The 72089-nt window shown below is 34.9% G+C and overlaps 3 protein-coding genes and 1 pseudogene across 3 annotated transcripts; 1 reads left to right on the top strand and 3 right to left on the bottom strand.

The window, feature by feature from the left end:
- Window positions 1-13252: 13252 nt before the first annotated feature.
- On the bottom strand, window positions 13253-40753 carry LOC150037895 (putative serine/threonine-protein kinase PBL28). The gene is made up of 8 exons (XM_090311065.1): window positions 40251-40753; window positions 20473-21060; window positions 19294-19323; window positions 18364-18804; window positions 17662-17777; window positions 16547-16807; window positions 15256-15456; window positions 13253-13321 (listed from the first exon to the last, which is right to left on the bottom strand). The coding sequence occupies exons 2-8, from the start codon at window positions 20807-20809 to the stop codon at window positions 13253-13255; spliced, it is 1455 nt and encodes a 484-aa protein (XP_090167191.1). The 5' UTR covers window positions 20810-21060; window positions 40251-40753.
- Window positions 40754-49332: 8579 nt separating this feature from the next.
- LOC120069835 (xyloglucan endotransglucosylase/hydrolase protein 2-like) lies at window positions 49333-53331 on the top strand. The gene is made up of 4 exons (XM_090311064.1): window positions 49333-49545; window positions 50462-50562; window positions 51779-51981; window positions 52965-53331. Exons 1-4 carry the CDS (start codon window positions 49356-49358, stop codon window positions 53329-53331), a joined length of 861 nt encoding a protein of 286 aa, XP_090167190.1. The 5' UTR covers window positions 49333-49355.
- An 11110-nt stretch (window positions 53332-64441) lies between these two features.
- On the bottom strand, window positions 64442-67171 carry LOC150037894 (uncharacterized; annotated as a pseudogene).
- A 97-nt stretch (window positions 67172-67268) lies between these two features.
- LOC120069837 (uncharacterized) lies at window positions 67269-67799 on the bottom strand. The gene has a single exon (XM_039021654.1). The coding sequence runs from the start codon at window positions 67797-67799 to the stop codon at window positions 67269-67271; it is 531 nt and encodes a 176-aa protein (XP_038877582.1).
- Window positions 67800-72089: the final 4290 nt, after the last annotated feature.

The raw sequence follows: 72089 nt of genomic DNA, 5'->3' as shown, positions 1-72089 counted from the left end.
GTTGATACTTGGTTGATGAGCTTTGGGCAAGCCTTTGCATAGTGACCCGTTTGGCCGCAGTTGAAACACACCCCTAAGTTCTGAAGACATTGCCCCTGATGGTGTTTTCCACAATTTCTGCACTTAGGATATGTGAATGTTTGACTCTTCTGTTGTGACTGTACGCCCTGAGTGCTTTGGGAAATTTTTGCTTGCCGTTATGAACGTTGGAAGCCTTGTTGGGTGAATTTCCTTTTTTTGATTTGGCATGAATCCTCGTTCAGAAGTTGAGGTTTTGATAGCAAAATCTACTTCCATGAGTAAGGCCGACTCGATGGCAAGAGCATACTCTTTGTGTCGAAAAGCAGTAACAATGCCTCGAATGCCTTCTCTTAATCCCCAAATAAACCTTTCCACCTTCATCTCTTTTGTGTCCACTAGTCGAGGGACAAAGTGGGACAAGCGATCAAATTTTCGTTCATACTCTGCCACCGACATGTTCTCTTGACGAAGATTAAGAAATTCCACTTCCTTTTGATATCTCACTGTCAAAGGGAAATACTTGTTGTAAAAAGCCTGATTGAATTGCTACCATGAGACTGAACCTTTGATTGTTCTTTGTGTGGATTCCCACTAGAACCTTGCATCGCCTCTTAACATGAAGGTGACACAATTTACTTTCTGTTCTTTTGGGATGTTCATATGGCGGAAAATAGTTTCTATTTTTGTTATCTAATTCTCTGCTATAATTGGATCCACAGATGATTCATCAAATGTTGAAGGATTGAACTTCCTGAATTCTTGAATGATCTTCGAGTCATTTGTATTATTGGTTATTGGTGTGGTGGACGAGGTTGTGTTTCCATTACTCATATTTTGTATTAGTATTTGTAACGCATCTGGTGTAAGTAACACATAAGGCGTCTGTCCATGTCCTTGATTTTGATCCCTTGTGGATTCACTTCGAGGTCTGCCTCGTTGTGTTGGAGCACTTTGTGGTGGCATCTGGTACACACATTTTATTTTCATAATAAGGAAGCAATCTAATTTTAATTTTTTTAAACTCATACCTTATGTTTACTAAATTATTTACTAAATTACTTGTTTGAAAATTTCACTTACCAGCGTATTTAGCATAACTGTGGGCATCACTTAACAAGCCGAACCATCAAACACCATGACTCTTCTAATTAGTAGAGCTTAATTGGCTCAAATGCTCTGATACCAAACTGTAACGATCGGATCCTTACATATTATGGTCCGACCGCTACGACATGCATACTTAGACTTTTCTATATGAGATGAGTTTTGGCAAAAATCTCAAAAGAACATATCTAAGATTTTATTAATTAGGTAGAAAACTATATAAAAAGTTTATTTTACAAAACACCAGGATCCATAAAACATTAGCGTAGTCATACAAAAATGCATATGCTTATAATAGTGAGTTTGATGGTTGGCCATTTGAGCGACGTCCAATTTTGTCACCTACGCTGTGTTCTTACCTACAAAGTCTGTAAAAATAGGATGAGTATATAATATACCCAGTAAGTAGTTCTCACATACAGTAGTGATCAAATGCACAATCACATGCAACATGTCCTGAAAACATATGATTGGGACCGAAAACATATAATGACATGTGGTGGTCGGTTATGCTTCTAACGTAAATTTCTCCTCCCTGATAGAAAGATGAGGACTTAGGCGGAAACTAACCCATCTGATGATTAGCGGGGCATGTAGTCAGTAGGGTCAGAGTCACATCCAACATCAACCATTAACATGGACTAGAGGGGTGCAACCATACATACCCTGTTAGTTCCTAGCATAATCTTGACATAAAATTGGGTCTAGAGGGGTGCAACAATGCATGCCCTGCTAGCCCTAGAAGCATAACCTTTATCTAATTAAAATTTAATCTTATTTCATCGTTGTGAACAAACATAATGCATGGGGTCCCTTATCGATAAACGTATTTTAAATATGTAATGCAACATAACAATAACATAATTATGCAACATATTAAAGGTACACTATCATGAAACACTTAAAGAGAGGGTGAGATAACTACTTACCTTGACTGCGATCCTAGTTATTCCTTATTATTCCTTATAGTTTAATCAGTAGAGCTTTCACTCTTAAACCAGAAGAAAATTTGGGCAGTACTTCCCTCGCGTTTCCTCCTTCTAACTAGCAGAATTACTTCGCCCTTTTCACATGATTTTTACTACTGAGTTTTGTTTGAGACTAAGTTTAATTTTCAACCCAAAGCCTCCTATTTATAGCCGTTTCCAGCTCTTCTCTATGTAACAACTCATCTTACAAATGACTTCTTTAAAATTACTTAGGTTTAAGAATTTCTCTTAATAAGACACCTAATTTTGGCTAACGTTTGTCTTTACATCTTCAACCTTTGTTTATATTTACTTTTAGGGTTCTCCACGTATAATCTATAAGATCGTGGCCAAATTCAACGCATAATCCATGCTTCTGTCCAAATTTCGCTCTTTCTGTTCTCAGAATCTTGCTCTCTCCAGCTTTCTCGCTGGTTTGGCTCTCGTGGCTCTCGCTCTCGCTCTCGCTAGTTTTACTCTCGTGGCTCTCGCTCTCTCCCACTTTCTCACTGAGAATCTCACTCTCTCCACTCTCGCTCTCGCTTTCGCTGGTTTTACTTTTGTGGCTCTCGCTCTCTCCCACTTTCTCGCTGAGAATCTCGCTCTCGCTCTCGCTTATTTTACTCTCGTGGTTCTCGCTCTCTCCCACTTTCTCGTTGAGAATCTTGCTCTCTCCAATCTCGCTAGTGTGGCTCTCTCCTTCTTTCTCTCCATCTTTTCTCTCCAACTTTGCTCTCTTCCAGTTTTCTCTCCAATATTTCTCTCCACTATTTCTCTCCAATCTTGCTTTCTCCAGGTTTCTCTCCACCAATCTCGCTAGTTTTCACGCATGGGTTTCCTTCACCGCTTGTGACACGTGGATTCCACTTCCCTTTTTTTTAACTCTTTCAAATTTTAACCGTATAATTAATTTATCTCCAATTCTTCAAATGAGCAGTGCTCAAACAAAAAGTTATCTACTGCCCTTTGTTTCCCGAATTAGCTAGCGTCCAACTTCTAATTAATCCTCCCTGATTCTGCCCCCTTATTCATTATTTTTGGATATTTAATAAATTTCTTATTTTTTTTCAATTCTAAATTTTCACCCGATTTTCCTATTAAATTTATATATTTTTCATTCTTAATTATATATTTTATTTGTTTTTCTGCCTTCTAAATTAGGGTTAGGGTATTACATTTACCACCCCTTTAAATAAAATTTCGTCCTGATTAACATTTGACATTTAATTTTCTGTAGTGTATGCGTACAAATTTGGGTTGTTACATATTTGTTCGTATTGCTAGATTAGAATCTATTCGCATGTTGCTTTCATTTGCATCTCATAAGAATTTTACTTTATTTCAAATGGATGTAAAAAGTGCTTTCTTAAATGGTTTCATAATGGAGGAAGTGTATGTTGAACAACCTCCTGGTTTTGAAAGCTTTGATAATCCAAATCATGTTTTAAAATTAAATAAAGTACTTTATGATCTTAACCAAGCTCCTAGAGCTTGGTATGACCGTTTGAGTAAATTTTTGCTAGAAAATGGTTTTAAAATGAGACTTATTGATACTACTCTTTTTATCAAAATTAAAGATAATGATATTTTATTAGTGCAAATCTATGTTGATGATATTATATTTGGTGCTACTAACTCTTCACTTTGTGAAGAATTTTCTAAGTGTATGCATAGTGAGTTTGAAATGATCATGATGGGAGAACTTAAATTCTTCCTTGGGCTTCAAATTAAACAATTTGAAGATGGAATCTTCAAAATCAAGAGAAGTACACAAGGAATCTACTCAAAAGGTTTAAGTTCGATAATGCAAATGTAGCAAAGACCCCGATGAGTACCACTACAAAGCTTGATAAGGATGAAAAAGGTAAAAACGTAGATATTAAAGCTTATAGAGGTATGATCGGATCCTTACTTTACTTAACTGCGAGTAGGCCTGGTATTATGTTTAGTGTATGCATGTGTGCTAGATTTCAATCATGTCCTAAAGAATCGCACTTACATGCTGTAGAAAGAATTTTTAAATGTTTGCTTGGTACCGTTGATTTAGGCTTATGGTATCCTAAAAATGCATCTTTAGATTTGGTTGCATATTCTGATGCTGATTTTGTTGGTAGTCTAACTGATAGAAAAAGTACTAGTGGAATATGTCATTTTCTAGGTAGTTCTTTAGTATCTTGGTATAGTAAAAAGCAAAATTCTATTGCATTATCTACCACTGAGGCTGAATATATTGCTGTTGCTAGTTGTTGTTCTCAAGTTTTATGGATGAAACAAACGTTGCGTGATTTTGGTTTAAATTTTGAACAAGTACCAATCTTTTGTGATAATACTAGTTCAATTAATTTAACTAAAAATCCCATTCAACATTCTAGAACAAAGCATATAGATATTAGACAACATTTTCTTCGAGAGCATGTGCAAAATAAGAATATTGTCATTAATTATGTTAATACTAAGAACCAGGTAGCAGATATTCTTACAAAGGCATTAAATGACGAAGCCTTTTGTAAAAATAGACTTGCACTTGGTATTATTAGAATTGCCTAATTATGTTTGATAGGGGGAGCATTATTCATATTTCTATGAATTTATGTTATAATTTATTGAGGGGGAGCATTATTTGTATGATTAAGGAGGAGAAAAATCACTTGTATATCTTTTTGACGATAACAAAAGTGGGAGAAGTATTTTTGGTATTATGGTGGTTTGTCATCATAAAAAAGGGGGAGATTGTTAGCTTTAAGGCTTCAATCAAACCAAGTATTTTGATGATAATAAACTCAAAGTTTTTGTACTAACATTTTCAGTGTTTCAGAGTTATTATCTTGTAGAGCTCGGAAAGACGATTCCAACGGAATTTGAATCGCTCAAATCGGAGTTCAAACGAGAAAGTTATAAGCAAAAAAAGATTGGAGAGGAAATCCAACGTGGCAATGACACGTGGCACCTTGCTAATGTGGCACACGTGGAAGATGATGTGGCACTCCAACCAGTCACTTTTTGTTGACGTGACGATGATGTGGCACATGATGTGGCAGTGATGTGGCAACCGTGGATGAATAAGATAATGATAAGTGGCAGCTGATATTTAAAAAAAAAAGGAAAAGGAGGAGAAATCGTTAATTGACGCGCAGATCAATAGTATGGCAACACGTGACGTGGTTTAAGATTTTTCAGCCTTTTCAAATTTGATTTCCTTCCTAAATTGTCATTCTTCAAATCCTTTTTATTCTCCAAATCTCAATAATTCCAATCTTTCAAAATTTCTTTTCAAATCCTTTCCTTTTCTATTTTTATTCAATCTCCACCCTTCATTTGCAATCATTTCCAATGACCAAAATTTATCTTCCTCGCTTATAAATTTAACTTGATTTTACTCTTCATTGACACACCAAAAGCTATCAAGTCTTAAGCTCTCAATTCTCTCTACTCTCAAATTCTTGTGCTCCTTGCTCTTAAATTGGCCTAGAGTTATTTTTGAGTGTTCAACTTGTGTATTTAACCTTCAAGAGATAATATTGTGAGGGTTTTTTTTTTTTTTTTTTTTTTTTTTTTTTTTTAATTGTTGGGAATTGTATTAAGGTGTGGGTACACCTTGGGTTGTGAGAAAAAGAAATTGATTTAGCCTAAGAAAAAGAGGGTCGTGTGTCGGTTTGGTCCTCACCTGCAAGAGGATCACTTAGTGAAATACCCAAGAATGAGTCTTGGAGAGTGGAGTAGGCAATTTGCTGAACCACTATAATTCCCGGTATTTTCTCTTCCTCTCTCTCTTTTATTTCTGGTTTTCAACTTTTTGCTTCTTGTCTTAGTTATTTTTTAATCTTTCCTAATTGCATGATTTAATTTTTAGTATGTTATTTAAATTTATCCTTGATTAAATTGCCTTTAAATTTGAAGTTATCATAGCTTGCATGATTTAAGTTTTATCTTGCATAAATTTTCTTTAATCAAATTAGTGGGTTAACTTTATTGAGCATTGTTTGAAGATAAAATTATTTTTTAAAAATTGGTAGTCAACCTTATTCACCCCCCCTCTGGTGTTGCCTTTAGATCCTACAATTGGAAAATGTGATTTTAAACTGATTAAATAATTGGAAGGATGTAATTGTTTTAGCCGTAGAATAAGGTACGTGAGTTGAAAATTCAATAAGGAATAGTATTAAGCATTGCATTAAGAGAACAAAATTGGTGATGCTGAAAGAAAACTTTATCACAAGGCACACGTTCTTAGGCACGAGAGTTGTTTTATAAGATAGAAAGATTCATCTAGGGTCTGAAGGATTAACTAGGTTATGTACTTGCCCATGAACCCACCAGTTATGCAATAATGTTGTGTATAGCAGCCAGAGAATAGATTCCACTACAGAAGAGGGAAACGTGAGATCATAGGGAGCAGGATCCACTTCAGGTCAGAAGAGGAAGGCAGACCAGAGGCCTCCAGAGCCTCCATAAACAAGTCAGAGCATAGACAAAACTCCATGACAATAGGGGAAACAGGACTCCAAATCTGTAGCTTTTAAGGAATATAAGTCGGTTTGTTAGACATGTGTAGATGTCATTGGGGACGATGTTTGGCTGGTATTGAAGTTTGTTTTCGATGTGGCCAGAGAGGGCACATGTCGGAGAAGTGCCTCAAGAGGAATGCATATGATAATAGAGGCTAGCCTGCGAGCTCGAATTAGGGTGGTTCAAGCCATCAGCAACAACAGGGTAGAGTGTATTCCACCACCCGAAGGAGGCCAAGAAGTCCAACGCCGTTGTGATAGGTACATTCCCAATCTTGGGATACTAGCATTGGTTTTGTTTGACTCCGGTTCGTCTCACTCATTTATATCACTAGCATTTATAAAATATGCCATGTTAGAATTAGAACCCTTATTGTATGTTCTATCAGTTTCTACTCCATCAGGAGAAATCATGTTAGCTACTGAAAAGATAAAGGCATGCCAAGTAGAAATAGAAAATCATACATTAGATGTGACCTTGTTAGTTCTAAACATGCATGATTTTGATGTTATTGGGATTGGTGTCCTAATTCTCCTGATAGTCTCGTAGTTTGTAAACATTCTGTAAACATATTGTTATTAATAAAATAACTGTTATTTGATAAGCTTTTACTCAATCCAAAAAACTAAGATCTGAGGTTATTTTATGTAACTTAAGCATGTATGTGGAGACATACAAGTGGATCATACCTTAAGTAATAACCTAAATGCTCTATAGTAGATGGATAAAGGAGGGATACCTTATCCTGATGACACTACGGATACGACCTGCTTTGTAGATATTACAAATATTGTAAGTGCTATATATGGTCTGATCCTGACCATTCATGTGGAGACATGCGAGTGGAGGTATCCTATATAAAGAGTTCGTATAAGACTGGACAACAAAATGATTAGTCTCTTTATATAACGCCGTTAATAATTGAGACTTACATTTCACTAAAATGACCATAGGTGACATGACCTTAATCCTGAGTGAGTTGGAAACTCCTATTCATGAGAACGGTCTTTTGATTTGTATAGGCGAGAGTGGCCAGAATGACAACTCAATAAGCCTACCATTTTGAGGATGCGTCTGACTGGGGAGCTGGGAACTCAGTTACACAAGACAGAACTCATTCCTTCTCTGAAGCAAGGGTAAGCAGATAAATTGCTCCCTTAAGGGCTGATTTCGGGTCTTGAACATAGTGGTCACACCTTCTCCTGGCCCGAGAGGACTTAGTCATAGTAGGACTATGACATATTGTTTATTAGAGAAATCAACGATATTTAAGGAGTTAGATGTAACTACAGGGGCTAATTGGTAAATTGGCCCAATTATAATTACAAGCGATTTGTGAAGGGTCATCGCATTGTTGATTGGTTATATCCAATGGACATAGAAATATATCTGTAGTGCGAAGAGTGTAACTGTCGGTCTTTAGTGGCATGTCCGATATTTAACGGATGGTGAATATCGTGATTAAAAAGTTTAGTTAGTTATTCAAGTACCGTTGGAGCTTTAAGCTACAGGTCTATAAGGTCCCTTTGGTAGCTCAATGGGTTCAAGTTGAGAATTAGATTTTTAGTTAATTTGAAGTATTCAAATTAACAAGAGGAAATTCAATTATAGGTGATATAATTGATATGATATATTTGATATATTATTAATCGGAGGAATTAATATAAATATGATTTATATTAAATATCATAAAATAGAAAAAGAACTATAGTTTATATGTTTCATATGATGAAATATTAAAACTATAGGTTATAAATATAATATGATAAGTTGGTTATTGTGCGTATTTATAATATATTAGTAATGTGATAATTAATTATTATTTTTCTCTTATAACCGAATTGAGTGGGAGGTTTTCAACGGTTATGGTAACTGTGAGATAAAAGAAAAATGGTTTTCTAAAAATAATGATGATTGTTTTTTTTATTCGAATTAATCTCATAGAAAAGCTATCGAGTAAAAGTATTTTACTAAACGATAGCATAGAGAGACTACACAATGAGTAAATGAGTAACTTATCTCCCACTTGTCCTAATGCCTCGGGAGACTAATGTACAATACAAAACAGTACAAAATACAATAAACTAGGGCATACTCTATACCCCAGTAACATCTCCCACTTGCCCTAGACAAGGTGCCACATATCCCATAGACCCAGACTCTCCAGATGACCCTCGAACACTTTAGCCGTGAGAGCCTTTGTAAACAGATCAACAACATTGTGCTCTGACACGATCTTTGTGACAATCACATCACCACGATGCACAATCTCCCTGATCAAATGATACTTTCGCTCTATATGCCTTCCTCGTCGGTGACTCTGATAGAATTTTCCACAGCCCCACTATTATCACAATAGAGTATGATCGGCAAAGTCATATTTAGAACAACTTCCAAATCGGTAAGGAACTTCCTAAGCCAAACAACCTCTTTAGTAACTTTACAGACGGCTATGTATTCAGCTTCCATAGTGGAGTTCGCAATGCATCCTTGTTTGATGCTTTGCCATACTATAGCCCCTCCATTCAGAGTGGACACTGACCCTGATGTTGATTTCCAAGAATCTTTGTCTGAAAGTCAGAGTCTGTGTATCCTGTAAGAATCAAATCCTTATTTCCATACACGAGCATATAGTCTCTCATTCTTTGAAGATACTTGAAAATCGTTTTGACAGTCGTCCAGTGATCTAATCCTGGATTGGACTGATATCGACTGACAATCCCTACTGCATAGTAAATATCAGGTCTAGTACATAACATTGCATACATAAGGTTACCAACAACCGATGCATAGGGAATCCGTCTCATTTCCTCAATCTCTTGAGGTGTCCTAGGACACTGCTCATTAGACAAAATAATTCCATGCCTGAAAGGTAATAAACCCCTCTTGGAATTCTACATCGAGTACCTGATCAACATCTTGTCAATGTACGATGCCTGAGACAAGGCCAACTTTTGTTCTTACGATCCCTTATGATTTGGATCCCCGGAACAAACTACGCCTCTCCTAAATCTTTCATTTGGAATTGGACGGCTAGCCATGTAACGACCCGACCCCCTAAGATTCAAGTTAGGCCTTTATCAAACACATACATGCATGGAACCTAAAACGACACCATTTTTCAGTGAAATAAATGCTAAATAAATAAGGTAAATTCAAAAGACCTTCATTAAATTCAAATATTATAAACAGACGATAGGGTACCCATAAATCATAAATGATAATAAATAGGCCTGAAAACAAATCTTAATAGTAAGTTTCAAACATCGAAACTGAAAGTTGAAAAACATGAAAAGAAATATAAATATCATGAGCAGAAGCATAAAACTGGTCCCAGTGGCTTGATCACGAATTTCACTTGTCAATCGTTGGTGCATCTCTTCCTTTACCTGAAACAATAACATGGGAAAGGATGAGTATAAATTACTCAGTAAGTAACCCCACTACTGGGGTCAGGCTAGACATCTATGTCCTCTAGAAGCCTACCTCTAGTGGAACATATAAACTTCTCTAGTCCTCATGGGACACGTACATATATGAAAAAAAACTGATTTCTGCCCTATTGTAGTTAAGTATGCCCACTACCTCTAGTAAGTCTCGTAGGACTCACAACCTTTGGTGAATCCTGAAGGAAACACAATTTTTGGTGAATCCCGAAGGAAACACAACCCCTGGGGAATCCTGAAGGAAACATAACCCCTGGTGAATCCCGAAGGAAACACAACCTCTGGTGGGTATCTAACTAATCAGTGAGGACACTATCACAATCTCAACATCACAAATATCACAACATGGCTCTATAACATACATATACATCTCTTCATCATAGCTCTATAACATACGTTTGCATCTCATCATCCTCAGATTCAGCATGATCTCCAATAACAATAAAATACTCAAATCATACTAGTATTCAAACATCTCTATGCGCAACTAGTCTTTTAAACCCTCATGTCAGCAACACACATGTATACAAAATATAATCGCTTGTGTGCACCAGTAAAGGATTTATCATCGCACTGCATCGGTTTCAATCATGCATATTTATGTCACACAAAGAAGTAATGTGCATGGCTTGCAAACAAAACAATGTAAAATCGCATGCATGCACCAGTAAAATATTTGTCATCGCACTTCATCAATTTCCAAACACCATACATGTATGAACAAAGCCGAAACAATGACATATACATGCATATCAAATATCACACACCAACACGCAGTAGGTAATCAATAAAAAATCATTCATAACCACTAGGTCTTAGAGTCGATGTCAAAAGAGTCACCTTGAAATATACTTTGGACACATGATAGATGCCCACCCTGAGTGATCCTTGGCCAACTATCACTCTTGAAGCCAACATAAACCACTCCAAATTAGTTCAAAAGTACAAATAACACGCTCCCTCATGTCACAAACCAATCTACATACTTTACTCAATTACTTTAAAATTCTCTAAACATACCATTAGAGGCTAACAAAGGGTTCAAAACATCATTCAAACACTTACATTCAATCCTGGAAAGGAAATTATGGCAACAATTAATCCTTATCGAATCTTACTAAAGAAGCTCAGACCTTGCTAGTTGACGTTCAAAAGCATTTGAACTTGCAAATCTAAACATTAGACATTATGGACAATCCAATCTTCAAGAAAACACTCAAGCACAAACTGAAGCTAAAACTTCAAACCATCAACTCATACAACACCTTTTAACCATCACGTACTACAGTCCAAAGTTGTGAATATTAATAAGAGTTCCTATACAAAAATTCAACGACTTGAAAACACAAAACTCACGTATTACGAAACCAAACCATATTTGTAGACTTGTAGTCTTGACATAATAATCTCACCTTGTCTTCCAACACAACTAAACTTTTATTTTAGTACTTTTCTTTCCCACACACTTACCTCAACTAAGGTTATTATTAAGGTGTAAATAATCCGATAACTCGAACAATTCAGACTATCCAACCCAAAATATAACGGTTGAGTTGGATTAGTTTTGTTTTTTGGGTTGGGTAGGGTTGAATCTTTTCTATTTTTGTTGGGTTGGATTTTATCGTGGATTGACTAAAAAAAAATTTGACTTGACCCAACCCAACCCGAATTATATATATATAAATAAAATATACTATATATATTTCTGTTGGTTTAAAGTTTGATTATTTTGTATTAATCAATTTATGATTTTTAAATATTTTTCTTTTAAAATTGTTATGATATTTGTATTTATTTGAAGTGTCCAATAAATATCTTAGATATTTGGTATTTAGCATTTGAATTTTATAAGATTTTAGTTATTAGTTATGTGTTATATATAAATTTACATTTTTTTAATTAAAAAGAAAAAAACAAGTTATAACCTAACAACCTAACCTAACCCAATCCAAATTTTAAGGGTTGGATTGGGTTGAATTAGAGACTTTATTTAGGTTCTTTGTGTTGTCAATCTAACCAACTCGAATTTTTAAGCTAATCCAAAAAACATCTTCAACCCAATCCAATTCATGTACACCCCACCATTACTCTTAAAGGTGACCTTTTTTCCTATCCAAGTGAGGCATATAATCAATACACAAAGTATGTTTCTAATCATAGCCTTCCTCGAATCTCACATTGAATTGAAACTCAAACTCTTTATAGAATCCTCTCCACTAATTGAGATTATAATCAATATCTCTCCGTCTTCATGCATATGCGATATTGGTTTAAAATTGACATCTAAAATCAAAATTGTTTGGTGAAAACTATATTATTGTTACTTTCACGAAGATATATGGTCTTCAAATATCAACTACTATCTAGTTTTGATTAGGAAAAACTAATTTATTATAATAATGAAGATTTTGATTTCAATTTATCCCAACACCAATGAAGTTTCTATTTTGTAGAAAGATTTTGTTGTGAAATTTTAATATTAACTACTAGTTATTATAGATGTTTAACTTTTAAATGAGATAGTAAATTTGAGATGTTTTTCTTCATCAAATTAAGTATAAAACGCATATGTATTTGTTCATTGAGGAGATGTTTAATGTTTTGTCATAAATTCACTTAGATATATAAAAAAAAGAGACAGTTGCAAATATAGACATTAGATCCAAAGTATTAGTAGATATAATATAATGTAAAAAAATTTACAAATATGACAAAATTTAAATAGTCTATCAGTGTCGACCATATAATTGATAGGAGTCTATTAGTGATAGACCATATCATTCGGAAGAGTCTATCAATGATAGAAGTCTATCCGGATAGACTTGAGGGTCTATCAACGATAGAAGTCCATCGCGGATAGATTTGTCTATATTTGCAAGTTTTTTAAATGATGTTATACACTCGGTTATTATTCTTAAAAATGCTACCAATTGCAATTACCCTAAAAAAAATTCTATAAGAACCTCTCTTGCAAAAACAACTGCCCAACCTACATCTCCAATCTTTTGTTCAATATAGATATAAAGGTAAAGATTATATTGTATATGCATACATATGATTAATAGTATATGTACATTGTTTTCCTTAGCATAAAAGTGTTGTATCCCAAAATCTATTTCTATCAAAAGGAGCAATTTGTGGACAAACTTTATCCTACTTTTTTCCTTTAACTCTATGATTTCAACATTGATAATATTGATATATATGTCACACTGGAACAGCCTCCCATGGCTTGGACAATGAGGTTGCTGGTGAGTTCATCTCTTGCTGTGCCCTCTGCCCTCCAAATGTAAATATAACAACAATTAGTGATGGTACCAATAATGTCATTGTTTAATTTCATTTGTTTCTTAGTACAAAAGATTTTGAGGTAAATAAATAGTTTTACTATGGAAGCCATGTAGGATATTTTGTTTGGTTGCTTCATCAAGTAATGACTTATAAATTAATCTTTCTTTTTGAATCTTATACCACCGGTTTGGATTGATTAGAGAAGAAGTATTTTTTTAAAAAAAATATTTTATTTACCGGGAATTTTCACAAATAGAAAAATAGGGAAAACTATTTACATAAAATAACAAAATTTAATCATTTTAGATTATCAGTTTCTATCACTGATAGACACTGATAGATTTTTATCAACCTCTATCAGCTATAGACTTCTATCAATTTATATCATTGATAGACGCTAATAGAGTATAAAATTTTTCTTTATTTAAACTCTTGATAAAAAGAGTATAAAATATATTTTGAAAGTGTTTCAATAACTGTTTTAAAGAGTTGTCGAACATTTTAATATTTTCTAAAATGACTTATTTTTAAAATTAAATACTTGAAAATTAAATCAAACACATCCTTAATTTATCAATCATGGCCATATTGGTGTTTATTTTGTTTGATTTGTCTCTACTCTTTGTAATGCCTTCAATAAGTTGTATAGTTTCATCGGTGTTTTAAAGTTGGTACCTATTAACATTTATAAATTATGAAAATATATTCATCTTATATCGTAAGAAAATTATTGTGATAACTATTTAATCCATTTTAATAAAGAATGACTAGTTTTGATAGATTAGATTTAAGATTTATTGAAAGTATAAGATAAAAATCTAAAGATTGATAGTACATGGATAAAATGGAATGAATTAGAAAGTACAACAACAAAAATAATATTTTAACTTAATAACAATTATTAGAAAAAAGAATCATATACGAACTAAAATAACTTTAATTTAAATCCTACTTTGGTCTGTGTACTTTTTTTTCCCTTACAATTTTCAACCGAATTTTTGTATCATTTAAATACTAATTCATTAACGCATAAATACACATGAACATATCAGTTGAAAAAAATAAGACCTTTTGACCCTTGTATAGAATTTCAATCCGGGGTAGTTTGAGCACTCCATGCCAAAGTAATTTCTATTTTATCGAACCATATTTTAATAATACAAACAACAATTGCAAATATAGTGACCATATCTAAATTATTAGTAGATATAATACAATACAAAAAATTTTATACATATAAAAAAGGGCAATTATCAATTTAATTTAAACCTTAAGCTAAGAATTATATCAATTTAAACCTTAAACTTTGGAGGTGTATCAATTTAAACTCCAAACTTTGAGATTTGTATCAATTTAAACCCAATTTAATCAATTAAACCTTAAACTTTCATAAATATATGAATCAAAATTCTAAACTTTCATAAAGATATCAATTTAATCTCGAACATTCATAAATGTATCCAAATAAAACATAATGAAGAGTTTAAGTTGATAAAATTATGAAAGTCCACGGTTTAAATTGATGCACTTATAAAAGTTCAGAGTTTGAATTCAACAATTATTAGTTTAGGGTTTAAATTGATACAATTCCAAAAGTTCAAAGTTTAAATTGATACAACTATTAGGTTAGGGTTTAAATTGATACAATACCCAAAGTTCAGGGGTACAAATTGATACAAAACCCAAAGTTCAGGAGTACAAATTGATACAATATTCTAACCGTCTATCACTAATAAATTTTGATTTTTACAATTCTTTAAAAACGTTGCAATACACTTAATTAAGAAGTATTACCCATTGCGATTATTAAAAAAAACAAAAAATAGACGAGTTTTTTTTCCGTAGGGACCCAATTAAGAATTTAACCTAACTAGTATTAGTGAAAATAAAAATGGTAAGTAAAATTATTAATTACTAACCTCGTTAGCGACTGTATTTTGCCAAGCTTTGTCCAATTCCTCAAAGACAATGTCTATTGTGGGTCTTCCTTTACTTGATTTTGCCACACAAAGAACAGCAACTTGTAAAATGGATTCAAAATCTGCTTTATTTACGTTTCCTTTTAATCTCGGATCTTCAAAATCACTCAATGCTCTTAACCCCATGTTTACATCTTTTGCCTGAAATCATACCATATAATAAATATTCAATCTTCAATCCCCTAAAGTTTATTGATTTGATTACTACACATCAAAAATATATCTTCACTAATTATTGGTAAATATAAATTAGCCAAATCTAACAATTTTTTCATACGAACTATAGATATTTATGTGAATTTTAGGCTATACGCAAGAGTTCGTCGTAGCATCAACTTTGGTTCGACAATAAATTAAATAAACAAATAAGTGCAATCTAACATACATCTAACTATTTTTATTTCATATTTCATTTAGGGTTTCGAATTTGTTTACCTAGTTAATTACAAAGATCTTTATATTGTCTCTAGTCTATGTGATATTTGGATTTTGTTTCTTAATCCATTTTTTTAACAAAAAAAAAAAAGGTTTATTTTCAAACTGAAGAAGCGACCTTATTGTGAAAATCTAATCCCGCACAAAATTTTAAGAGTTTATAAACTTATTTGACATATTTTAAAGTTGAGGAACTACTAGATACAAAGTGGAAAATTCACCGATTCATTTAGAAATAAATATGTAAGCTAATGTGTTAAACACATACAAAAACAATCATTTGGGAATAATAATGTGGGGCCCACTTCATTACCATTCGTCCAAAATGTATTTATATCATGCATACCTTTTGTATGAAATAGCAAAAAATAATAATATTAGTTTAATTCTAGAAAAAAAAAATTGTACATGACAACACTTAAATATCAATATCTATATTTACCTTGATATCTATAATTAAATAGTTAACTCTTTTCTTTTTGTTTTATTTTGTTTTTTCTTAAAATAAGTATAGTTCAACCGGCATGATGTCTTAGAGATTCGATTCTCCCACCTCACATATTGTTGAAAAAAAATAATTCGACTTCATAATAAGATAAGAGATCAATATTCATGACTAAAAATATTTAAGAATGACACTTTTACTAAATATTTATTTGAGTATGTAAACATGGTCTCAACTAAACTAAATTTAATTGTGAATTAAGATGAGAAAAAAGAATAAAAAGAAAAACAAGAATATGATAAGTAGAGGGAACTGAAGGATATGAAAATGGTGAGATTATTGAAAACTAACCTTTCTTGTTAATTGATCTCTAGCATCAAGATCCAAATCAATGACCTTTTGACCAGATAAAAGCTGAAGAGCCACAATGCCAAAACTATAAATATCACTTGCACAAGTGAGTTTGGCATTGCTCATGTATTCAGGATCCATATAACCAATGGTTCCTCTAACATCTGTGAATGCTTTTGTCTCATCCATTCCCAACATCCTTGCCAACCCAAAATCTGATAGTTTTGGCTCCATTTTCTCATTCAAAAGTATGTTGGTTAACTATAAAAAAAAAAGGTAAATGTACCATTAACTTAAACTTACACGTAGTTTATTCACACTACAATAATTATGGGATTCAATGTCGGTTGAAAATAGTGGTCTCGAATGTATAATGTCGGTTGCAAATTTCATTAAAGGGCTTTAATGTCGATTGCAGCCGACATTGAAGATAGTGTTATTAAAGCCCTTTAATGTCGGTTTAAAACCGACATTAAGACAACTGACATTAAAGGACTTTAATAACACTATCTTTAATGTCGGTTGTTAACCAACATTAAAGCCCTTTAATGTCGGTTTAAAACCGACATTAAAGTCTGGAATTCTTATAGTATTAGAAATTGTTGCTATTACATTAAGCCTAAGAACACATCTTCCTTCTCGAGATTTCTTTCTTCCTAAATCACCGATTCACCCAAGCTTATGTGTGAAAGCAAATTTAATATATCATATCATTTAACACGCCCCTCAATACTTATGGACTTGAAATATGAAGAAAACCCAACAAGTGCAATCTACTCTGATACTATCTTAAATCATCAATGGACCTAAAAGTTTAAGCTTAAGAGCAAAAGTAAATTTAATTTTATAGTGTTAGATCAATTTTTTCAAAACTCAATCTAAGTTTTGGAAAAAGAAAAAAAAAAAAAAAATAGTTTTTCACAACTATACATATATATGAAAGATGAAAAAGAAATTTGATAGAAAAGAAGTACATTTGTTAAAAATCAAACAGTGACCAAACAGAATCTAAATGATTACGAAAACGAATTTTAAATTTCTAATTTTATTATTGTTATGTTACTTTTTTATTAAATTTTAAAAATAAGGAAATTAGCATGAGACTAAGATGTTACCTTAATATCTCTATGGACAATGCAGCCATCTACACGTTGATGGAGATACCTCAGTGCAAGAGCACAATTTCTCAAAATCCGTACTCTTGAATTCCATGTTAGTACTGTGTCTTTTCCTGAAAACATCCGAACAGTATTCCTAAAATATTATGATGATTTATTTTTTATTATTCATAATTCACAAAATATTTTTAACTAGTTTTATATAAACTTATTTAAATGGGTACTACTTTTCATATTATGATTGATTGATTACGTTTTCTGATGAGTAAATGTGGCGTTAATTGTAATTTTCTTACATAAAAACCCAATTAGTGAGAAAAAAAAAATCAAATTTTACCCTTCAACTTGGTATCATTAATCATTTTTACTCTCAAACTTTAATTTTCTCAAAATGTAACTCTATGTTTAGATAATTGAAAGTTTACCACCTTTGTTTATAACTTTGAACATGAAAAAAAAAAATCTAAAATTTCTCAGGTCTCATTCGACAATCTTATTAGTTATATTTCTTTTAATGATGGTTTTAAAAAACCAAACTAAATTTTGAAAACAAGAAAAAATACAAACGAAAACATGTTGCTAACAAATTGCGTTATCTCCTATTTTTTTACCTTTCAAATTGAAAGTTTGAGGTAAACATTAACCATTGGTGAAAAAAAAAAGGCAAGTAATTAAAGAGGAGATGAGAAGAATATTTACTCAAGAGATGCTGAGCCAGGTTGCCTTGTTCACAATACTCATACACAAGATACTGCTCCCCATTCTCAATGCAGCATCCCAACAGGGACACCAAATGTGGATGCCGAACCCTAGACAACCCGTCAATTTCTCTAAGGAACGAGTCCGACGTGTTGCTCTGAAATATCTTTTTAATGGCGACTTGCTGCCCGCTTGGCAGTATCCCCTTGTACACCTGCCCAGCGCTGCCCCTCCCTAGGCTCGTCCTCTCGCTCCCGAAGTCAAGCGCCCTGTCGATCTCTTCCTTCGCGAACTGATACAGTCCTGACCACATTGACGTGTCGTTCGAGGGAGATGGTTTGGTCTTCCTCTTCCTCTTGCTAGCGTTCCTTACTAGGAGGACGATGAGTAGCAAAACCACCACCACCACTATGGCGGCCACTATGGCTTTCGCTACTGAACCTGTCATGTTTTTAGATTCGTAGGAAATTATTTGAAGGGGTAGAACAATGCAATTATGACGGGCTTTAAAGGACTTGAAATGAATGTGTCATCTTTTCATGTTCATTTCTTCATTGTTGGTTAATAAGGTTATGTTCTTAATTGAGTCTCAATTCAAATTTTATAGTTTGAATTAGTTTAATTTCAATTTAGGTGTTATAATTTAGGCCATTTGACCGAGCATTTTAAAATTTTAAATTGTCATTTATGGTTTTGTCAACATCTCCTCGACAATGTTACTAAACACATTTTATTTTCATGATAATAAGGTAGCATTTTCTATTTCACTAATGCTACTAATTGTTAATTAGTTTCATGAGAGATTTCTAGAGAAATTTAGTTTGTAGAGTTGAACTTAAATTTATGTAAATTTAATCTTTTGATTATATCGAACATGTATATTTATGGGAAGAAAGAATCCATACATAATAATGCAAATTCCAATCATACCTTTGATTTTCAAGTAGCCGGAACCTGATACTAGAGCCAAACAAAGAAGAAACAGGATTAGAAACCTTCAAATCTTACAGATCCTTTTCACAAAAAAAAAAAAAAAAAGCTTTAAATCTATAGAAGAGAAGTATTTTAAACCATTCCTTGTGGATACCAAAATGTGAAGAAAATTAAAATTTAACCAAATTAATAAGACCATTATTTATTATAATAATAATAGTTTTTGTTGTCCCTGTCATTTGAAGAAATTTAAAATTTAGTTTTAATAATTTGATAAAACCTCATGAATAATTTTTATGATACGACAAAATTCTAAGAAATAATTTGGATGATTATGAGAGTTTTATCAAAACTATAAAGACTAATTTCTAAATATAAAGCATAGAGACTAAATTCTTTCATCAAACTATGAGGACAAAATTTATAATTTAATTTCTTTTTCGAACTAAAATAATTGTTAAATTTGGTAGTTGCAAATATAGTAACAGGCCAAAGTATTAGCCGATATGACCCAACAAAAGAATTTACAAATATAGCAAAATTAAGATCTAGCTCTCAAGGTGACGTCTATCAATAATAGATTATATCGCCAGTAGAAGTCTATCAATAATTAATTTTGTTATGTGCAAATTCTTTGAAAAATTTGTTTTACACTTAATGGGTGTTTGGGTTAAGGTTTTGGGAAGTAGGAGTTGGGAAGTGTGGAATTGTGAAATCCACTTCTATCCACGTGTCAATAAGTTCGTGAGCCCATAACTACAAGACATCAATATTTAACTCTTTACATCGTGGGCCTAAAAAATTTACAACTCCATATATTTTAAAAATGTGATCTTGCCCTAGACACCCTAGCAATTAAGCCTAGAGTATTAACAAATATATTATAATATAAAAAAAATTATAAATATGACAAAATTTAGATAGTCTATTAGTGATATACCATATCGTTGGTAGAAGTCTATCAATGATAGACCATATCGTTAGTAAGAGTCTATCAACAATATAAATCTATCAAAACTTTACTATCTTTATAATTTTTTAAAAATAATATTATACACTTTGTTATTATCTTTAAAAATATTATCCATTGTAATTACCCATAATTATTATCATGCAAAGTGTTGGATTACCCTAAATTTTAAGTAAAATATGAAGAAATTTTTTTTGACAACTTACTCAAAATGTCCAAAGCCGGCAAGCATTGGAAGATGGCATCAAAATCAGAGCGATTCCCAATCCTACCAGCGGCAACAGCGACAACAGCAGCAAATCCACAAGCACTATTCTCATTTTGATCATCACTCTGAACCTGTAAATCATCCATCATTGCTCTTTTTAACTCTGCCACCGCCGCCAAACACCCACCACAAACCCCATCAAATTCCGCCGCTGCAAACCCAGAGCAGTTCTGCACCGCCGCCTCGTACACCTTGCTCTGCAGAAGCGTTGGCAAGAACAGGAGCGTGGAGCAGCGGCTGCCGGTGGTGTACATATTCTGGAGGCCGCAGCCCATCAGGGAGACGGAGGGCTGCCTGGAGAAGGGGCCTGTGCAGTTGTCCCACTGCTGCTGAGAAAGAAATAGGGATGTGGTGCCATTGTGGGCCTTGAGGTTTAGGGCTAAAGCCTTGGCGGCGGCATTGAGAGCATTGCGGCAGCAGCGGGTGGTGTATATGGCGTTCCATAAGGATAGTCGGTCATCGTCGTTGCTTGTGCATTCGCCTGTTGGCTCGTAAGGGAATGCTGTGAAGTTCAGTATGCAGTTGCCTGTGGATGGGAAGTATAAGCAAGTCGACTTTTACTTGCATATGGGTTTTTTTATTTAATATTTTCTTACATCCTTAGAAATTATGAAGGAAAATAATTAGGTTCTTGTGTAGTCCAATGAAAAAGGAATAGGAGATGTGTTAGGTGTAGCTTAAGTCGCATCTAATCATTGGACTATTATGAAATGCTATTTTAGAGTTTTAATTCATTATTTACTCTACTATAATAGTTTTTATTTTCTACTCATCTCCTTCTCTATGTTTGTTGTTCGACCCGACTGGGTCTATCTCGAAAATAAAAGTTAGACTACTCTCTCTAATAAGGGTTGATCGGGTTGTGGAATCACTGGCTTTGTCCAAAAAACTCTCAATCTCGACCCGATCCGACTCAACCCGTGTACACCCTAATTATTAGCCCATAGCACAAAATTCTAATTTTAGTTTAGTATATTGAAAAAAGTTCAAATAATGCAATAACCTTTTATATTATTTGATATGAATATTTGTACTATTTGATGACCAAAATAAGAATTTAAGAAAATTTTTTCAATGATTCTGTGTTTAAACATATGCCTACAATTAGATTTAACGGTCCATATCACACTCATATACTGAAAAATAGATTACTCCATTCACTAATCACTTTGATTTGACTAATTGTAACAAAATAAGCATGTAAGGATATAATGAAAATGTGAAAATATGAATGGGGAGGTTAGAACTGAAAGTCTTCCAATCCAGAGAAATAAAATAAATAATTTTTTTGTGAAATCAGTTACATGTATCAGTTTTTACTTTAAAGTTTCCATTCCGTCAGATGATAATGTCTATTAATAATTATAAGAGAAATTATTTCAATTAGTAAAATTGTTGAAAATATTTACAAGATAGAGCAAAATTTTAAAATTATCAATGATAGACGCTGATAGACTTCTATTGACTTCTATCAGTGTCTATCAATGTTATTGATAGAAGTCTATCGGAGTCTATTATTGATATTTCTAAAATTTTGTTATATTTTATAAATATTTTGATTTATTTTTCTATATTTGAAAACAACCCTTATAATATAAAATACTGTTAGAACCATTAAGAACTCGATAGTTTGAGTGAAAAGCATGCTTGTAGGCTTACAAAATTAGGGTAAATTTAACTACTACAACAGATTTAACACACTTGGAGTCACTTAAATTTATAGAAGTCAAAACCAATATTAATTAACATTTTAGATTTCAAATATAGAATTTATGCCTTTGATATCTATTAAAATTACCCAACAAAACTTAAATCTTAAACTTAATAGTTATAATAAATTTAATTATATCAACATTGTTCCAAATAACACTTTCAATTTAACATGAACGTTTATAATAACTATAGTAACATTCTTCTTTCTTTTATTATTCTAAGAAATAAGCCTGGCAAAAGATGTAGAAAATTCATAATAATTATATTTTATGTTGAGTACCGAAAGTATCAAGTCTTAGATATTATTTTACTAAGTTGAACATATAACTTAACTGGTTAAAATGTATACTTTCAACTATAACGTTAAAATGTTGAATCTCTCACTACACATGGTGTTGAATTCAAAAGTTAACCAGAAAAGAAACATTTCATATTATTTAGAATAAAATGTAATGTAATATCAACCTAAGAACAATTTAACTTTATCAGGCTATAATCTTCTTTAATATAGTCAAACACATTCGAAAATCTAATTCCTAAATTTAAAATTTTCAAACAAAGTTAATTAGAGAATATAGCCAATCATATTTATTTAAATATACAAAAGAACAACAAAAAGAGGAAAAAAACATAAGAAGAAGAAAGGGATTCTAACTTGATGAATCGTCAGGCGATTGAGAAAATGAATGAATCGAAGAAATTTGAAGAAATATGATTGTAACAATGAATAACCCAACCTTCAAATAATGAAAACTCTTAACGCTCATGTTTACATTATTTAACCCAACAAACTTTACAACATTACAATAATCAATCAATTTATAGAAGAACATTTTGTTTCTTTATTTTTAATTTTTTTTTTCATGAAATAAGGGAGGGAATGTTTATTTATAGCTTAGAGAGAAAGCCCTAGATAGCATCGATGAAATTAAAATTATTCCAAGTTTTGTCTTTTAACTTAGAAATTAGCTGGCCATGAATGGCATTGAAAATATCACTATGATATTTTATTTATATATTTATTTATTTTAATTTTATTTTTCCCTTTCTTTTCTATTGGATAAAAGGTCCATTGTGGGCATTGATATGCCCGTTTTAGCTAAGGTAAGAATATGGTATAATTCCATATCATTTAGTGATTTACTCAATATTATAGACATATTTTAATGTTTTTTTTTTAAAAAAATAAACATATTTAAGGTCTAAATTATCCCTTTCTGTCTATTAAATTATAGTTTTCAATGATTTTTTCCCCGAAAATTCTTATGTTTTCTCACTCATTATTATGTCGTTCGGATAATGTGAAAAAAAAAAGTGTATATTAATATATGTGATTGTAGACATATATTGAAGTTATATAAAGTTAGTATTGATTGGACATATATATATGCATAACTGGTTGGACAAATGTTAAGTGATGTAATAATATAAAAGACCAAATTAATTATGTATTTTAAGTTCCAAGACTGAAAAATAAAAATTGAAACTCTAAAAAAATAAAAATAATAGATACCTTGAATGTTGGAAGTCCAATATAGAGTAAATCTAAAGCTTGGAAAATTGTGCAAAAATTATCCATAAAAAATCAAACCATATAGATTAGATTGCACCTAATTGGATGTTGAACGGTTTTTAACATAGTAAAAATAAAATAAAAAAATCAATTGAAAACAGTTTGCCACTTGACATATTTTTATAGGAGGTAGGTTGAGTTGCACAAAAGACGAGTGTAGACTAGAATGCACGAAATTCTTTGAAAAATTATAATGAATAGCAATATTTGAGTTAAAATTAGAAAATATAGCACAAACATAAAAGTAAAGTTTGCAGATATGGCACAATTTGATCAGTCAACTTAGTAACTTTTTTCTTTTTCCAAATTTCCCCTCGCTTGTACAGTCTTCTTCTTCTATACACAACACACATAGCTTCGTTCTGTTCTCTCTGAATCATCCTCCTATCTTTCACTTTTTCTCCTATTTTCTCCGACGAAATCCCGTCGACGGCGATGACTGGCTGAAGTCCGAATGTCGAAGAGGCAGTGTATTGTGCGGGGAAGAGAGTGAAGGAAAAATAAATAAATAAAATTGTAGTCTTCTTCTTTCCTTACGTTGGTGTGGGTGAGGGCCTGAGGGGGTTTGAGGGGTGTTGGCAGCTGGTTCTCCAAAAAGAGAAGAAGATTTCGACCTCGTTTGGTTTGGTAAATTATTTAAGATTGATTTGGTAATTATTTGATTTTTTTGTTTTTATTTTTGAAAATTAAGCCTATTTCATCAATATTTCTTACAATGATATGCATTTTCTTAAGCACAATGATTGAATTCTTAGTCAAATTTTTTTTTTAAAAAAATAAAAAAATAAATAAATTTAAAAGCTACTTTTTTTAGCTCTCAAAATTTGGCCCATTTTTTAAACTATTGGTGAAGAGTAGATAACAAAGAAAGAAATTTGAGATAGAAAAAGTGTCCATATGCTTAATTTTAAAAACAAAAACAAAAAACAAAATAGTCATGGTGACCATTTTGTTTTTTGTTTTTTGTTTTTTAAAATTAAATCTATAGATATTACTTCCACCTCAAAAATTATTATTTAGGTATCAACATTTTACCAATAATTTTTAAAAAAAAACTAAGCCAAAATTTGAAAACTAAAAAAAGTAACTTTTAAAAATTGTTTTTGTTTTTAAAATTTGGCTAATAATTCCACCATTGTACTTGATAAAAATGAAAATTATTATAAGAAATGGAAAGAAAATAGGCTTAATTTTCAAATGTTTTTTCAACTTCTTCTTGACCCATAACTCTCCAAAATTCAGTCTTAACTAAAAACCCATTCTCGAAGTGAACCAATGTCTAAAGAAATATATATTTAAATTCTCACAAGCAGGAAATTGAGACTCAAATACTAATATCAAATTCAAAAATTCAAAGATTTATAATCAATGTCGTTGTAATAAGAGAAACCAACATGAGATAAAGCAGTAGTGGAGAGCATTGTCTAAAGCTAATCGACTTAAACTAATAACTTTTGATATCTAATCAAAGTTGATAACCACTAAAGGGGTGTTTGATAAATGGATATGGGCTGTTGGGTTAGATGAGTATTTATTACCCATGTTTGTTAAGCCCATAAAGAAAAACGGTGGATTATTAAACCCACCATTTTTACGCACTCAATACTAACCTTAAAACCCAGTGATATTTTCATTTCCTTCTCTCTTCCCTCATCTTCGCCGTTTGGATTCTCCCCTAGGAATCTCTGATATATATATTTATCGTCAAACCTTTGAAACGTCACTTTCCAAAGTTTTTCCATGGTGGCTGCTGATAATTAGTAGAAATACAAGTTATTACAGCTCAAATTAGTAAAACAATGGGAGGGAGCGATGGTAAAATAGGCAATATTATGTTTGAAAGCGCCAAACTAAAAGAAATTGCGATTGCTAATGTTCATCGCATAAATACAGTTAATTTACTTATTCTATATAGGTACAATGTGATGACGCATATGAAATTGCGATCCAAGGGCACAAAGCGACAACACGCTTGAATTTGCGATCGTAAGTCATGCGATTGTGAAAAGTTTCTAAAAAATTGATCATATAAAGACCTCGCATCAAGGCGACAACATAATAAATCATGATGGGATGTAAAGCTGATAACGGTCAATCTCGAAATTCAGTTGACAAGCCATAAAAAACCATACTGTTGCAAATACATTGAACTTTTGGTGACTTTTAGACGGCGCAACAGAGTAGGAAAATTAATGCTGCCCATCGTTGCAATCATTAGTAAGAAGAGCTGCTTCACCTTGAAATCTATAAATACCCAATGCTACGAGAGAAAGGGGATATACAGAGACGGAGAGAGCAAGGAGACGAGGCGAAGCCGAGAGAAATCTCTTTCCGGACAGATCGAGAGACTGCTAGAAAACAATACAAAGGAGAGAAGTCCAACCCTTGCGAGAGCAAGAGTCCGCGAACTAGAACAGAGTTGAAGTGATAAAGAGTAGTGTAAAAGGCCACGGAAAGAAAGACATTGCTTACTTGGCTTGTTATTTCTCAATCCATTTGTTATTTTGTACTCAACACTTTATTTGCGAAAATGAAAACTTCATTTCGATGTATGTTCAGTCTCTCCACACCATGCATGAGTAACTAAATTTGTGAATGGGTTGAGAAGTACTTAGCTAGCATGTATTAAGCTATGCATTTTATGTGATCATCTTGTCTTATGTATGTGTCATTCATCATTTGGAAGTACTTGAGAAAGTAGTCTAAAGATAGAATCTAGGCTTGAGAGTCGGATTAGATTGCATAAGCAAGAGTAGAAACTTAGAAATAAGTTCTATCTACTACTTTCCATACACATCGCATGTGCCCTAGAAATAGGAAATGTGGCACTATGCATTGAGAAATGTAGTACTAATGTTTGTGTATAGCATGATCGCATGACTTGTATACAATCTTGAGAAATGTTAGCTAAATCTCTTCTCAACCCCTTCATCGCATACTTGTTATAAATCTACGCTTTCAATCACTCCGTGTTCAACTCCATCGCATAAGAAAGTCTAAATCAAAATACCATCTACTTCTTTATCACTACCGCAATAGAATCGGAGAGTCCATCGCATATCTATTTATTTAGTCCCTGTGTTCGATCCTGGACTTACCAGGAACCTAAGAAGGCTTATACTTGGGCTTTGTTAGGAAAACTTGTATGATCATCGCATACACACATCATCGCATGATAAACCACCACATCAAGTTTTTGGCGCCGTTGCCGGGGACTACAGTATAGATTTCGCTAACATCAAACCTCTTTGATCTTTGTAGCTTTCGACCTTTGTCGCATTGTCATTCCATCTGTAAAGGAAGAAGCAAGCGTCGTATGAGCAAAGGACACATTTCTGAGCCCAACTACGACCCAAAGATCGAAAAAAACCTTTCGCAGAAGACAGAAAAACAGTCGTAAACCACAAGGAAGAGTTCGCAGAATGGCTGAACAACCTGAGGAATGAGTAGTAAATGAAAACAACATAATGACAAATCCTATCCTACTGGCAAATGATCGCAATAGACCCATATGGGACTATGCATCATCAAACCTGCATGATTTTTCTCCAGGAATCATGAGACCAACATTGGATGGATCAAGGCTCGAGATGAAGCCAGTAATTTTACAAATTTTACAAACAGCAGGATAGTTTGGAGGACGGCGTGGTGAAGATCCGCACACCCATCTACGAAGCTTCATTGAAATTTGTAACACTTTTATGTTCCCTAATATTTCCCCAGAAGAGGCTCGACTCATGCTATTTCCATTTTCACTATACGATAAAGCAAGAAAATGGGCTTACTCTCTCGAACCAGGAGAGATAACTTCGTGGGAGCAAGTTGTGGAAAAGTTTATGAAGAAGTATTCCCTCCCACAGAGAATGCCAGAAGGAGGAAATTGATCACCAATTTTGAACAAGAAGAAGATGAATTGCTCAGTGACGCATGGGCGAGATTCAAGAGACTAGTACACGACTGCAAACACAATGGATTGCCAGATTGCCTCTAAATGGAGATTTTCTATCATGGACTCAATTCTGCATCGCAGACAGTTGCCAATGTGGCAACAACAGGAGGTTTGCTAGACAAAACATATGATGAGGCAAAGAACATTCTTGATCGCATCTCTGGCAAGAAAGCAATTAACGATCAAAACCTAGAGAAGGAAATGCAAGTAATGGTGCCATCGCATCATTGCAAAATCAGATGAATGTGATGATAAACTTGTTGCAAGGCATCACAATAAACAATTCAGGAACTCGAAGTGGGCAAATCAATGCGATAGAGCAAACAAGCACCAGCTGTATTACATTTGAAGAACCACATTCTGTTGAAGAGTGTCCATGAAATCCTCAATAAATCTACTTTGTCAAAAACAATCCTTTTTCAAACACTTACAACCCGGGTGGCAAAATCACCCTAATTTTTCTTGGAAAAACAACCAACAACAAGGCAGTCAGCCTATGGCTCAGAAAGAGGGACCACCAGGATTTTTCCAAAGAACTAATGAACAACAGCAATAGCAAGCTAGCAGCTCTCAAACACCACCATCATCATCCCTGGAAAACTTGTTAAAGCAATACATCGAAAAGAATGAAACAGACCTTCAAAACTAAGCTACATCCATTTGCAATTTGGAAATTCAAATAGGATAAATTGCGGGAGAGCTAAAAAACAGACCCCAAGGGACATTGCCTAGCTCAACTGAGCTTCCACGCAATCCAGGGAATACAGGGAAAGAACACTGCCAAGCAGTCACCCTAAGAAGTGGAAAGGCGACGATAGCAGTCAGGAAGGAGCCTAGCAAAACCGATTCAAAAGAGAAACCTGCGATTGAATCCTAGAAACCATTGTCGCAAACTAAGTCAAAAGAGTCCGAGACCATGGAACCTGAAGATGCGATCAGCTCTAAGCCTCCAGACCATGAAATAGTGAAAGTACAACTACCTCCATTTCCTCAAAGACTGAAAAAGAAACAAAATAATGAAGGTCAGTATCATCACTTCCTGGAAATATTGAAACAATTACACATCAATATTCTATTGATAGAAGCGATAGAGTAGATACTGGTGTATACCAAGTTTTTGAAGGACATTGTTTCGAAGAAGAGAAGCACAGGAAAATTCACCACGGTGGCATTAACACAAGAATCAAATACTATAATCCCACCAAAGATGCGCGACCCAGGCAGTTTCACAATACCATGCTCAATAGGAGGTATCTACATTGGTCAAGCATTATGCGATCTTGGGGCAAGCATAAACTTAATGCCCCTTTCAATCTTAAAAAAATTGAATGTAGGACAACTAATACCCACAACGGTGACTCTCCAACTTGCAGATAGGTCCCTAGTACACCTTAAAGGAAAATTAAAGGATGTCTTGGTAATAATAGACAAATTCATTCTACCTACAGACTTCATTATCTTAGATTATGAGGTAGATAAAGATGTTCCAATCATATTGGGACGACCATTCTAGTCTACTGGTCTTGCTCAAATAGATGTGCACAAGGGAGAAATCACAATGAGCATCAATGGAAAAAAGCTCAGGTTTAATATTATCAAGGCAATGAAGTTCCTAAAAGAGGAAGGCTTATCAGATTCCGACGATGAACACACTTGCATTGAAGATTGGAGTCCGAGGAAGAAAATGAAGAAAGAGAGGATGCGACAGCATCCTTAGAAACCTGTCATGCAATAATAGAGACAGTGAACAATGAAGAAATGTTGAATTTGGATGAAGAAAAAAAAACATAGAAACCCTCCCTCGAGCAACCACCTACACTGGAGCTAAAAACTCTACCAACCCACTTGAAGTACGTTTTCTTTGGCCAGAATGAAACCTTACCAGTCATCATATCCTCTGCGTTACCAGAAGAAAAAGAAACTGCACTGCTCGGTATTCTAAAGAAATATATTAGAGCAATCAAATGAACGCTCGCAGACATCAGAGGTATTATCCCGACGTATTGCATGCATCGAATTCGGCTTGAAGAAAACCAGAAAGGCTTGATACAACCTTAACATAGATTGAACCCTGCGATGAAAGAGGTTGTTAAAAAGGAAATCACCAAATGGTTGGATGCGGCATTATATACCCTATCGTCGGCATTATATACCCTATCGCCGATAGCACGTGGGTTAGCCCCGTACAATGTGTTCCCAAGAAGAGTGGATGACAGTAGTCTCTAACACAAACAACAAGTTAATCCCCATGAGGACTACCATAGGTTGGCAGATTTGTATGGACTACAGGAAACTCAACACGGCGACAAAGAAAGATCATTTCCCCTTACCTTTCATTGATCAAATGCTCGACCGACTAGTAAGGAATGACTATTTCTGTTTCCTTGATGAGTATGCAGGCTATAACCAAATTATGATCGCACCAGAGGATCAAGAAAAGATCATGTTCACTTGTCCATATGGAACATTTGCCTTTCATTTCATGCCTTTTGGACTATGCAATGCGTCCAGCACATTTCAAAGGTGTATGATGGCAATCTTCTCCGAGTACCTTGAAGACTCAGTTGAAATCTTTATCGATGATTTCTCAGTCTATGGGCAAACATATGAAATCTATCTGCAAAACTTGGAGCGAATACTGAAAAGATGTGAGGAGGCTAATCTAGTGCTGAACTGGGAAAAGTGCAATTTCATGGTTAAAGAAGGAATTGTGCTTGGGCATAAGGTTCTGAAGAATGGGCTAGAGGTGGATAAAGCAAAAATTGAAGCCATAGAAAAACTTCCACCTCCAGCAAATGTGAAAGCTTTAAGGAGTTTCTTAGGACACGCGAGATTTACAGAAGATTTGTGAAGGACTTCTCCAAAATAGGTCGACTGTTGAATGCGTTGTTGGAAGCTAACAGACCTTTTGACTTTGATCCACACTGCCTCACTGCATTCAAAGCAATAAAGGATGCCTTAACTACAATGCCAATTCTGATCGCACCTGATTGGGCAAAGCCATTCGAGCTGATGTGCGATGCCAGCGGATATGTGAGGGGGGCAGTCTTGGCACAAAAAGTAAAGACAATGTTACACCCCATCGCATATGCTAGTAGAACATTGAACTCCACGTAGGAGAATTACACCACTACCGAGAAGGAACTTTTAGCGGTAATTTTTCGATTGAAAAATTCAGACCTTACTTGTTGGGATCAAAAGTTGTAGTCCACAACGACCACTCAGCGATAAGATATTTAATGACCAAAAAAGATTCGAAGCCTAGACTAATCCGATGGGTTCTCTTACTCCAAGAATTTAATATGGAGATAATCGACCAAAAGGGAACAGAGAACCAGGTCACTGACCATTTATTGAGGTTAGAAAATCCTGAAGTGGATCGCATCCAATTGGAGGTGAACACATCATTCCCTGACGAGCAGTTGCTTAAGATTGAAGAACTACCCTGGTATGCAGATATTGTAAACTTCTTGGTCTGAAAACAATTTCCTGAAAACTACATATCCCATCAAAAGAAGCGGCTCATTCATAAATGCAAATTTTACTATTGGGACGAGCCAAATCTCTACAAAAGGGGACCAGACCAGATATTGAGACTCTATGTTCCAGAGACTGCTTTCTAGCGCATAATTTTTCAATGTCATGAATCATCCTATGGAGGGCATTTCAGTGGACAGCGCAAAGTGGCAAAAGTTTTGTAATGTGGGTATTACTGGCCCACTCTGTTTAAGAACCACGAGAATATTCCATGAAATGCGATAAGTGCCAATGCATTGGAAGCGTTTCAGAAAAAAAATGCGATGCCAATGGACACCATATTGGAGGTGGAACTATTCGACGTCTGGGGTATAGATTTCATGGGATCATTTCCATCGTCAAATGGTCATAAATACATTCTATTGGCCATCGACTATGTTTCCAAATGGATTGAAGCTGTTTCATGCATTGCGAACGATGTGGCAACAGTTTCTAAGTTCTTACAGAGGAATATCTTCACTCGTTTTGGCACTCCACGTGGCATAATAAATGACGAAGGGCCCCACTTTGTGAATCGTATTGTTAACAAACTGTTGATCAAATACAATGTCCACCATAAGATCGCCACCGCATATCACCCCCAAGCAAACGGACAAGCGGAGGTTTCTAACAGGAAATCAAGTTGATTTTAGAGAAGGTGGTGAATCCATCGCGGAAGGATTGGGCCATGAAGCTTGATGATGCCTTGTGGGCATATAGGACTGCTTATAAGACACCCATAGGCATGTCACTGTATGCGTTGGTGTTTGGAAAGGCTTGTCATCTGCCGTTGGAACTAGAGTATAAGGCGATGTGAGCAGTTAAGAAGCTTAACTTTGATCTTAAGGCTGTAGGGGAAGAGAGAAAACCTCAGCTACTGGAGCTGGACGAATGAAGACTACAGGCGTATGAGAATGCCAAAATTTACAAAGAACGCACCAAGCGATGGCATGATAAGCGTTTGTGTGAGAAAAATCTTAAGGCTGGTTAGAGAGTATTACTGTTCAATTCTAGGTTGCGTCTTTTTCCGGGAAAATTGAAATTGCATTAGTCTGGACCATTCATAATTAAGGAAGTATTCCCGCATAGAGTGGTAGAATTGACAAACGAAGATGGGACCAATGCATTTAAAGTAAATGGGCAAAGAGTGAAGATGTATCATGGAGGAGATTTCCAACGTGAGAAATCCTTCGTGGACTTGGGGAAGCCAGGATAAAGAAGAAACACTTAGTCTCTACGATGATAAGCGACACACATTCATCAGGGACGAAGTATATCCTTTTTTAGTATCCTTTTTTATTTTTCTTTCATGAATCTATCTTAAGTTTTTCATGGTTACTGCTCTTTATAATTATCAACTCTTTCTTTCATACTTTTTATCTTCTTGATATTCATCACATTGATCGTAGTAAACAATTGCAATAAAGCAATGCGATAACCTCAAAACACTCAACCGATTCAATCAACCCATTGCAATCAAAGAATCAACCCACCACAGGAAAGGATGCGATCAAAATGATGCGGGCGAAAAATTAAATTTGGGTGTTGTGTCCTTTCTTGCCTCATCTTATTTCAGTTTTTGCACTTCTCAAATTTCAATTTAATATTGCGGAATTCTACTATCGCATCCTCTTTCGTTTGACTCAATCCTGAATTTTTTATTGCTTTATTTGGTCGCCGCATTCACCCCTTGCCCATTATAACTTCAATGATGAAATTTATGCCTCTTTTCTTACTGCATGTACTAGAGTCAAATTAATTTCAGGACAATCAATTCATGAAACATTTCTAAAATTTAGCGGTCTACCAACTTTCCTTCAAAACTATTTTTACAAAATTTCTTGAGTCCATCGCATGAATTATTCTGTCTTTCAGCAATAAGGACATTGCTGCGTGTTAAATTTGGGGGTAGTAATGTTATTTTCAACCTTGTTATTTTTAGAAACTTCGATTTAAATAAAAAAAAATAATAATATCGAAAAAAATTATATAACATTGAGATCAGATCCTGCTCGTAGTTGAATGTTCGCATGACACCCGTGGGGGCAAGCCAAAACGAAGGTGGAAATCATGATCAATGCAGAAACCAAGTGATCGCAACTCCGCTGCCAAATAAAGAGATGGGCATGAGTTTTGACTGAAAAAGAGCACCTTGTTCATAGTTGGATGTCTGCATGACACCCGTGGGGGCAAGCCAAAGCGAAGGCTAGGAACTCGGATCAGCGCAAGATCACAAAACGAATATATGAATCGTGCGAGGGTCAAAAATCACTTGAACACCCCAATTTGATAAAGTTTGAAATAAATCATGCGATGTCTTGGAAACGAGTAAAGATTTTTTTGAAGATTAAGCTCGCGGTCTCTTAAGATTAGAAATATTTTAAGAAGAGATTAGGATAGAAGTTAAAAGGGCATTGGTTCAGCAATTTGAATAAGGCACCTTGAGAAGCCTAAGTAGGGTGAAGGCGATTGAAATCTTAAAGAAAATCTTTAGTTTATGCTTGAGGAAAAGCATTGTTTTAAATTTGGTGTGATAATTGGTAGAAATACAAGTTATTACAGCTCAAATTAGTAAAACAATAGGAGAAAGCGATGGTAAAATAAGCAATATTATGTTTGAAAGCACCAAACTAAAAGGAATTGCGATCGTTAATGCTCATCGCATAAAAGAAGTTAATTTTCCTATTTTGTGCAGGTACAATGCGATGGTGCATATGAAATTGCGATACAAGGGCACAAAGCGACAACGCGCTTGAATTTGCAATCGTAAGTCATGCGATCGTGAAAGGTTTCTCAAAAGTGATCGTATAAAGACCTCGCATCAAGGCAACATCATAATAAATCATGATGGGACGTAAAGCCGATAACCGTCAATCTCAAAATTCAGTTGACAAGCCGTTAAAAACCATACTGTTGCAAGTACATTGAACTTTCGGTAACTTTTAGACGGCGCAACAGAGTAGGGAAATTAATGCTGCCCATCGTTGTAATCATTAGTAAGAAGAGCTGCTTCGCTTTGAAATCTATAAATACCCAATGCTACCAGAGAGAGAGGATATACAGACATGGAGAGAGAGCAAGGAGACGAGGTGAAGCCAAGAGAAATCACTTTACGGATAGATCGAGAGACTGCCGAAAAACAATACAAAGGAGAGAAGTCCAACCCCTTGCGAGAGCAAGAGTCCGCGAACTGGAACAAAGTTGAAGTGATAAAGAGTAGTGTAAAAGCCACGGAAAGCAAGACATTGCTTACCTGGCTTGTTATTTCTCAATCCATTTGTTATTTTGTACTCAACACTTTATTTGCAAAAATGGAAACTTCATTTCGATTTATGTTCAGTCTCTCCACACCATGCATGAGTAACTAAATTTGTGAATGAGTTGAGAAGTACTTAGCTAGCATGACTTAAGCTATGCATTTTATGCAATCATCTTATCTTATGTATGCGTCATTCATCATTTGGAAGTACTTGAGGAAGTAGTCTGATGATAAAATCTAGGCTTGAGAGAGTCGGATTAGATCGTATAAGAAAGAGTAGAAACTTAGAAATAAGTTCTATCTACAGATTTCCATACACATCGCATGCACCCTAGAAATAGGAAATATGGCATTATACATTGAGAAATGCAGTACTAATGTTTGTGTATTGCATGATCGCATGACTTGTACACAATCTTGAGAAATGTTAGCTCAATCTCTTCTCAACCCCTTCATCGCATACTTGTTATAACTCTACGCTTTCAATCACTCCGCGTTCAACTCCATCGTATAGGAAAGTCTAAATCAAAACACCACCTACTTCTTTATCACCACTTAGAAATAGAAAATATGGCATTATACATTCACTACTTATCTTTCAACATTAGATGTTTTATTTTCTTTACCACAAACTAATAAATTAAAATCCTTGTTTGTCGTTAAGTAACTTAAGCATGTATGTGGTGACATATAAGTGGATCATGTCTTAAGTGATAACCAAAATGGTCTTTAGTATATGGATATAGGAAGAAAACCTTATTCTGGTAACGCTAAGGATGCGACTAGCTTTGTGGAATAGTTACAAGTATTGTGACTTGCTACAGATGTCTGATCCTGATCATTCATGTGGGGACGTGCGAGCGGGGGCATCCTATACAAAGAGTTTGTATAAGACCTAACCACGAAGTGTTAACGTCTCTGCCATTCATGACAGAGACTTCACTTCACTGGGATGACCATAGGTAACATGACTTCAATCCTGAGTGAATTGGAGACTCATGCCTTTAAGGGTGGTCCTTTGATTTGTATGGGTACGAGTGGCCAGGTCGCCGACTCAAACCTACCACTTTGGGGATTCGTCTGATTTGAGAGCTGGGAACTCAGCTACACAAGATGGAATTCAGTCCTTCCCTAAAGCAAGGGTAAGTAGATAGATTGCTCATTTACGGGCTGATCCCGGGGCTTGAACGTTGTGGCCCCACACACATTCTCATGGCCCGAGAGGTGTCCACACATAGTAAGACTATGTTGTATTGTTCACTAGAGGGATCAATGGTACTTAAGGAGTTAGATGTAATTACAGGGGCAAAACGGTAAATTGGCCCAGCTGTACTTACGAGCATCTATGAAGGGTTATCGTACTGTTGATTGATTATATCCGATGAACAACAAAATATATCTATGGTAAGGAGAGTTCAGTTGTCAGTCTTTAGTGGAATGCCTGACAGTTAACAGATGGTGCATCTCGTGGCTAAAGAGTTTAGTCAATTATTCACGTACCGAATGAGTTCGAGCCATAGGTCCATAAGGTCCCCTTGGTAGTTCAATGGATTCTAGTTGAAAATTAGTTTTTGGGTCAGTTTGTAATGTTCAAATTGACAAGAGGGAGTTCAATTATATATGATATGATTGAACTGGTTAATTATATATGATATAATTGACTTTATGTATGAGATACATTAATTTGGAGGAAAATGGATAGAAATATGATTTATATCTAGTGGAGGAGAAAACACTATGGTTTATATGTGATATTAAACTATAGATTAATTAATATAATATTATTATATTTATCATTATTAATTTGACAACTATAGGATAATTGGCCGACATTTTCTTCATAACCTTGTGTTAGTGGGAAGTTCCAATAAGTTTTCGTAACTGAAGAATAAAATGAAAATTGTTTCATTTTGCAAGAGATCACATAATTTGCTCACGAAGTGTTTGCTGTCTATCGTTGAGTAAACTTAGAGACTATACGATAGCTTGAAATTACTACACAATCGCATACGCGCACGCGCATCTCGCGTATCTTTCTAAACGATTGCCTATGTTTCACTAAACGATCGTCTAACACCGAGCATTTACTAAACGATCGTATAGACGATTGCTGCTTTTTTCCTACACGATCGTATACTTCATCTAAACGATCAAGCATTTTGTCTATACGATAGACTAAGAATTCTCCCACTTGTTTGATCGTTGTATACGATCTTCATATCCTCCTTCCCTCTACCAAATTCTAACATAGCCTACTCTTTCGATTCTCACACCAAGAATACTGAGGGTTCTAAGTGGTGCTGTCATCTTTTTTCTCTTCTGTTCGTGTGGAGGTCGTTCGTGAGTAGACGATCGGGTGTTGGTGAACGATTGGCTTGACGGTCCAGCGAAAGCAAGAGGAGTCATTCCCTTGGAGAGATCGAGATTTGCTGTGAAGAAAAGTTCTTCAACTAGTATGTATCTCATCTCTTTGTTGTTAATTGTTCTAAGCATGGCGGTAATTTTATAGTATGATGCATATTTGTATGTTTGAATGTAAATGTCGTAATTCTATCACAATGTCTTTGGAAAGATCCGCTTCCGCTCAGAGGTACTCTTATATAAGAGTTCCTTCAAGCCAAACTTGCACCCTAAAACATTTTTCCCCTTTTATTTTTTTTATTCTTCCCCCATTTCCCCACAATTTGACCATGATTCTAATATTAAACCACTCATCATGCTAATCTCAAATGTAAACATAAACAAGTAGGAAGATTAGGGTTCGGGGTTTACATTTACCTCCTCCTTAAACGAAATTTCGTTCTCGAAATTTTGTTATAAGACATAAACTGAACAACTGAGGATATCTACTCTTCATTTGCTCCTCTGCTTCCCATGTGGTTTCTTCCATGCCATGATTCTTCCATAATACCTCTACTAAAGGTATTGTCTTGTTTCTTAGCACTTGCTCTTTTCTGTCAAGAATCTCCATTGGTTCTTCTTCATACGAAAGATTTTTCTTTAAATGCACTGGTTGTTCAGGTAAAACATGAGTGGAATCTATTACATACTTTCTTAACATCGAAACATGGAACACGTCATGGATACAAGATAACTCTAGAGGTAACTCTAATCTATATGTTGCTGGGCCAACACGCCCTATTATCACGTAAGGTCCAATGTATCAAGGACTTAACTTCCCTTTTCTTTCAAACCTGAGAATTCCGTTCAACAGAGATAATCGAAGGAATACTTAATCTTCCACATTGAATTCTAGCTTTCTTCTTCGCTTATCACTATAACGTTTCTGACTATGTCGAACGGCTTTTACGTTACCCCGATAAGCTTTACATTCTCAGAGGTCTGCTGGACTAACTCTGGACCCAACAATTTTTATTCTTTAACTTCATTCCAACACATAGGGGTCCTGCAAGATTTACCGCACAACACTTCATATGGAGCCTTTCCGATGCATGAATGATAACTGTTATTGTACGCAAATTCAATCAACGACAACTGCATATCCCAACTATCCTTGAACTGCAACACACAAGCTCTTAACATATCTTCCAGTGTCTGAATTGTTCTCTTCGACTGTCCATCCGTCTGCGGATGAAAAGTCGTGCTAAATACTGAAATGTTCAAAACGATAAAAACTGTTAAAAGACCAAGAGTTTCTTCTAAAGAAAATACCCTTCTTTGGCATCTAAGATTAGGTCACATAAATCTTAATAGGATTGATAGATTGGTGAAAAGTGGACCTCTAAATGGTTTAGAAGAAAACTTTTTACTTGTATGTGAGTCGTGCCTTGAAGGCAAAATGACAAAACGACCTTTTACTGGAAAAGGTTGTAAAGCCGAAGAGACCTTGGAGCTTCTACATTCAGACCTTTGTGGTCGGATAATATAAGAGCACGAGGAGGGTATGAATGTTTCATCTCTATTATAGATGATTATTCTAGATATGGGTATTTACACCTAATGCAATATAAGTCTGAGCACTTGAAAAGTTCAAGGAGTATAAGACTGAAGTTGAAAACTTGTTAGGTAAAAAGATTAAAACACTACGATTTGATCGTGGTGGAGAGTATATGAACTTAATATTCCAAAATTATATGATAGAACATGGAATTACGTCACAACTCTCAGCCCCAGGTACACCTCAGCAAAATAGTGTATCGGAAAGGAGAAACAGAACCTTGTTGACATGGTTTGGTCGATGATGAGTTGTGTTAAACTTCCTGACTTGTTTTGGGGATATGTAGTGGAGACTGTTATTTATATTTTGAACAACGTTCCCTCAAAGAGTGTTTTTAAAATACCTTTTGAGTTATGGAGAGGTCGTAAAAGTAGTTTATGCTACTTAAGAATTTGGAGATCTCCACGTTGGGAATGCCCTAGAACTCGCTGTTCGTAAATTTTGTGTTAAACATTCTATTTATCAATAAAATATTAGAGTATCTTATTCGATAAAAAAGTTGATTTTTCATTCTATTATGAAAATCCAATAAACATATCCATGGCTATAGTACGAATACTTTAACTTCATGTGGTGATAGAAATAGGATAAGTTAATAGTATATAGCTTAAATGGTCTATAAGTATATGGATGAAATTGGGTATCTCATCCTAGTAACCCTATAGGATGCGACCCATTTTATATAGGTAATATAAATGATGTGATCCATAGATCATTCATGTAGAGAAATGTGAGTGGGAGCATCCTATGCAATGAGTTTGTATATAGACTGGACCACGAAATAGTTACTTTTCTTTATAATGGTCGTTTACTGTTAAAACTGACTATTTCATACTAAAGTAACTTAGGATAACTCAATTTTCATCCTGAGCTAGCTATAAACTCCTGTTTATTCAGGATTATCCTTTGATCTGCATGGGTGAGAGTAGTCCAATAGCACTGCTCAATAAGCCTTCCATTTTGGGGATAAGATCGGATGGATAGCGTGGGACATAGCCCTGCAAGATAGAATTCACTCCTACCTATTTTAGGGTTAGCAGATAGGTTGTTCTCTTAAGTATTGACTCTAGATCTTGAACAATCGGGGCCCTGCCTTCTCATAATAGAGAGGGACATGATTCATAAGTAGTATTATGAATCAAATTGTTCATTAGAGGGTCAATGAGAACTTGAGGAACAAGATGTATTTACAGGGGTAAAACGAAAATTTTGACCCAGCTGTAATTACGAACACTTGTGAAGGATCGACTGACTAATTATGATTTACATGGACAGAAATATATCTACACTAAAGAGAGTACAACTATGGAACAAAAGTGGTGTGCCTTGATAGATAACGAATAGTAATTAATTCGATTAAAGAGTTTTACGAATTAATTACAAATCGTTGGAGCTCATGATCTGTAGGTCCATTAGGTCCCTCTACCAGCTCTTAAATTGGAATAACAAATTGAGTATTGATGTATGAAATTAGGGTTATTAATTTGAAATGTTCAAATTCAATTTTAGAGTTTTCAATTGATTATATGTGATATAATTAAAAACGTTTAATTTAATTGAAATTAAATAAAATTAAAAAATCAATTAATATTTAAATTATGATTTAACTATGAAATTGATTTATGTTGGTGAAATTGATATTTTATTAATTTAATATTAAGATATTAAATTAATATTTTTAATTAAAAATATCACTTCATGAGGAATCAAATAGAAGATAGAAAAATCAAAATTTAAAAGATTCATACCGATGACAATTCAACAGACATCCTAATGAACCCCACATCCCAGCTCAAATTTCTAAAGTGCCTGGAGCTGATAGGCTTTGACATACCTGAAAAAGGATGAACAACATCAAAAAGGGAGCAATTACATTCTTATAGATACTTTCAATGTGGAGATTGTTGAAATCAGAAGACTGAATCAAGTTGTGAAAGCAAACTGTAAGAAAACAAAAGCATAATGAAACATGTAACTAATTCATTCTCCTTCTACATAAAGCTCAATTTTCAAACTAAAGAGTTATGAGAATGCAATTAGAGTTACAGAGACTTATCTTTCTGTATCTTCTTCAAGATTGATCCCCAAATAAAATTGCTCTCGACTTCATTGTGGACGTAAGCCATAGCTACCGAACCACTATAAATTCTTCTTCCCCTTCTTTTCCTTCATCCTTTATATGCATGCAAAGATTTTTCTTCATATGTGAGATACTCCATTAGAGAGAGTTCTGAGAACAGATAAAATATCATCAAATCCCTAAACACGAATGAATGAAAAGTGAAAAGAAGAAGAATCTCATCTACAATGTGTGATAGATAAACCTACTATATGGCCTCATCAAATTCACACATCAAACATCCTTCTTGTCTTCTCTTTTGGGTCATTGCTTTCTTTGGGCCCAGCAATTAAATATAAGCTTATTATTAAGTGCAATAGTTACAGGTAGAAAATTGTATGACATCACATGTCAAATGAGTGTTAAGAATTTATGAAAGTATGTATGTAGTTGAATGGTAGAACAAAAAGTTAAACAAAAAACAAGCACAAAAAAACAAAAACATAAAAAAACCCATAAAATGTATCCTTGTTTAAGCTACAAAAAACTTCACCATATATCTATAACTCACATTCTAGTTTCTCTCTTCCAAGAAAATTACAGAGAAAAAAAATATTATTCTTCTTCCTCTCATCCTCTTTTTCTTCTTCCAAAAATTTTGCAGAGCCCACCATTCCTGCATATTCTCTTTCCGAAGAGAATATAGAGGGTTCTGAAGTGGTGATGTCTTGGTTTGGAGATCAAAATCTAAATCACAACATTCATGTTCGTAGATCGAGGGATTTGGCGAAGAAAATTTTTCTTCAAGGGTAAGCTATTTTCTTCCCTAATTTATTCTTGTAGCATGCTGTAATTTTAAATTGTTTAATATATATTTTTTCTACTCTGTAAATTAAAGTTTTGTGAAAAATGAAATTGGGACCGATCCCCACGTTTCTGCACAGGGTCCTTCATCGGTTTGAGCTAAGACTAGAGGATATTCATCCACCAAGAAAATATTAAGTCATCGATGATTAGAATTGTATTAATTGTGTTTTTTCCAGGTGATGTAATTATCGTCAGATAATTTGTCAATGATGAGCATATTTAAAGTTGCGGAAGTCATATTATAAATTGCTGAAACATACAATTTATTTATATTAGTAATCCATGTATTACCCACTTTTGAAAAATCAATCAAGTTTAGCAAAATAATTTAATGCACCTTATGTGACATTTATTTTACAATGATGTTTCAGTGAGGCGGGGTAAGATCTACTGTAGGGTGATTAAGTACCCCTTCACTGAAATTAGACCGTCTCAACCAATATATAGAACAACTCTTTGTTCTTGTAAATATTAGTCACCATTGTTTGGTCCAGAAATTATTAACTAGCTTAACATTTTATTTTTAGTGTAACCCCTCATTTTAGATTCTAGAGTTTTACCCCAATGAGCCAACCATAAGGAAAAACTGACTAGGCAAAAACTAAAGCAACCGTATCCATTTTTGGAGTTTGAGTAAAGAGTCATGTAAATGTCATCTGTAGAGGGACACAAACAAAGGTGCCTCGAGGCTGAGCATGAATATTTACTACAAACTAATGAGAGAGTACGATGGATGTGTTGACACACGTCCTGCTTCCACTTACTATAAACACTCTCTCCATTCACCTTGGTATTGACCTAAGGCACTGGAGTCTTCTTTTCTTTTCAATAACTCGATGGTTCTTAGTTATTAATGGGCTTTTCTTCTTGGTGCTTCCTTTCCTACACTTCGGTTATATAAACACCACTCGCAGGGGGACAAAATCAAAGGTGCCTTAAGGTCGAGTATAGGTCTCACGGTGTGAATGATAAGGGAGAAACGTGAAAAGGAAAACTCCATTTTCCTCCCACTGAATGTTTTACCTAGGGTTAATTTAACTTAGAAAAATATGGCTATTTCTTAGACTAAGTGGTTGTTTAAGATTGCCCAAAAGTAACACTTATTTTACATAGTTAAACAATTTTGATTAATGTTCATTAAACATTCTAACAAACTTTAATCAACAATTGCATGCTTGTAATAAATTTATCTATTTCACCTTCCAGGTCAGTTCCCAGGTAGGAGTGTTCCGTTTCCATCAACTTAAATACCCCAGTTTAGACAGAACTAGCCTTAGACAAAGGTCTCTTATAGATATTTTGCTACAATTTTAATATTTTATTAAAACCAATTTAATCCTATTAAAATGATTAAAAAGATTAAAACTAATTTCTAATTACATTAGAAATATTGTAATCTTAAGTTTATGTTAATCATATTTTAAACTATTTAAAAAGATGATTTTAACCTAAATTAACAAGCAACTCTGTATTATTGATTTTAATTTCTAATTTCATTTAAATATAACGGTTATAAAATAAATGAAATAAATTAAAACCATACATTGTATTTGATATCATACACAGGAAAAATTATGAAAATTATAAAATTACTTAAATTAATGACATGCTTCATGCAATTCTCATTTCATTACTCAACATACATAACATTTATATAATAAAGTAATGAAATTTATAATGACATTTATAAAAAAATGTTAACTATATATTATAACAATTATAATGTAATGATGCATAATAATGTCATTAAACACTAAGCATTTTCAGGAAAGTCAGGACAAGGACTATAAACGATTGTAACAGAGACAACCCCGTCTTCTCTTAGCCATATGCTAAACACTAGTCTTTGCCTTTCATGCTGCATTCCGGTTAGTTCAGGCTGGTTGAGAAAATCCTCCGAGTGATTGACCATCACTGATGACTCAAGGTGCCTTTGCTTTTCATCGTTGCATTCCGGTTAGTTCAGGACGGTCGAGAAAATCCTCCGAGTGACTGACCATCACTGACGACTCAAGGTGCCTAATAGGGTAGGGAGACTCATCGGGTAACAAATCCCATCCTTAGCTAAACCAAGCCTCGGGTGGTAGCCTAATCGAAGAATGCATGTAAATATATATTAGAACATTTATATTATATGATACATGAGCATGCTATAAAATTAAATCAAACAACTATATTATAACATTTATAATATTCATGATGCATGATTAAATGCATAACCCATGGTGGGATTTTCTATATGGCATATCAAATAAAAATAAACTATACATCAAATGCATAATTTAAAGAACAATATATGTATAGGGATTGGACTCCTAAACAATTAATTAAAGTAATATAAAATTTTTATTAATTTAATTAATCAAAAACTAACTATTACGACAAAAAATTGTTGAATCGAACAAAAAACTCAAACCAAGCCGCGAACCACTCGAACCAAGCGAACTAGACGCAAACCGGCCGAACCACGAATTGAGCCACATCATTTTTCCGTCTTGGAACATTGCAATGGTACGGAAAAATCTTTCCATCCGCCTCTTCGTAGTGTTGCAATGATATGGCACAACGTTTCAATGCTATTGTACAGTTGCCTACAGTACAATCACGATCTCCATTAAATTTGCTCCGATTTGGGCCTTGTTTTCTTCAGAAAGTCATAAAAAAAGTCACGCAAACTTGATTGCATATTAATGAGCAAAACAACTGGCCCTGACAAACAAATTTGTAAAATAAAATAGTAAATTCTACACAGTCCAATCCCAAAGCATCCATAATTGCAAGATCATACATTCATTAACATGAAACGCAGTTGAATAATGCAACCCACCATTAAACGAATTTTTATGAAAATTGGGACCTAGAACGCCTCCGATACCGATTGAAGGACTACGAGGTCCGATGCGGAAGCGTGGATCGTGTCCCAATAGTAAATTTCCCAAAGAATTAAAATTATAGAAAAACGTTATGCATATCAAAGGAATTTTACAACATGCTTTACAATTAAACAGAGAAGGGAATTATGGTTTGGATTATACTAACCTTTGAAGAACGAATTCTTCACAGTAATCCTCCTCAATCCGGTCATGAACCTTCCTCTTGGAATTTCGAACAAAATCAAACCGCAATATGGACACCATCACAAGTGAGCCTTCTATATTCTCCTTGGGGGCTAAGAGTTAACAGGAGTTGCGGGCTCTGTGACTTTGGGAGAGGGGGGATTTTGAAGAGAGGAATATTTTTTTTAGAGACTTCTTCTGAGACCAAAATCTCACAGATACTTTGTGATAAACTTCTGTGAAGAAGATAAAGAAGTAATCGTAAAATCTATAACTCCCACGAATAATAATGAGAGAAAATAAGGGGAGGGAGTTACAACTCCCTCCTTAATTAAGTTCAAAATAATTTAATAAATAAAATTTAATATATATATATATGATAACCAACTTATCTTATAATATATATTAAACTATATGTTATATCGAATACAACATATAACTTATAGTTTTATATTGTATCAAATAAAATATAACCTGTAGTTTGAATTCTCTCAATCATTCATGGTATTTAAATAAACCAAATTTATATTAAATTTAATTATATGAATCTAATCCATATAATTAGTATTTGAATTATATTCAAATATTTATTTTCTCTGATAATAATGTATCAAATATATTATAATAACTATATCACATATAATTAATTTAAATTAATTATATCATATATAATCAATCCTTCAATTAATTTGAACAATTCAAATTAATCCAAAATTAATTCTTAATAATCTCAGTTGAGCTACATAGAGAACCTTATGGACATGTAGATTGAAGCTTCAATGATACTTGAATAATTAATTAAACTTTTTTAATTAAATTACTCAACATCCATTAATTTTTTATCACTCCACTAAAGACCAACAGTTATACTCTTCGCACTAAAAATATATTTTTGTGTCCACTGGATATAACCAGTCAACAATGCGATGACCGTTTACAACTTGCTTGTAAGTAATGTTGGGCCAAAATTACTATTTTGCTCCTATAATTACATCTAACTCCTTAAATGTCACTGATCTCTCTAATGAATAATAAGTCAAAGTCCAACCATGATCAAACTCCTCTCGGGGAAAGAGAGGGTGTGGTGCTACATTGTTTAAACCCTAAAATTAGTTCTTAAGAGAGCAATTTATCTACTTACCCCGATATTAGGAAATGAGTGAATTCCATCTTATGAAGCTGTGTTCCCAGCTCCCCAATCAGATGAATCTCCAAAATGATAGACATATTGAGTCGGTGACTTGGCCACTCTCACTCATGCATATCAAAGGACCGCCTTTATGGGCAGGAGTTCACACTTCACTCAGGATTCAGGTCATGTCACCTTTGGTCATCCTGGTGAAATGTAAGTCTCTATTGTTACAACGTTATATAATGAGACTATTCATTTTGTGGTCCAGTCTTATACAAACTCTTTTGTATAGAACACCCCTACTCAAATGTCTCTATTGAATGATCAGGAACAAATCATTTGTAGAATTTTACAACAATTGTAACATCTACGAAGCATGTCATATTCGTAGTATCACCAGGATAAGGTACCCAGCCTTATCCATCTACTATAGATCATTTAGGTTATCACTTAAACATGATCCATCTTTATGTCTCTACATACATGTTTAAGCTACAGAAGATAACCTTGGATGTTAGTTTATTGGTTTTGTGGGTTAATAGTACTAAATGTAAAATAAAATAGCTCATTTTTTATTAAACAAATAAACTGTTTGTACATTACAATTACAAACTATAGAACCCATGAGATTTAGGACATCAACCCCAATATGAAAAACCTAGATTCAAAGCAAGGCTTGTAGCTAAGGGTTCCTCACAAAAGAAGGGAATAGACTGCACAAAGATTTTGTCCCATGTAGTTAAAAAAACCTCCATTGGAATACTATTGTCCTGGTAGCTCAAAATAATTTAAAGCTTGACCAGTTGGATGTTAAAATTGCATTCCAATATGGTTTTCTAATAGAAAAAATCTATATGAAGCAACCCTTAAGCTACATTAAACAGGACAATGAAGATCTAGTTTGTAAACTACATAAATCAATCTATGGGTTGAAACAAGCTTGTAGGTGTTGGTACCAAAGATTCGATGATTGAGTTCATCCTAAAGATTCGATTCATGAAAAGTAACTATGATAGTTCTGTCTTTATCAATTCAAATTTTCTTAAAAATAAAGTCTACTTTTTACTATATGTAGATGATATGCTCCTTGTAGAGAGTTTTAAAAGTGACTTGAATAAAGTTAAAACAATGCTTAGAAAGGAATTTGAAGTGAATGATTTGGGAGAATCTAAAAAGATTCTTGGAGTTGAAATTGTCAGAAATAGAAACAAGAACGAACTATCCGTTAGTCAACATAACTATTATGAGAATGTTTTGAAGAAATCTAATAGAGAAGGGACTAAACTAGTTACCACACCTATAGCTCATCCGTTCAAACTTTATACAACAAACTCACCTAAAGAGAATGAAACTGAGCACTCAGACTCTATGTCTAAAGTTCCTTATTCCCATGCAGTGGGAAACCTAATGTACTTGATGATTTCAACTAGAACAGACATAGCCTATGGAGCTAGTCTTGTCAGCTGTTATATGGCCAATCCAGAGAGAAGGTACTGGGAAGCTACTAATTGGATTCTTAGATACTTAAAAGGCACAAAAAGAGACAGACTCATCTATAAAAGGTGTGACTCTAATAATCCTATACTAATTGGCTATGTTGATGTAGATGATGTAGGCAATTTAGATAAAAGAAGATCACTATCATGATATTTCTTCCTACTAGGATAGAATCTACTGAGTTGGAAGGCCACTCTTCAGTCTGTTGTTGCCCTATCAACAACAAAAGCAGAGTTTATAGCCTTATTCGAGGTAGTCAAAGAAGCTCTATGGTTGAAAGGATTATTACAAGACTTTGGCATTAATCAGAACAGTATAACAATATTTTGTGATAATCAAAGTACCACTCATCGATAAAAAAACTCTCAATATCACAACAAGATACAACACATAGATATATAATATCACTCCACGAGGAATCAAATAGAAAATGGAAAAATCAAATTTTAAAAATTCATAACAATGACAATGCAACAGACATCCTAACGAAGCCCACATCCTAGCTCAAATTTCTGAAGTGCTTGAAGCTCATAGGCTTCGACTTACCTGAAAAATTATGAACAACATAAAAGAGGGAGCAATTACATTCTTATAGATATTTTCAAGGTGGAGATTGTTGAAGTTAGAAGACTGAATCAAGCTGTGAAAGCAACCTGTAAGAAAACAAAAGCATAACTAAACATGTAATTAATTCATTCTCCTTCTATATAAAGCTCCATTTTCAAACTAAAGAGCTATGAGAATGCAATTAGAGTTAGAGAGACTTATCTTTCTGTATCTTCTTCAAGATTGATCCCCAAATAAAATTGCTCCCAACTTCACTGTGGATGTAAGCCATAGCTGCCGAACCACTATAAATTCTTCTTCTCCTTCTTTTCCTTCATCCTTTATATGCATGCAAAGATTTTTCTTCACATGTGAGATACTCCATTAGAGAGAGTTCTGAGAACATCCTTCTTTTCTTACACGAATGAATGAAAAGTGAAAAGAAGAAGAATCCCATCTGCAACTGTGATAGAAAAACCTGCTATGTGGCCTTATCAAATTCACACATCAAACATCCTTCTTTTCTTCTCTTTTGGGTCATTACTTTCTTTGGGTCCTGCAATTAAATATAAGCTTATTATTAAGTGCAATAGTTACAGGTAGAAAATTGTATGACATCACATGTCAAATGAGTGTTAAGAATTTACAAAAGTATGTATGTAGTTGAACGGTGGAACAAAAAGTTAAACAAAAAACAAACACAAAAACAAAAAACATAAAAAAAACCCCATAAAATGTATCCTTGTTTAAGTTAAAAAAAACTTCACCATATATCTATAACTCAACCTAACTCAATTTTGCACCCTAGATACATACAATTATTATCAACTTAGCTCAATTTTGCACCTAAAATACAAACAATTATTATCCACAAACAATTACTACCAATTCAACTCAATCTAACTATGCACGCCAAATGCACTCTAATTAAAAAGTACATTTGATTAGTGAAAATGAACTAATTGAGAGCTACGAAATGTTTGACTATACTTTCAATAGTTTAGATCCTTTGTATTACCCCACAGTCGGAAATTTGAATTTCTAGAATTGTGTCGATAGAAAAATGAGTTAAAAAATATGGGTTCATCTGGGTTCTAGCCCATGTGTAGTTGTAGGCTTTATTAGCTTTCATATTATGTCTAATCACTTTTTTGGTAAGAATCCGACATATGGAAAGATGAAGAGACCTTACCATCTTTAAATGATATATATGAATTACTCCAGCTATTGTCATTTAGTTTTGAGACGGAGTCCATGTTATCTAATATAGTATTACAGCGCATGAAGCTCAAACAATTATTTGGTTTAAAGATGAGGCACTATTTTGACCGGACATATTAAGAATCCCATATTGAAAAGATGAGATGACCATCTCATTCCATGGGCAAGAATGGTAAAATAGTTGTAACGTCGGTCTTAAAAGTTATAAATTTGAATACCTATAAATTCATTTGAGGTGATATGGAAAACAAAATGTACCTTTTTATTTTCATGCATCTAAATTTATGGTGAACAATAAATGTAATTTGTTAACTGTTGGAGTATTAGTAAGTTGTGTTTTGCCTTGGAATGATCAGTAAAAACTGCCACATTGGGAATTAAATATGTTATACATTATAAATAGCTACAAGAGGAATTTGATTTCTGTATTGAAATTGAATTGAATCAGAAATTTCATAATTTATACAGAAGAATTATGGGATTTTATGGAATCAATAGCTACTTCCCTTTCTTTATTTTTCTTGTGATTATAAATTTTGTGATGAATAACGTTGTTTGTCAAGAAGTTAAGTTTGATCAAAACTATGTTGTTACCTACGGTCAAGATCATTTCTGGCCGCTAGCTGGAGGATCAGAAGTTCAACTTTCACTTGATCGAGCTTCAGGTCTCATTCTAAAATATTTAATTGATTGTTATAATTTAGTTAATCTCTATTAAAATGTCTTTGACCATTACTACTAGTTAATATATATTATTTTGGTCTTTATACTTTGAAATTTGTCCCATTTTAGTTTACGTATTCTCAATTTACCAATTTTAGTTTCCGTACTTTAAATTTAGTCTCTCTACTATTAGTTTATTTTTCACTTTTTTAAAATAGTTATTTTATTTTATATTAATATTTTTACGGCATATTTTGAAAACGTATTCATATGTTGTAGTTTCTTCCATAAAAACTATTATTATTATTTAACCTAAATATTAATTTTAAGATTTATTAAAAGTAATGGTTTAAATTCAAACAAAATTTAAAGTATTGAGTTGAAAGTAGGAGAATTTTCAAAAATAGAAAAATAAGAGAATTTATATACAAAATAGTAAAATTTAATCTTATTCGATAGAAGTTAATAGAAGTTGATGAAAGTCTATCAATGTCTATCAGTAATACAAACGGATAGAAATCTATCATAGATACTATGCGATAGATGCTGATAGAAGTCTATTAGTGTTTATTAGTATCGTTTCGCTATTTTATAAATAATTTGATTTTTTTTTTCTACGGGTGAATTTTTTTTTTGGAAAATAGGATTTTAACCCCTAACACTTTTACAATTTGTGTCAAATTACAAAAAAAAAAAGGAAAAAAAAAACTTTACTTCATTTGATTCCTAATGAAGCCAACATTGGTTGAGTCAGAAGATTTTTGTAGTGTTATGGATCATAATTCATAATTACTTGAGTTTTTAAATTTATATAATGTTATTTTAAAGATATAATTTATTAAATAGGAGTTAATGAATTAATAACTATTACATGTATAACTAAATGACGTGTATTATTTTTGGTTAAACAAAATAAAGGAGCTGGATTCAAGTCGAAGATTGGATATGGTTCAGGATATTTTAACATTAAATTAAAGCTGCCTTCCAGACATTCTCCTGGAGTCATCACTACTTTTTATGTAAGATTTTATTTATTTATTTATTTCATTACTTCTTTTTCCTCTATAACTTATGTCTAATCATTTTAACCGTTCACTATTTTTTGACATTCACCAAAAATATGGTTTGTATAGTTTGATTTTCTTTTTATATTTGAAATTAGAATCGAATCCTTATATTTTGATAATAGGATAATTGCAATGAGTTGAATATTTATCTCTTGTTTGATAACCATATCATTTTTTATATAACGATTTGAATTTTTTTTAAGTACAATGGTTGAATTCGTAGCCTAATTTAAAAAAAATAAAAAACTTTTTAAAATCTACTATTTCTTAGTTTTCAAAATTTTGCTTCGTTTTCTAAACTATTGATAAAAAGCAAATAACAAATGAAGAAATTGGAGGTGGAAGTAGTGTTTATAAACTTAATTTTCAAAAACAAAAACTAAAAACAAAATGGTTAACAACCTAGGGTTTAGGTATAATAAGTAACTGTATAGCAAAATTTTTAAAGGATTGCAAATATAGTAAAATCTATCTGGTGGTAGATTTTATCACTGATAGACTCCTATTAGTGATCAATTGTATCGCGAATAAATCCTATTAATAATATGATCTATCAATGATAGATTTTTAGAACTTGATTTAAATTATTCTATATTTGTAAATTCTTTTTGCTTTGTGCTATATTTAATAATACTTTTGGCTTGATTGCTATATTTGCAAATGCCTCTAGATAGTATCTCTGAAATCGTCCTTATTGTTTGCTTAAATCCAAATAAATAGATCATACCGCAAGGAATATAATGTATAAGAATTGTATCGAATTATATGAACTAAATTCTAATTTTTCTAAAAATCATAAGGACTAAAAAGTATAATTTGAAAGAGAAAATGTTAGCGTATATTGAAAAAAGGGACAGTTGCAAATATAGTCATTAGACCCAAAGTATTAGTAGATATAATGTAAAATAAAAATTACAAATATGGCCAAATTTAAATAGTCTATCAATGATAGACCATATTAGTGATAGACCATATCACTAGTAAGAGTCTATAAACGATAGAAGTTCATTGCCGATAGACTTAACCATAGAAGTCTATCGTGATAGACTTGTCTATATTTGCAATTTTAAAAAAAATGATGTTATACACTTGATTATTATTTCTAAAAATGCTATCAATTGCTATTATCGTTGAAAAAATTATGAATATGGTACACAACGATGTGCAGTTACATTCAAGCCCAGACAACAATGGTGGAGCTCATGATGAGATTGATTTTGAGTTCTTGGGGACAGATGGGCCACAATATGTTCTTCAAACTAATATTTTTGCAAATGACAATGGAGGAAGAGAGCAAAGATTACATTTATGGTTTGACCCAACCTTAACTTTTCATGACTATGCAATTCTTTGGAATTCCCATCAAATTGTGTAAGTTATCTCCATCATAACATATTAATCATACATAGATTTTTTTGTTCAATTTTTAGAAGAAAATAAATGATATGTAGAGTTAACGACAAAGAACGTTTCGAGATTATTTTATTAACGATTAAGTTTTAGTCTTATAGTTTTAATTGAGTTCATTCAAAGCAACTTAACTTGAACTTAAGTTTATTTATTACGACTTGAATTGAACTTAAGTTCCTTAAATGGCTATACTTCATCTTGAGCTTTTCATAAAGAAAGTTAAGATGCATTAAATGCAACTCCGTTTTTGTCGTCAATTTAGAAAGGCATGTATATAAGGTAGATAATTTTGACATCTTTCTTCAAGTAGTCCTTGTAGCATGAATTGTACCTTGGTTATATATCATATGCTTTTTAGCACTAGGGACTTGTTTGGGAGCCAAGATTGAAGTTATAACCAATCTCCAAGACACCATCTTCGATGAGTAATGATTAGTTGTACCTAACCATGTACATCCCATTTTCTTACCCATAAAGAAAAAAAATATTAAATAAAATACTTTGATTTAAAAAAAGATTTTTTGCCATGTGTCTGAATTTTATTGAGTAATCCCTTAGGATGCGCCAAAGTAGGTGCCACCAAGGGAGCACCGAGGTTTTCTTCTTCTTTAATTATTTATCAATTTTATGTGGGAATACCTCTCTTTTCTAAGAAAAATGTGTGGATTTGACTTTTTAAGACCTCCCATTTGGTAATCATTAAATTATTTAAAGTCAAGCTCATAAACACTACTTAAAACTAAGTAGAAATATCAAAAACAAAAAACCAGAATCAAAATCGTTATCAAACAAAGCCTAAGTGTTCAAAATCATTCTTCTCACTAAAGCCAATCTAAACAAGTTCATTGTTTAATTGCATCCATTTGTGAATAATGTATAGAAACCCTATTATACAAAACCCTCTAATAATGAGACTTTTTTTTTCAATCAAATGAGAATTTCAGGTTGTTTATAGATGGAATGCCAATAAGGGTGTTAAAAAACTACTCAGCAATTGGGGGAAGATATCCATCAAAAGGAATGTTTGTGTTGGGAAGCATTTGGAATGGAGAAGAATGGGCATCAGGTGGGAAGAAAGTGGATTGGTCTCAAGCACCATTTCAAGCAAATTACAAAGGTTTTGCCATTCTTGGCTGTCCTTTTGGAAGCCATTGTGACTCTCAAACCTTTCTATGGAACAAAGCTGATAGATGGCAACTAAACCCCAAAGAACAAAAAATGTATCAACTTGTCAAGGCAAAATATGTGTATTATAGTTATTGTTCTAATCCAAGAGCAACCCAACTGTACAAAGAGTGTCAGTTTGAATAATTTAATTAAGCTGAAAAAATAAAAACTTTTGTTATTAATATTATATCATACATTATGAAAATATATATGTGAATTCGAGTTGATTTGATTTGATTTTGGTATTTTATTCTTGTTTAAGTGCTTACGTATTATTACTAATATAGAGTTCAATTTTTTGATATATTTATTATTCGTTTTAACATGATTCGTAATGGAAAGAAATTTTTACGGATAGAAAAAATTTCAAACTATTTACAAAAATAGCAAATAATAATAATATAATAATAAATACTTGTAGACTTCTATAAGCGTCTATCGGTGATAGATTTCTATTAATTTCTATATAACGAACCAACTATTCGAGTACTCTGACAATGATTGTTACTCATGACTACATATTTTCATTCAAACATTTTGACCAACAAAATATAAATTTAGTGAAACAAAGCTGACTACATCAAACCAAAATTTTAAATTAATAAATGAATCAAATAAAAAACATTTAATCGGAATCCCCTAAAATATTCACGAAGATGATTTCCAAAGACAATAAAATATTCTGCCTGACAATAAATCCAAGTTTTCAAAACATTCGCATGAGTAAGACATAGACTAAGCGAAAGTGATTTTGATGTCCCTATATGACTCTGTCACGAGTCCCGTCTTTCATTCGTCGGTCTAGTCCTGTTATTTCCTGAAAAACATAAAGGAAGAAATGATGAATATAACAACACCCAGTAAGTGACCTATTATTGGGCCCTCTAAGTAACATACATCAGCCATAGGGTGTATACCTAAAGGTACACATGTCAGTCATAGATGTGTCCCGAGGGAGCGCACGTCAGTCATAGGTGTATACCCGAAGGTACACAAACAATCATAAATGTGCACATAAATTGTCATAGGTGTATATCTCGAAGGAATACACAATAATCGTAAGGTGTACACTACCCAAATAGAAAGGTTAACATACACCATATATACCTAGCATGCATCGGTCCACATTTAAAACGTCTATCATAAACACAGTCGCTTAAATTAGGAAAAATTACCAAAATACCCTCAATCATCATTACATAACACCACAATCAAACCAGTTCATATCATTAAATCAAATAGTCCAATCATCACCATTTAACTCATGAAAAGTTACCACAAACACTTCAGTCAACATATCAGATAATATCAGTCAAGACAGTCCCTTACATTATATAGAACAATCTAAACATCATTATGCGGTTGAGGCGACTGGTTAGAAGGCGAACTTGTAGTAAGACACATACCTTGGAATTAAGTACAAATAGCTAGCAATTCAACTTCGCAAAACATTGAATCCTAAATAAAGTAAAAAACATAAACTGAAATTAAATCCAACGTTTAGAGCACAATTCCAATCACAACTTAAATGTCTCCAAACAACTTACCCAGCACGTACTTTGATCTAAAACCACTTCAAAGCTTCGAAACAACATGATTTAACAACTAAATCACCAAAATCAACCTTTAACTCTAATGGGCCATAGCTTTAGACCTCCTAATCCAACCCCCAAAAATCACAATTAAAACAAAAGTTAAGCCGACACTTAGTGGATATCCATAAAATTCTCAACAAAGACCCCAATGTTGGGATTGGTGTCCTAATTCTCCTGGAGTCTCGTAGTTTGTAAACTTTGTACAAATTGTTATGAATAAAATAAAAGTTATTTTATTTGCATTTACTGATATCCAATAAACAAAGATCCGTGGTTATTATATGTAAACATAAGCATGCATATGAGATATACAAGTGGATCATGCCTTAAGTAATAACCTAAAAAGGTCTGTAGTATAAGGATTAAGGAGGGATACCTTATCTTGGTGACACTATAGATACGACTCGCTTTGTAGAGGTTTACAAATGTTGTGAACTACTACAGATGGTTTGATCCTGACCATTCATGTGAAGACATGCGAGCGAGGGTGTCCTATACAAAGAGTTTGTATAAGACCGGACCATGAGATGATTAACCTCTTACATAACGTCGTTAATACTTAAGACTTACATCTCACCTAAACGACCAAAGGTGACATGACCTTAATTCTGAGTGTTTTGAGAACTCCTACCTTTGAGGGCGACCTTTTGATTAGTATGAGTGAGAGTGTCTAGATTTCCAACTCAACAAGCCTACGTTTTTTGAGATTGGTCTAATTTAGGAGCTGAGAACTTAGTTACACAAGATGGATTTCACTCCTTTCCCGAAGAAGGGGTAAATAGATAGATTTCTCCCTTTTGGACTGATTCCGAGTCTTGAACAGAGTGGCCACATCCTTTCTTTGGAAGAGAGGACTTAGTCATAGTAGGACTATGACTTATGTTCATTAGAGGAATCAATGGTATTTAAGGAGTTAGATGTAACTACAAGAGTAAAACGGCGAATTGGCCCAACTGTATTTACGAGCGATCTATGAAGGGTTATCTCATTGTTGATTGGTTGATATGGACACAGAAATATATCTGTAGTGAGAAGAGTGCAACTTTTGATCTTTAATGGAGTGCTCAACAGTTAACGGATGGTGGATCTCGTGACTAAAGAGTTTAGTCAGTTATTCACGTACCGTTGGAGCTTCAAGCTACAGGTCCATAAGGTCCCTTTAGTAGCTCAATGGATTCAAGTTGAGAATCAATTCTTGGGGTTGATTTGAAATGTTCAAATTAACAAGAGGAAATTCAATTATATATGATATAATTAGTGTGATGTATGAGATACATCAAGTGGAGAATTAATGTAAATATGATTTACATTAAGTACCATAAAATAGAAAAAGAACTATGGTTTATATGTTTTCTGAGATGAAATATTAAAACTATAGATTATAAATATAATATGGTAAGTTAGTTATCATATTTATTTATAATATATTAATTATTTGATGATTATCACTTTTTCTCTAATAATCAATTAAGTGGGAGGTTATTGGTGGTTTTATGGTAACCCTGAGATAAAAGAAAAAATGTTTCCTAAATTTAGATGTTACTCAATTCAGAAATAACTCACGGTGAAAGTTATAAAGTGAAATTGTTTCACAAAGCGATAGCTATAGAGAGACTAAACGATCATGGAGCATTGACTATACGATAGTCATTGAGCTGGTTGTAGCTAAATGATTGTGTGGCTTTGTCTATACGATAGGCTGCCATTTACTACACGATCGAGCATTCATCTATACGATAGACAACTTCCTATCTGCCACTTGCTCGATCGTCTACATGATTGTTGTCCTCCTGTCTCTTCCTCAAGCCAGATCATAAGAGCTCACAACTCTTGAATTCTCACACCGAGAATACCAAGGTAACCATTATGGTGATGTCCTTATTCAACTCGATTGGTTTCGAGGAGCCGAAGACCGTTCGTTGGGTTTGTGATCATTGTGTTTGTTGTGTTCGTGCTGGTGATCATATTGCACCGATCGTTGCGTTCGAGGGCTGTGTTGTTGTGGACGCTTGTAGATTGATCGAGGGAGTTTGAAGAATGTTTCTTCAAAGGTATGCATACTCTATCCCTTGATATTCTTTGTAAGCATGTTGTAATTTCTTGTTGTGCATGACCAGTTAGTTTCCGTTCTTGTACTGTAATTGTTTATGTTCAAGTCGAATGAAACTTGAAACGATCCTTTTGATGCTCATGGAAATCCTCATGCTTGATTTCCTTCACCTAAACCTTACAAAAAGGACGATGAACAATTTTAATCTTGTCGGAAAGCATCTTGAGAGTCCGTAAAACCCAATTTCAACATCAAAACAATATGGGTAAGCCAAAACATAAACCAAAATTTGATGGGTATTTAAGATCTTCCAAGAAAACCCCACCATAAATAACTTACCCAAAATATCAATTCCGGCTACAATGACACTAGTTGCAATGGCAGCGACAACCATAGCTAGGCGACGAGTGTTGCTGTTGGATGATGTAAATTGTTTAGGCTAGCGGCTGGTAGTAAGGGTCTTGCATGAGGAGGGTTTGTGAGAGTGAGAGAAGGAGGGTTTCCAATTTTATAGACTTTATTCAGCAGTTATTATGGACAAACCACAGCTTCAAACAATGATCCAACCATTCAAAACGAGTCTGTATATATCCCAAACAGACTGACCACATTTTCAACATGATCCAACGGTTCAAACTCCTATAATCGATAATTTTATAGAAGCTGTCATTGAAAATCGAACTACTGTCTTTCTCTCCAATTTTCTGTCCCTTTTCATTTTCCTTTAATTTCAAATATCCCAATTTTTTCATTTTTTTTAAAAAAATTTAAAAAAGAAAAATCAAATATTTTATCAAAATATCTCCAAAATCTTCAAAGATTTTATCAAATTAATAAATCAATTAACTTCTCAAATTACCTTAACTTAGGCTCCAAAAACCAAAATTAAAGAGCATAAAATCCATCAATTTGATACAGATTAAATACTTTCAAATATTTAAATCAATTTAAAACCACATCAAATTAATTATCTCCTCAATTGTTTTAAATTGGCTACAAAATCCAAAAACTAAAGAAAATTAAAGGCCAACAATTTAAGATAATTACCCTCAATTTATCTGAAACTGAGGATGTTACATCCGTTTCAGCATCCGCGCCCGCCAACTCAGTCGACCCGTCAGCTTGGCCTTGCTCCATCAACTCTAGCCATTTGACCCATTCACCCGATTTGGAGACTCAGCCGGTCCATATGGTCTGGACTGGTCCAGTTCAACTGGTTTGACCAATTTTGACTAGTTTTGGGCGGTTTTTGGGTGGTTTTGCAGTTTTGAAGACTAGTTCAAACATTTTTCAAGCAGTTCAGGCTAGTTCGACGTGTTTGGAGGTGGTTTGAGGCTGGTTTATGTTTATTATTATAATAAGTGTAGCTTTTAGCTAGCTTAGGATGCCAAAACGGGTCCATTTTAGTGTGTTTATTTATGCTGTGCATGTATGAATTAAATAATTTATCTATTGTTTGCATATTGTATTCCATGTAGATTTAAAACCCCACCATAGGATAAGCATGTAGCATGAATCGCAAGTATATTATAAGTGTTATAATATATAATATGCATGTGTCGGATTCCATGATTTTATTATATAAGTTGTTATATTAAATGCATGGAGTGAATATTTATATAATTGTTATATAAAAGCATGTTATGGATGCAAAGCAGGCTATTATTTTATATGTTGTTATAAAATTTGATTAGACATTAAAATCCATAACAAAGATATGTTTCATGCTCACGTAGGTTAACCATCTATTTTAATAGTTAAAGTAGGTCGACATTTTGTAAAATACGATTAAAAACTCAAATAATATATAATCCTGTATAAGGCTGGGGGTACTTATATTGACGGTCTATGGAACACCTCCTACCTAGGGATTATAGTCGAATAATTGAGCATTGTTAACCAGTGTTGTGAGCACACGTGAGAGGTGTGAGGTGATAAAATTGGTTTTTCACCTAGACATCATAGCTTAAATCCAATTATAAACGTTATACTTGGATAAATGTTCGTTGATTTTGTGATTCGAGCTTAAGAGTGTATTGTATAAAGTAATTGGAAAAATAAGTGTAAATATGAATGATGGGTTGATGCATTTATGATACGTTAGTGACGCGTTGATGCATTAGTGATGTGCAACAGGATGTATGACACTCCTCTATAGACGTTCAAGTTTTCCTGACTTAGATCCAAGTATAAATCCAACTCAAGTTCCTGGTAAGTCCAGGGTCGAACTCAAGGATTCAAATTAAAGCTAACGCATACCTTACATTGTAACTATTGTAGAAATATCACAAGTGAATGTAGAAATGAGTTATTTACACTAAGCTGCTGTGTGTGCAAGAAGATACAAAAGGGTCAAGTAGAGAATAAGGGGTCGTGTGAAAAATGGAGTTTGATGCAAGTGATATGCGTCGATCAATGTTAGGTGGACACGAACAAGAATATGATGTGAATGAGATGACTTGTTTATCTCCGTTTATGCATTAGACTCTATTCGGAACTTCTCAATGCGAATATCATACAATACCTATCTCTAGGATGTATGCGTCAATCACAAGATGCAATAAAACACCAGTGCGTCTATCTCTAGATATACTAGGCGTTTCTAACTTGATGCTGGCTTACTTATTCTCTCGAATAATTTAAGTTAAAGCTGCTTTTACTAATTGATTTAGTTGGTTAAAGCATTTCGAAATGGAATTTTGCATGAAGTTATAGATGCGTCCGACATAAACAAGAAATAAAAAGTGGCAAAGTATGATAGATCAAATATGTGAATTTATAAAGAAACTGATTGTCTTTAAAAAACCAACACATAATCAAATGAGAAGATGAAAACGATAAGTAAGATGAAATGAAAGGAGTCAAGCCGCAGAGTACAATCTCTTGTCCTCTTTGGCTCAATTCTGGTTCGTATACAACCACTTGTAGAAGAATTGGAAGAAATGTCTCTCTCAAGCTCAGCTTCCTTCGCTCTTTGATTGGCGATGGAGGTGATTCTCTTCCCTCTTGTTCTTCTCAGCACCACAGCATAACTCTACGGTCTCAAAATTTCAGAGTTATACGATGAGCTAAAAGATCTAAGATTTCAAGAGATTCTTTCATCTGGTGGGATTTCTTCTATTTATAGGCATCGGTCTTCTCCAACTTGATGATGGGCAACATTAAATTCCAAACCCTGATCAAGTGCCTGCATTCAGATGCTTTTTAGACGCCACCTACTGCAGATGCCCATGCTTGCAAGTGGTGATTTGACACAAACAGCCTGAATCAATGAATCTTCCTTGTGTTGAATCCCTCCGACGCATGCCCCATGCGTTAGACTTTGCCTGCGACACTTTTCTTAATCATGCATTAGACTTTTGTCGTGATCCTGCAATATCATGCTTTAGTGCCGGAGTATTATAGCAATAAACATTCTTTTGCATAAGTTTGATAATGTTCGAGTAATTCATGCGTTTTCTCTAAAAATGATGAGATTTTATCATTAAAGACCCTAATTGTTCCAATTTTTTAGTCATAATAACTTGTATTTCTACAAGTTATCACACCCCCAAATTTGAATAATGCTTGTCCTCGAGCATTCCACAAATAATTCTTTGTTATCTCCATTGTGTTTAGTGTGCAGAGTTCACATCTCATCATTTTCACTTATAAGCTTGAGACTGAAGTATGGAAAATGTAACGCAGGTTGATTCTTTTCTAAAAGGAAGAATGTTTTATTTCAGGTGCAACAAGCCTTTTGTCAGCAACTCCTTCGTTTCTTAAAACATTCTTGTTTTTCCTAAACTAGCAATGCGTTAGATGCTTTTAAAATAGATGGCGGTTAAAAGAAACAGTATAAATTTTTGGTTACCCATGCGTTGTTCTAGGTGTCCCACTTTTGTTTTGGCTTTCCCCCACGGGTGTCATGCGAGCATCCAACTACGGGTGAGAACCCTTCACAACTAAACTCATATCTAGCATTCATTCGTTTCAAGACACAATTTCTTTAAACTAGATAGTGCAGTTTTGGGATGCATTGGTCTAGGAGACTTAACTTCGTTTTGGCTTGCCCCCATCGGTGTCATTCGAGCATCCAACTACGGCTAAGTGCCTGTTCTAATTTTTAACTCATGCCAATTTTAGGTTTTCTTTCAGAGTATTGACAGAGGAGTTTGCGTTTAACATCTTTCTATTTTGTTTCCTTTCTTTTTGATGTACTCGATTAATGTGTCTTAACTCAGATTTCCCTCACCCCCAAATTCTGGAGATCAGCTAAATCCTCATTGCTAAAAGAGAAACAAAATTTCGAAAAGGCTTTGTGAGTTTCGAAAGGAGTTTTGATTTAAAGCTTGCATACGTTAGAAAGAAAACATGTAGACTTTTTAGAAAAGTTCAGGCTTTGTTGATTTTCCTAATGCCTACTCTGTACTTCAAAATTTTATATTACCAATATCATTGAGGTATAACAACGCACAAGACGAGAAAATAGCTAAATAACAAAAAGGTATGCTAAGGACAAATGCAAGGATGAAAAATGATAGAAATTTCATTCATTTCATTGGATAACTCAGTAATGGAATAAACAAACATAAAAAACAAATACAATAGATTAATAAATAAAACAAAGTAGCCAACACCCCAAATTTATTGTTCTGGCGTGTCATCCCTGTGTTCTTCTGCAGAGTCTTCATCCATGAAGGTAGAGGGTTCCTTAGGTGAGCATGTAGCGGTGGCAAGGCAAACATTCCAACCAGGACCTGATTAATATATTACGTTGTATAGACAAACTAGTCCTGCATTTTTCTTGTCTGCTGCCGCATGTAATCCCTTAGAACCCTATTTTGCTGTTGAAGAGTTTCAATAGACGTAGCCAGTGGTCTGATTGATCACTAATGAAAGTTTTCAACTCATCAATATCAATGTGTGGTTGTGGCGGTGTTGGCTCTTCAATTCTTTCAACTGGGTCTTCAATATTTCCTGCGTTGCTTGACTCTAACCCAGTTGGTTAAAAAATAATCAGAGGTACAAAAGTTGGAATTAGAGCTGGTAAGGGAGAAGAAAGGGGACTAGGGATTTCTTGATCTAAATCAGTAGTTTCATGCTGCGTTGGATCAAGAATCCCTTCTTACAGGGCCAAAGGTGAGTTTGAGAGAGGGATGTTTAAGTCTGGTCGCGCTTCTTCATCAGTAGACGCATGCTCTTCTTCGTAATCTTCATTTTCCGTAGCTTCATCGCTGTGTTCAATCACCCGGACGCGTGTTCTTTTAGGGGTGCATTTGAAGGGTCAAGGTCTGGCTGTCGCGTCCTTACAAGGTAGGGTAGGCTGGTGCGGCGAACTACGAAGCAGACGCCTGATCAACTTGATATCCATCAGACCATCGATTTTCTCATAATCATCCCCCAGAGGGATGCCCCCGTATTCACACAGCGCACAGATCAGCCAAGGGAAATAGATTTGTCCTCGTGGTTTTACTTTAATGGCTTTGATCTGGTCCCTTATTATCCTCCCTACGTCTAGAGAAATGTGCTGCATGATGTAGTAAGTGGTCAGGACGCGTTCTCTTGATAAGGTTTCATCATGCATTGTAGGCATGATGCTTTTCTTAATCAAATAATACCATAAGTTTGCTTCTGGTTTCAGATTCCTGGAAGCTAAGATCTTTACTCCATTTCTTGATGTTTGCCAGGTGCTTCCAGGTTTGGCCACTACTCTTAACACATCTTTTATTTAGCTTGGAGTTGGATGTTCCAAGATGCGATTTCCCTCTGCGTCTGGGTTACTTACAATATTGAACACTTCATTAATTTTGTCAGCTAAGAAGCGCACAAAAACACCATCACCGAACGTCGTATTTCTCTTCATATTAAACTCACTACTATAAAATTGGCGGACAAGGTTGGGCCAAATCCTCGTATGCCCAACACATAGTTGACCCCAACCCATTGTGTCCACAGTTTCGGTTATATATGGCGGCAATGGGTTGCGTTCGGGGAAGAAGCCCTTCTCGGCAAGGATGTCACTAAACTGGCGTTTCCTCCCTTTGGTCTTTTTAGGTAACATGTTAGTTACCTTGCGTTTGCCCGCCTCGTGTGCTTTGGCTTCTCGTGCCAGCTCCCTTAATTCATTTTCCAACTCTTTTTGGAGGGCTAACTTCCTTCGCCCCTGTCGTGCGGGCTGGTAATGCTCCAATTCCTTTTCTAACACTCTAGACCTTGAGCAGCTCTCATGCATTGCACCTCAGGACCAAATGCGAACTGCTCTTCTTTATCCTCCAAAATCAATTTCCTTTTTCTCATTACTTTCTTTTCTTTCAATGGCCCTTCATCCGTGTCAGATTGACGAGGTTGCGATGCGCTCGAGCCAATTTCCCTTTCTCCCTCCTCTTCTTCTTCTTCTTCCAATTCTGCTTCAAGCATCATCGCATAATGCTCCGCTTCATCAATTTCAAGTGATGCATCGGTTGGGTTAGGATGAATCACTTGTTCCTCTTCTACTTGGCCCTAATTCAAACTTGCCAAAATTGCTCAAAACTTCTTGCTTGTCTTTTCGAGCCAATTCTGCAAGTTCCGCGCTATTTTGCTCTTTCGCAGGACTATCAGAGTTGGGCCTTGGGGGAGTGATTGGTGGGGTGCTAGATGGGGTATACGGAAACCTGGGAGATGAAATGACAAACTTCTTCAATGGGGTAAATGGTGGCTAAGGGTTGGATGGATAATGGGGGAAGTGGACGCAATGCGGGCGATGGTGCGGTATGGAGATGAGTGGGAATAGAGTCATGCGTCGCACCCACCAGCGTAATATTTGGAATAAATGGTGGTGGGGTGGGCTTTGTGTAGGATTTCTCGGCAGTTGTGGAGGAAGAAGGGAGCTGCCGCCTTGGTTTGGTGGGAGGTTTGGGTTTAGGTTTAGCGGTGGTTTTGGGTTTTTGGTGGGTTTTAGAGGATTTTGGATTTGTGGTGGTTTCGATGGGTTTCGACCTAGATGGTCGCTGGGATGTGAAGAAAGGTCCGCCGTGCATAGGCTTGGTCGGAAAGGGAGTTTTTGAGGTTCGACAAGGGTTTGGAGGGGGCGACATTGAAGCGGAAGAAGATGAAAGGAACTTACCGGCGACATGCCTCTGTAGCTCAGTGACTGGTTTTGGCTGTCATATGCTGAAGACATTGTTGCTGAAGGCTGACCAGAGTAGCGAACTTGATTAAAGGGAGGTAAGGTTTCGGGAGCTAGGATTTTCGCGAAGTAGTATTTGAAGGAGGTGGAAGAAGAGACTATCTGAAGGTGTGTGTTTTATAGGTCTGTAGGAGAGGGTGTGATGACGTTAGGCGGTGCCTGACATCCTCATTTATTAAGCAGACGAAAGGAAGTGCCTAGTGTTTCTAGGCAATCGAGTGTTTTTATTTTCAAGATGCATCCTTTCGGTTAGGGCCATTCGTTGGCTTAAGTCCAACGCGTTAGTTTTATTTCAATCCTAAGCTTCATTCGGTTGTACATAACTTTTTTGTTCTTCTTCTTTTTAATTATTTTTTTTAAATTAAATAAATCTCTTAAATAAGAAAGCAATAACAATAATAAATCTACTTAAAAAGTAACACAAAGAGAAGCAAACAATCAGAGTCAACACAAATGCAGTCATAAAATACATAATGCAAAAGAAATGAAGGTAGAAGAAGCGTCCCTGGAATATGTGTCGATGTGAACGCAGGGATGCTTCGACACAAGTCTCAGTTGGCTTCGCATAATACGAGGGATGACATGTCGTTCTACACCATCTTCAAAGTAAGGCTTCACTCTTTGCCCATTTACCTTGACCGTATTTGTGCCATCCTCCCACGTCAACTCTACTGCTCCGTTGGGAAAGATTGTTTTGATAATGAATGGTCCTGACCACCTTGACTTTAATTTTCCTGGGAACAAACGCAATCGTGAATTGAATAATAAAACTTTTTGGCCAACAACAAACTCTTTCTTTCTAATGCATTGGTCGTGCCAACGTTTGGTCTTCTCCTTGTAGAGCTTGTTGTTCTCGTATGCGTTCAACCGCAATTCCTCAAGATCATTGAGCTGAAGTTTGCGTTGATCACCCACGGCGTCGAAGTTTAAATTCAGCTTCTTTACTGCCCAAAAAGCTTTGTTCTCCAACTCTAGGGGTAAGTGACAAGCTTTTCCGAATAGTAGGGAGTATGAAGACATACCTATGGGAGTCTTGTAGGCAGTCATGTAGGCCCAGAGTGCTTCATTCAGCCTCTGTGCCCAGACTTTCCGCGATGCGTTGACAACTTTTTCCAATATTGATTTTATTTCCCGATTCGATACCTCAGCTTGACCATTGATTTGCGGGTAGTATGCAATAGCGATTTTGTACCTGGCATTATATTTGGCAAGCAATTTCAGAATGATGTGGTTAATGAAATGCGTACCTTCGTCCCTTACCAGGGCTCTTGGTGCTCCAAAGCGTGTGAAAATGTTCGTGGTAAGAAACTTAGAAATAGTCGACGCATCATTTCTTGCACAAGCTACTGCTTCCACCCATTTTGATACGTAATCTACTACCAGTAGGATATATTGTTGACCGCAGGATAGAGGGAAAGGTCCCATAAAATCGATGCCCCAGATGTCAAATAATTCGACTTCAAGAATACTGTTCATAGGCATTGCATCCCTTGATGAGATTTCCAGTGCGTTGGCAAGGGTCACACTTGCAGGCATACTCCCTTGCGTCTTTGAAGAGGGTAGGTCAAAAGTATCCGCTTTGAAGAATCTTCACAGGGTTGTATACCCTCCGAAATGCCCTCCGTAAGGAGAGTTATGACACTCAGCCAAGATGCATTGTGTCTCTCCCTCCAGAACGCATCGACATATGATAGAGTCGAGACCTTATTTGTAGAGAAACGATTCATCCTAAAAATAAAATTTGCTGTCATGTACCAACCATTTCTTTTGCAGAGAGTTGAAGTGTTCGGATAATTGCTTGGTAGTTAAGTAATTAACTATGTCTGCGTTCCAAGGTTCCTTACCTTCAACTTTGAATAAGCTTTCATCAGGAAATGCATCTTTGATTTCATTTTCTTGTTCTTGTATTTCCTGATTCTTTAATATGGACAGATGGTCGGCCACCTGATTCTCAGTCCCCTTTCTGTCCTGAATATCGATGTCGAATTCCTACAATAGTAGTACCCATCTAATTAATCTTGGTTTCGTGTCCTTCTTACTCATCAGGAACTTAATGGCTGAGTGGTTTGTATAGATGGTTGCTGATGCACCAACTAAATAAGATCTGAACTTTTCGATGCCAAACACTACAACTAGCATTTCATTTCTCCGTGGTTGTGTAGTGTTCTTGAGAGTCGTTTAGTGTCTTGGACGCATAAGAGATGGGGTGTATCAAATTCCCTTTTTTCTGCCTCAACATGGTGCCTACTGCAACATCATTTGCGTCGCACATTAGAATGAAACGTTGCGTCCAATCCGGTGCGATTAGTACCGAAGTTGTAGTCAACGCATACTTCAGTGTTTCAAATGCATTGCAACAGTCGTCATTGAATTCGTAGGGCCATTTCATTTCTAATAATGCGCTCAAAGGTCGCACAATTTGAGAAAATCCTTTTACGAACCCTCGGTAGAAGCCAGTGTGTCCTAGAAAATTTTGTAGAGCTTTTACATTTGATGGTGGAGGAAGTTTTGCTATTACATCTACCTTGGCCTCATCAACTTCCAATCAGACTTTACATACCTTGTGGCCCAAAACAATGCCTTCATTCACCATAAAATGACATTTTTCCCAATTCAACACAAGATTTGTTTCCTCACATCGAGCAAGGACGGCCTCCAAGTTATCTAAGCACGATTGAAATGAGTCTCCAAAGACTGAAAAATCATCCATGAAAACTTCAACGGTCTTTTCCAAGAATTAAGAGAAAATTTCCATCATGCACCTTTGGAATGTTCCACATGTGTTGCATAGTCCAAAGGCATGTGTCTGAACGCGAACGTTCTAAAGGGGCAAGTGAATGTCGTCTTTTCCTGATCTTCTGGGTCAATCAAAATTTAGTTATAGCCGAAGTATCCATCAAGGAAACAATAAAATTCTTTTCTAGCCAGTCTATCAAGAAGTTGGTCAATGAAGGGAAGAGGGAAGTGGTCCTTCTAGGTTACCGTGTTGAGTTTCCTATAGTCCATGCAGATGCGCCAACCCATGACAGTCCTTGAAGGGATGAGCTCATTGTTACTATTGACTATCACTATTTTTCCTCCTTTCTTGGGGACGCATTGAACTGTGCTTACCCAGCTGCTATCGGATATAGGGTAGATTACTCATGCGTCCAACCACTTTAAGATTTCTTTCTTTACTACTTTCTTCATTATGGGATTCAGCCTTTGTTGAGGCTCAATCGATCCACTCTTTCCTTCTTCTAGCCTAATTTTATGCATGCATTAAGATGGGTTGATGCCACGGATGTCAGCCAGCATCCAACGTATTGCACACACTCTTCCCTTCTTGATTGTCTACGCGCATGGTCAATTGTCCCTTGTGCACGTCTATTAATACTTTCCCAGTGGCTAGAAAGGATCGTCCAAGAATGATTAGTACATCCTTGTCTGCTTCATAGTCTAGGATGATGAAATCCGCTGGGAATATGAAGTTGTCAACTTTTATCAGAACATCTTCAATCTTTTCTTCAGGGTACGTGATTGTCCTATCAGCAAGTTGAAGTGTTATAGAAGTGGGCTGTGCTTCACCAATTCGTAATTTCTTGAAGATTGAGAGTGACATGAGGTTAATGCTTGCTCCCAGATCACACAACACATGTCCTACATCCAACCCTCCGATTGAGCACGGGACTGTAAAGCTTCCCGGGTCCTTCTGTTTCTTGGGTAATCTGTTGCTGACTAACGCATTGCACTCCCGCGTTAGAACAGTTACTTCTGTCTCGTTGATTCTCCTTTTCTTTGTCAAAATATCCTTAAAAAATTTGATGTATTTTGGCATTTATTCTAAGGCTTCTACCAGTGGAATATTAATATGTAGTTACCTCAGGAATTCAAGAAAATGCTTAAATTATTGTTCATCATTCTTCTTCATCAAGCGTCTAGGAAATGGTGCGTCCAGCTGCACCACAGATTTTCCCACGTTAGACATGCTTGGCTCTAAATGGCTTGTGGATTTAGGTATTCTTTCTTCTTGATCTTCTAATTCTGTTGGGCGTGTGTTGAGTTCTTTTAAAAGATTGTTGGTTCTTGGGTTCATGGTTCTTTCTTCAAGAGCTTTGCCACTTTGCAATGTCACCGCATGACATTGTTCTTTTCCATTGTCATTCCCTGGGGTTTCCGTGTTTCTAGGCAAGACTCCTGGCTGTCGATTCTTCAACTCATTGGCAATTTGCCCCACCTGTATCTCAAGATTTCTGATGGAAGACGCCTGACTTTTTAGCAATGCGTCGTTCTGAGCGATGTACTCCTTTAAGAGGTTTTCAAGCGAAGATGCTAAACTCGACGCCTGACCTCCTCTATTAAAGGATTGTTACTACGGCTGCTACGTTGGCTGGAATCCAGGCAGCGGTCCTTGTCTTTGTTGTTGGTTTACCCCTGGGGGGTCTGGCTCCTGTTGCTTACCTGTCCAAGAGAAATTTGGATTGTTCCTCCATTTGGGATTATAGGTGTTTAAGAATGGGTTATTTTTAATAAAGCATACCGATTGTGGATTTTGTGGGCAGTCAGAATAGGAATGGGGATCTCCACAACCCATTCACCTAACCATGGGTTGTATGAATGTTTCTACCTGATTTACCTTTTACGGGTTTGATGTGTTCCCTAGTGACATATTCTGCAAAAGGTTTGCCATAGTAGCCACTTGTGCGGCTATTGCATTAAAGTCAATAGAATTCACATTCTGAGATCGCCTCTTCCTTTCTGCTCTTGCATCGTAAGTGTCATCCACCCATTCCATATTATGCTTGTCTATGCGGTCCAGTATTTCCTTAGCTTCAGTATAAGATTTGTCCATGATACCGACAGCTGCAGCTACGTCGACTGCCATTTGAGATGCTCTGTTTAATCCGCCATAGAAAGTCTCCCTTTGGATGGTTAACCGTAATCCATGATTGGGCCAATTCTTGACTAAACCTTTAAAGTGCTCCCATACGGCACTCAAGGTTTCAAATTCTTCCTGCTCGAAGTTCATGATCTCTCTCCACCTTCTTGCATTTGTGGTGGGCGGGAAGTATTTCTGCATGAATTTCTCCACCAACTTTTCCCAGGTTGTGATCTCTCCAGGATCCAAAGAACTTACCCATTGCTTTGCTTCATCACGCAGAGAATATGTGAATAAAGATAGCCTGATAGCTTTTGAAGTGATTCCAGGAATAACAAACGAGTTGCACGTCTCCAAGAAACGTTTCATGTGGGCGTGAGGGTCTTTTCCTCGAACACCCCCAAATTGTCCAGCTTTTTGGAGCATTTGTAACATCACAGATTTTATCTCAAATCTTGTCCCATCTGGCGAGGATATATGATCCCTGGTGAGAAATCATACAACACGGGAGACACATACACCCGCATGGGACACGTACTACTGTTTGTCAATATGATTGGATTTTGCGTAGCGTGGGCTAGCTGTTAAGCTAAGTTATGATTTGCTTGTTCGTCCGCCATTTGTTGTTGCCTAGTCTATTGTCTGTGTAGTTGTTGCCTTAACCTACGGCGACGATTAGATCGATTTCTTCATCGAAAGGTCCTTTCAACTTCGGGATTGTATACAAGTTCAGGGGTGCTTTCCCTGCCCATAAATGTTTACAAGCTTCAACATAGCTCGTAATACTCCCTCAAATGTAGTTTTCCTACAAAAGATACAAGCAAAATTTCTTGTTAGTTTTGTTGTTGAATCCCTAGCAACAGTGCCAAAAACTTGTTTGTTGATTTCGTGATTCGAGCTTAGGAGTGTATTGTATAAAGTAATTGGAAAATAAGTATAAATATGAATGATGCATTGATGCGTTTATGATACGTTAGTGATGTGCAACAGGATGTATGACACTCCTCTATAGACGTACAAGTTTTCCTGACTTAGATCCAAGTATAAATCCAACTCAAGTTGCTGGTAAGTCCAGGGTCGAACTCAAGGATTCAGATTAAAGCTAACGCATACCTTACATTGTAACTGTTGTAGAAATATCCCAAGTGAATGTAGAAATGAGTTATTTACACTAAGCTGCTGTGTGTGTGCAAGAAGATACAAAAGGGTCAAGTAGAGAATAAGGGGTCGTGTGAAAAATGGAGTTTGATGCAAGTGATATGCGTCGATCCATGTTAGGTGGACACGAACAAGAATATGATGTGAATGAGATGACTTGTTTATCTCCGTTTATGCGTTAGATTCCATTCGGCACTTCTCAATACGAATATCATACAATACCTATCTTTAGGATTTATGCGTCAATCACAAGATGCAATAAAACACCAGTGCGTCTATATCTAGATATACTAGGCGTTTCTAACATTATGCTGGCTTACTTATTCTCTCGAATAATTTAAGTTAAAGCTGCTTTTACCAATTGATTTAATTGGTTAAAGCATTTCGAAATGGAATTTTGCATGAAGTTATAGATGCATCCGACATAAACAAGAAATAAAAAGTGGCAAAGTATGATAGATCAAATATGTGAATTTATAAAGAAACTGATTGTCTTTAAAAAACCAACACATAATCAAATGAGAAGATGAAAACGATAAGTAAGATGAAATGAAAGGAGTCAAGCCACAGAGTACAATCTCTTGTCCTCTTTGGCTCAATTCTGGTTCGTATACAACCACTTGTAGAAGAATCGGAAGAAATGTCTCTCCCAAGCTCAGCTTCCTCCGCTCCTTGATTGGCGATGGAGATGGTTCTCTTCCCTCTTGTTCTTCTCAGCACCACAGCACAACTCTACGATCTCAAAATTTCAGAATTATACGATGAGCTAAAAGATCTAAGATTTCAAGAGATTCTTTTATCTGGTGGGATTTCTTCTATTTATAGGCGTTGGTCTTCTCCAACTTGATGATGGGCAGCATTAAATTCCATACCCTGATCAACCGCCTGCATTCAGATGCTTTTTAGACGCCGCCTGCTGCAGACGCCCATGCTTGCAAGTGGTGATTTGACACAAATAGCCTGAATCAATGAATCTTCCGTGTGTTGAATCCATCCGACGCATGCCCCATGCGTTAGACTTTTCCTGCGACACTTTTCTTAATCATGCATTAGACTTTTGTCGTGATCCTGCAATATCATGCTTTAGTGCCGGAGTATTTTAGCAATAAACATTCTTTTGCATAAGTTTGATAGTGTTCGAGTAATTCCATGCGTTTTCTCTAAAAATGATGAGATTTTATCATTAAAGCCCTAATTGTTCCAACTTTTGAGCCACAATAACTTGTATTTCTACAAGTTATCAATAAACCACATAGACTTAGGTTGTTTAATTAGCCAGAACATTCCTAAGTAAAGATTTACCCAAAAATAAATAGAATACGTCGGAGATTAATAATATATAGGATATGTTGTTCTTAGCTCTCACGTTCCTAAGAGTTCACACCATAAGATCTGTGTAATGCTTCGTGTCCCCCTCGAAGTAACCTCCATTCGAATAGTGTTTGCATGGGTTAATAGCAAGGTGAATAGGGCAAGTAGTTCATAGTAAGTGGGTGAAGGATGTGTGTCAACGTGTCCTACGATCACTTCTATTAGTTTGAACCATGAGATTCCTATTTTGTGCCTACTTCTCATCTTTAAGTTAGCATTAGCTAGTCGCTAACCACGACTATCCCCTCGGAGGGTTGTAATATAGGATTCAGAATAACTCAGACTCCAGAAATGGATATGATTTCTTAGGTCATTTCTCAACTTTGACTTTCCAATTCGGTAGCATTGTTGGGGCCGCTAATTTTTGAGATTTGAAAATGGAGGGTTACACTTATAGAATTACTAAGTATTAGTAAGTTCTTGACTGAAAATGGTAGCTAAATGACTACCGGAGTATGAGTTATTTTGGATATAGTATTTAGTCAAGAATGTCTTGCTTTAGTAAAGAATATTTGACTACCCTCGGTAGCACTTATTCTCACTCCTGTAGTATCGATGCAAATAAAATATGAAATTTTGGTACATTATTACTTTGCTAAAATTTGATTAGCTGTATAAGAAATTCACAATTAGAAATGTCCTCTATCTCATAATTTTGGTTCAATTCTTCAAATTTATTCTGACATGTTCAATGGTAAATCAACATGGAAATCAAATATA

This window comes from Benincasa hispida, chromosome 2, assembly GCF_027475165.1.
Source record: "Benincasa hispida cultivar pf3 chromosome 2, pf3_genome.v1.1, whole genome shotgun sequence".
Taxonomy (NCBI): domain Eukaryota; kingdom Viridiplantae; phylum Streptophyta; class Magnoliopsida; order Cucurbitales; family Cucurbitaceae; genus Benincasa; species Benincasa hispida.
The sequence above is the reverse complement of the archived record's forward strand: the minus strand, read 5'-3'. Positions and strand labels throughout refer to the sequence as shown.

Coding starts and splice junctions, on each gene's coding strand:
- LOC150037895 (XM_090311065.1), bottom strand. CDS start 20,809: ATGGGCTGCGGCCTCCAGAATATGTACACCACCGGCAGCCGCTGCTCC. Junction 16,808..17,661: donor TTGTCCATAGAGATATTAAG/GTAACATCTTAG, acceptor TTTTTTTTATAG/TTAACCAACATACTTTTGAA. Junction 15,457..16,546: donor GAGATCAATTAACAAGAAAG/GTTAGTTTTCAA, acceptor GTATGATTTCAG/GCAAAAGATGTAAACATGGG.
- LOC120069835 (XM_090311064.1), top strand. CDS start 49,356: ATGGGATTTTATGGAATCAATAGCTACTTCCCTTTCTTTATTTTTCTT. Junction 49,546..50,461: donor TTCACTTGATCGAGCTTCAG/GTCTCATTCTAA, acceptor AACAAAATAAAG/GAGCTGGATTCAAGTCGAAG. Junction 51,982..52,964: donor TGGAATTCCCATCAAATTGT/GTAAGTTATCTC, acceptor TGAGAATTTCAG/GTTGTTTATAGATGGAATGC.
- LOC120069837 (XM_039021654.1), bottom strand. CDS start 67,799: ATGCCAAAATACATCAAATTTTTTAAGGATATTTTGACAAAGAAAAGG.